Source organism: Anopheles marshallii, chromosome 2 (genome assembly GCF_943734725.1).
Source record: "Anopheles marshallii chromosome 2, idAnoMarsDA_429_01, whole genome shotgun sequence".
In the NCBI taxonomy this organism is placed as follows: Eukaryota; Metazoa; Arthropoda; class Insecta; order Diptera; family Culicidae; genus Anopheles; species Anopheles marshallii.
In genome coordinates this window covers 56,966,248-57,036,627 of record NC_071326.1, presented here as the reverse complement: position 1 = coordinate 57,036,627, position 70,380 = coordinate 56,966,248, and the positions used below count along the sequence as shown (strand labels likewise).

At 40.2% G+C, this 70,380-nt stretch overlaps 10 protein-coding genes across 11 annotated transcripts in view; 7 read left to right on the top strand and 3 right to left on the bottom strand.

The window, feature by feature from the left end:
* Positions 1–594, top strand: part of LOC128709005 (adenylate cyclase type 2) — an 18,697-nt gene extending 18,103 nt beyond the window's left edge. The window contains exon 17 of the mRNA XM_053803988.1: positions 463–594. Coding sequence (XP_053659963.1) covers positions 463–594 — 132 coding nt within the window. The remainder of the gene's footprint in view (positions 1–462) is intronic.
* A 13,156-nt stretch (positions 595–13,750) lies between these two features.
* Positions 13,751–30,295, top strand: LOC128710157 (dynein beta chain, ciliary). 2 transcript variants are annotated; one of them, XM_053805198.1, is made up of 27 exons: positions 13,751–13,863; positions 13,965–14,095; positions 14,169–14,624; positions 14,714–14,866; positions 14,935–15,108; positions 15,185–15,222; positions 15,293–15,808; positions 15,875–16,140; positions 16,214–18,236; positions 18,311–18,583; positions 19,341–19,370; positions 19,516–19,779; positions 19,840–20,433; positions 20,497–21,443; positions 21,514–21,715; positions 21,800–22,512; positions 22,641–23,817; positions 24,009–24,370; positions 24,550–24,706; positions 24,913–26,262; positions 26,330–26,499; positions 26,570–27,067; positions 27,137–27,818; positions 27,889–28,205; positions 28,262–29,678; positions 29,756–30,037; positions 30,134–30,295. In XM_053805198.1, the coding sequence occupies exons 1-27, from the start codon at positions 13,751–13,753 to the stop codon at positions 30,293–30,295; spliced, it is 13,467 nt and encodes a 4,488-aa protein (XP_053661173.1). The 2 variants fall into 2 exon arrangements, with proteins under 2 accessions (XP_053661173.1, XP_053661174.1); XM_053805199.1 differs by lacking the exon at positions 19,341–19,370.
* Positions 30,296–31,836: 1,541 nt separating this feature from the next.
* On the bottom strand, positions 31,837–34,164 carry LOC128718214 (zinc finger protein 235-like). The gene has a single exon (XM_053811882.1). It carries the CDS (start codon positions 34,162–34,164, stop codon positions 31,837–31,839), a length of 2,328 nt encoding a protein of 775 aa, XP_053667857.1.
* Positions 34,165–34,462: 298 nt separating this feature from the next.
* LOC128718213 (uncharacterized) lies at positions 34,463–35,011 on the top strand. Its single transcript, XM_053811881.1, is given in 3 exon segments — positions 34,463–34,582; positions 34,584–34,668; positions 34,752–35,011. Coding segments are annotated over 3 exon segments (384 nt in total). The 3' UTR covers positions 34,931–35,011.
* Positions 35,012–35,171: 160 nt separating this feature from the next.
* On the top strand, positions 35,172–35,369 carry LOC128708484 (uncharacterized). Its single transcript, XM_053803462.1, has one exon. It carries the CDS (start codon positions 35,172–35,174, stop codon positions 35,367–35,369), a length of 198 nt encoding a protein of 65 aa, XP_053659437.1.
* A 118-nt stretch (positions 35,370–35,487) lies between these two features.
* Positions 35,488–36,822, top strand: LOC128709130 (GPI mannosyltransferase 1). Its single transcript, XM_053804115.1, has one exon. It carries the CDS (start codon positions 35,488–35,490, stop codon positions 36,820–36,822), a length of 1,335 nt encoding a protein of 444 aa, XP_053660090.1.
* Positions 36,823–37,151: 329 nt separating this feature from the next.
* On the bottom strand, positions 37,152–37,806 carry LOC128708969 (uncharacterized). The gene is made up of 3 exons (XM_053803950.1): positions 37,588–37,806; positions 37,328–37,512; positions 37,152–37,260 (listed from the first exon to the last, which is right to left on the bottom strand). Exons 1-3 carry the CDS (start codon positions 37,804–37,806, stop codon positions 37,152–37,154), a joined length of 513 nt encoding a protein of 170 aa, XP_053659925.1.
* Positions 37,807–38,354: 548 nt separating this feature from the next.
* Positions 38,355–40,449, bottom strand: LOC128718212 (dnaJ homolog subfamily C member 11). The gene is made up of 6 exons (XM_053811880.1): positions 40,381–40,449; positions 39,576–40,257; positions 39,301–39,508; positions 39,110–39,226; positions 38,575–39,031; positions 38,355–38,504 (listed from the first exon to the last, which is right to left on the bottom strand). The coding sequence occupies exons 1-6, from the start codon at positions 40,447–40,449 to the stop codon at positions 38,355–38,357; spliced, it is 1,683 nt and encodes a 560-aa protein (XP_053667855.1).
* A 4,758-nt stretch (positions 40,450–45,207) lies between these two features.
* Positions 45,208–45,614, top strand: LOC128709242 (uncharacterized). Its single transcript, XM_053804229.1, has 3 exons — positions 45,208–45,238; positions 45,324–45,485; positions 45,562–45,614. The coding sequence occupies exons 1-3, from the start codon at positions 45,208–45,210 to the stop codon at positions 45,612–45,614; spliced, it is 246 nt and encodes an 81-aa protein (XP_053660204.1).
* A 7,062-nt stretch (positions 45,615–52,676) lies between these two features.
* LOC128706846 (uncharacterized) lies at positions 52,677–69,085 on the top strand. Its single transcript, XM_053801787.1, has 8 exons — positions 52,677–52,905; positions 62,188–62,420; positions 64,200–64,343; positions 66,001–66,107; positions 66,528–66,701; positions 66,845–66,999; positions 67,139–67,418; positions 67,510–69,085. Exons 1-8 carry the CDS (start codon positions 52,677–52,679, stop codon positions 69,083–69,085), a joined length of 2,898 nt encoding a protein of 965 aa, XP_053657762.1.
* Positions 69,086–70,380: the final 1,295 nt, after the last annotated feature.

Sequence of the window (70,380 nt, the reverse complement as noted above, 5' to 3'; positions counted from 1 at the left end):
GGCGAACAAAAGATGAATTTTAGCTTCTGTCCTGGTGTCCTTGCACGTTTTTAGTATTGAAGATGATGTTCATACAAAATGGACTGGCAATGGATTTTTAATCATGATCATGATGATGGTGTAGTAAATTTTTTGTAAAGATGATGAACAATTAATTTTTAAAGTTCTTTTTGTAAGTACACATTTTTCTACGACGATTATTCTGTCCATACTATTTTAAACCAATTTCATTTCGGATATGTACCATCTGCGAACATCATGCCAAATAACTGAATTATGTAAACCTTCAATGTATATTGGGAAAGAAATATAATCTTTTATACATATCATATTCATTTCATACATATTCAACTAACAAGGAAAATCGAGCTTTCTGACAGTTTACTATCACTATTTTTATTCATTATTTTCTCTTTCTGATTCAAACGAATTCTCTTTATTTTCTCTTTGCACAACCCTCAGGTGACCGAAAACACGGCTAAAGTGCTTATGGCAGCAGGTTATTCGTGTGATTGTCGTGGACCGATTCATGTAAAAGGCAAAGGAATTCTTACAACATACTTTGTCAAAACACCATTCGATGAACGTATTTAGGTCTAGTTCTGATAACATGTGCCAAAAGACAGTGTTGCAGTAAAAAAAAGCGTAACCACACACCAAAGACACAAAACCACACACACAACCCGTCGTATTCAGTATTACGAAGCAAGTGATTATTTTAGAATAGAAGTGAGAAAACAAACTCTTCGTACTAGCCGTCAACGGAATTGTCGTTCATATCATGTACCTTGCAAACAAATTGAACAACCTTCATGTTTAATCGATATTGGTGAAATAGTTCTTCAGCATTGGTGTAAGCATTGCAATCCATACCTGCAATAAATGTTTCACACAGGGTAACCGATATCTTCTACTTATTCACCACCGACTAAACGTGCTTGTAAGATATTTGAATTTCAAATTTACACACAAACTTTACAACATGCCGGAAGTTGTTTTGATGAAAATGCTATATTTGCTTTAGTTCATCGTGAAACAACAATCCTACGATTATTGTAAGACGAAAAGAACATCTATACGTTTAATGTAAGTCCTAAAAATGCTTTTTGGAACAAATTTTCTACATCCTTCCAAAATGAGTATAGTGTGATCAGCTGTATCACACTTGTATCGCTTCACTTCCATCGTACCAAATGCCAAATAAAATTATCCTTTACAAAAAATTAGATGTTGTATCGTAAAGTTATGATAGTATGTAGCATTGGTGTGTATTATATGTGTACTATTTATTAATTCAATAAATTCCTTTGCCAGAAAGAAACACTCCCAACTCATGGCAAGTACTCATCTCCATCATATTACCATTCTATTACGCCAATTTTATCACTCCACACCCGTCCAGTGGCTTACTTTTTGCTTTTTGCTCATCTTAAAGACAAAGTGGATCCATTATGTCAGTATATTACCTGAAAAACGAGGATGTTGCTAAAGGGCATAGCAATGTCAAGGGAATTCTACTTATGGCAATATCTTGATGGGGGACTTTATCCTCACGGGGGAGTTTTGAAGATAAAGGCAAGGTTAGAACACATAGAGCAGCACTCACTGATAGAGCTCGCAAAATATATGTTGCTATTTACTCTACATCATGCATATGAAAGATTAATACAATATTTCCAACAATTGCCGTAGCATAATCACGAAACAAATTATTATCTTTACACACCGGTTGAGAAGCAACAATTCAAATACGCGCATTTCTGCTTGACTCATACGGTCAAGCAACTTTCTGAGTCTATCTCCATTATTTCCAACTGGTTTGTGTCGCACACCTGTTATGCCGTACCTGTCGGTTGCATGCGAAGAATATTTGAGTGGTTTCGAAAAGAATACAATCGTTCCGAATGGTATCGTACGATAAAACTTCCCACACCACGTGGAGAAGAAATACGATTACGCTCTTAGCCATCGGCGAGAGCCTTTTTCCATGCTTTTCCACCTTTTGTGTGTTATCCACCACTTAAACCTCATCTTAGCAAAGCTGGATGAAAGACAATGTGCATGAAACCATTATCAACTTAGCAAGCCAAGAGCACTACTCGACCCATCCCACCTCATAAATGACAATATATTCCGATTGCGTTGCTAAAGGCAAACATCATCTCTAACATTCAGTGTTACATTTGGCCACTCACCTTCTACGAAACTTTTCCACTTTTGCTCCGTTTTACTTCGTTTGGATACGTTTCATTTCGTGGGTTGCAAAATCTGTTCTGCTGCAATCACAATATGCATCATTGTCATTTGTGGGTTGAAGTTAAATATATAAAACAATTTTTATGTACGACATGAGTTGCTCAACAACTACCATAATTTTATGTTTAATTCAGAACTGGTGGTAGAAGTAAATATATGATAAAAAAAAATTAGTCATAGTTTTTCCTCACAATATCATACATCCATCGCAAAGCAAATGGTATGATTTGAACAAAAGTAGTAAAAATCAAAGAGTCATATCAAATTTGTTTCCAATCTCTTCTCCATCCACCGCTATCGAAGTACATCAAAACTTCCTTACCGAGTTCCAATATCACACCAAAACACGCAAAATCCATCGTGCGTAACCGGAATTTTATATCTTTATTTTAACATTTCAACTACGTCGTCGTCGTAGTCGTCATCTTACAGTGTCGATCCAATTCCAACACCAAACTTTGAATTTCAAAATGATTGTATTAGCAACTTCGATAGACCATTAAAAAACCACAATCTCCGTACATCGCCGTAACCACATTCCCTTTCCTCACATTCCTTTTTCTCATTCTTTAAACATTAAAGTAGAGAGCCACTGCTAGAATTTACTCAATCTGTTGATATTTATGATGATTATGATGCACGGTGTACTTTGGTCATTGTAGTTTTATTATTTTTTCCCAACTAATTACAATTGTGCTTGTATTACTTTCATGTGAATATTAGCAGAGATATATTTCAATAGTAAGCGTATCTCCAATTGCACAATCTACAGCTGCACATTTTCATCAACATTAAAATCCAGAAAATAAATCCGAATATACCCTTATTTAATGGGTGTGAAATGTTCAATGAATTGATCGCGTGCGACATGTACAGACATTAGGTGAGCGGCATTCGCCACCATTCAAGAAAGTTTGGTTGCACATGGCTAAAATGACAAAGATAATAAATGTATTTTCAAATCTCATATCCGAGTCCATCAACCGTTGGCTCATTGACTTACGATTAAAATCGCGTCCGTTGCCTGTGTAGCCCTACATTGGCAATGGTAAGAACCTAATGTGTTGATGCAATCGTCATTCTCGTGGAAATTGTGCTCGCCTGATTTACATTCGTCCATCTCCACGCAGTTAAACTTGTATTGTCTTCGGTAGCCAGGTAAACATTCGAAAATCGCGTGATCCCTAAAAATTTTATTTTTATTTCACAATTATCTTCTTCTGGTGCTGCAAACAACACATCAGAACAAAGTGCAAATCTGGACTTTTACATCGATGTACCAGCATCTTTTTGTGAAATACTGGGCGTCTCCATAACTCTCGGCCACTGCACGAATTGCGATTTGTCTGCCATCCGTTTTCCAAGTGAGAGAGCATTATTTTAAGACAAAAAATCATACTGTATTCATATATAGCATATCATAATGTTCGATGCATAATCTCTTATGTTATAAAACTGCTTCTATTGATTGTCAAAGTAAATTTGTTTAAATATCTCAAATTTATACACAAGTCATGTAGCATAAAATGCAGAAACCTTGCAACTGTAAAGTATTCTATAAATCCATTAAGCTACTTAAAATGGCATAATAGACATTCTTCTTCTTCGTGTATTCTATTTACAATAGTGCGCACTTCCACTACCACAAAATCAACCTTCTGCTAACCGTAGATGTATCGTACTTACTTATGCGAAAACTTTGGCCAAACTATTCCTCCTCCGAGAACGTGAAAACTTTTGCTTTTCAATTTTCATGTCACTTCCATCCAAGAACATCTAAGTTCACGGTAAACTAGGTGAAAGCTAATATGAAAAGAAACTTTCTCCCACGCGGAATATTCTTTGTAGATGATGTAACATTGTCAATGAGCTTTCACTTTGTCTTTCAATTTTCGTTTAACTTTTCGCGGATCGGTTGTAAGAGAAACAAGGTTCGACCAAATACTGAACTTCAATTTACCTATTGTTCCAAAGCAAAATTTATCAGTTAACCTGATCATTCCTGTGCGATAACGAATACATTTAATAATAAACCTCTTTTACACGTGTTTCCTTCGTTTAAATTCATGATTCATCAAGGTAGTACATTTATTCAATCTAAAGTTTTTAAACACATTATGCTACAGTTCTATTCCACAGTGACATTAGCTCTGTTAGTTGAGGTTCATTAACTTGTACAACTTTGTTTACCAAAATGAGTCATCCAATAGGACGAAACGTTGCAACCATCACTCAGGTACCAAAGTTTGCTATGTTTGCTTTTTATACAAGCGAATTAAGATTCTTTACAAATGATAATTTTGGTGTAAACACTTTTAGTAAACTTTTAAATTGTTATGTATCAATTGGAATATTTGATCAGTTTCTTCATTGTAATACAACATTCATCTACAAATACAAAAATCATTAAATAATTTAAAAAATATATTTAATGAATTAACAATATAACTCACTCTTATTTCAATTGTTAACATAAATACATAAGGAGCAAGAAAACCCCATAAAATACTTTTTTCGTTCTCGAAAATAAAATTTTCTATGCAAAACAGAACTGATTGAGCCCTTCATCGAATACGATTACAGCTACGAAAACTATTAGCTGACAATCAATTTGCTCTTCAGCGTAAATTGACTATTAGTTGACATGATCCATGGGACGTGCAAAAATCCATTCCATTCCTTTCATCCATTCCATCCATTTCCGGATAAATCGAATCGATTCTAAATCGTTTCAGTCATACGAGGAAACCGACACTAATGGTCAAGTTCATAGGCGTTCTATGTCGATTACCAGCTTATTGACGGCAAATGTAAGATTTTCAGAGAATGACGAACGTTATACATGAGTATGACAAATACAAATCAGATCCGTAACACAAAGTCGCAGGAGAATAAATTTGTTGAGTTGACTTGATAAATCAATCCAAAAACTATGTTTCATTCTTAACAGTTTAAAATATTTCGAATGTACAAAGAAGCATATAATCTTGAAAAAATATAAAAATAAGTAAGAAATATAAAAATCAATTTGGAAAGCTTGCTATGCTATTGAAACTATTCCTCGTGCTAAGATTTTATGCCATCCAAGTGTTAAAAATTAAACATCATTAATCTTGACATCGAATCTGGTGCAGACCATCCAATCAAACAACCAGCAACAATAAGTTTGATGCTTTTTAATTGAGCCTAAACTAGTACAAGAACGATACATAGCAAAGTAATGAAAACGATTGTTGGGTGCTTACTGATTAATTATGGAAAATCCGTGATTCAACGCCAATAGCGGCAATAGCATGTCAAATGACAATTGCAACAAGAATTGTATAGTATAGTTGTATATTTTTATCATAATGATATTAAATATAATAATGATATCCAGTCCTTAAAATACTATATATCGTATGCTAAAGGTAAAAACTGCGTGAAACTATTACCAAAGCATATGAAATTTCAGGCATTCAGCATTAAAATTAGCTACAAGCGTTTGGAATGAATAAACACTGTTTTCTTTAACCCTTATATTTAAGCGTATGAAATTTCATACGCATAAATACCCTTTTTGAAAATGTGTATTTTTATACTAAAAAGCTCAGCTTGTTTTCAGATGCTTGTTTAAGTCGATATTGCTAGGCCGTTCTAACGAAAACAAAAACAAAGATGGTAATTTAGTGCCAGGAACACTTGATCTTCTTTCTTTATGAGCTCAAGAGGTTTGCGCCTGCCATTTCTGCCTTTCTGTGGCTTTATTTACCCGTAGCCGGATAGTCAGTCGTACGTACGGAGGTTTGGTCCGGATGGTATTTTGGACCGGTACCGTCGTGTGAAAACCGGTGCCGCTATCAATACTCCACCTGGCCGCCCTACGAACAGGAACACTTTGTATGTTGGTTTTGGTCATTTATGCAGTTTTTTGTAGTATCCAAAGTTCGTAAAAATTTCGAAAAAAAATCGAATAAATGTGCACCTAAACCTCCAAAACTTAGTAATTCAACTTATTCCAAATTGATTACATTTGTTATAACATAATATTACATTCTCTCTTTAAGTACCGAGAATTGATCAAAAAATTCAAGTAATTGTATAACTATCGAAATTTATTGTATGCCTCCAAAATAGGCCCCATTGAAGGCAATACACACATGCAAGCTTTTATCCCAGTCATGGACATATTTTTGGTAGCCGTTAGACGAGATTGCCTTAAGTTCCTTGAGCAAATTCTTCTTGATCACCTCAATTGACTCGAAGCGGCCTCCGCAGAGTGGTAATTTCCTTTTTTGGAACAGAAAGATACCATAGGGGGCTAAGTCAGAGACTCCGCGAAACTTATGCTCAATTGGCCTTCTGGAATCCTACTAATCGTTTCTTGAGATAGCGCTTAAGTCATTAGCAATCTTTCTCAAACTCAAATGATGGTTTCAATCACCATCTTCCCGATTTTGTAGACGTTTCCATAAGTCGAAGACATTCAGACGTCAGGCATCAGAGTGGGGCCAGAGTGAGGCGACTACGACAACGTCTCGACCCTCTTCGAATACTTTATACGAGTAGGCCTACGAGTAGTATCGTAGGCTCGAGATTTTGACAACACATTCTCACTAAAAGCTTTTTGTAGCTTGTTAAGAATTACACGAAGACGAACCCTGCAACAAGGTGAAATTGGTAGTCGGAAGTAAAGGATCCGACAATCTCCCGGATAAATAGTGCGTAGGAACGTGAGAGAAAACAGCAATAGAGATAAAGAAAGTAAATGCGTAACCGCACGCGGTTTAGCCGAAAAGGTTTAGTACAGCTAAACACAGGGGCCAGTGTAGCGATGGCGGACCTTTTGTGAAGTTATTTTATTTTACTTTAGTTTCCCTTTGCATTATATTCTCTATTGGTGTGAATTAGTTCGGGAATAAAGAAATTACTTTCTAAACGCATTTCGCGCTCCGTGTGCCTACATAGCTTGTTCAATGATTCTACACACGAATGTCGATTCGAAACACAAAATTTCTGACAAATTCTTTGTTCTATATTTTTCCTTATCATAAAAATCACCAAGAACAACAGGTAATAGCAAATACAATTACATGCCAAAGTCATTGTGATTGACAGATATTTTTTAAAGCTTGCATAACATGTATACATGTGAGATTCGCTTTTTAATTCCCAACTCTCCGGTACTTTTGTGACAGAATGTACACAACATTTACAATATATTATTAAACAACATTCAAAGAAAATAATGAGAAATCAGAATTTTTGTTCTTCAACATAACTCAAGTGCTGCAAAAGTCCAAATGAAAATAAAATCAAATATATCGAGCCACCGTTTTGGGACATTTTTAGAAAGATTACTAAGTGTCATACCATTTTTATTAAGGTTTCATATCCCCGGTATGTAATGGGTTGAAGGAGTTCTTTGAATATTTATTGTTTGCATAAATCTTGTTTCCTATTGCGACGCAAAAGTGCATGCACTCTACATCGATCCCACCTAGAAAAAGGAACTTCATTGAAAGATGTCAAGAATTTAAACTGACAGTGAGCAACTCTCCTCTAGGACGCGATCGACCCAACAATCGTTCGAACACAACGCGTGAAGCTTTTACCATAACCAAAACAAAGCACAGAAAATTGCAGAGGTCAACCCGACCCAGGACTGGATTCGTAACGGTTGACGATTCCGTTCCCCGACTATCTAACACTCCCCAGATAATGGTGGGCTGTATCAACAAAACAATATCAGTATCTTAGCTACGAATTTATTTATAAAAGCCTGAGCCACGAAGCTCGCCATATTTTGCTGGTGACACAAGAAATAGCTATCATGTCCTAGCTCACTCGTTTGCATGCAGTTTAAAGACGAGGCATGGTGGATAACAAGCATAAAAATGTATCACCCTGAATAGCTTCCCATATCTATTCCGAAGCTTTGGCCTCAAATAATCGATCTGAACAGTCGACGGCCAGAATTCCACTCGAATAGACCAAATCTTACGAACGCGCGAGTGTTTGGAATAATGATTTGTTTGAAAGCTTTGTCTTTTAAATAAGTGTTACGTTGTGTAATTTAAATGTGAAGTTTGTGTTTGTGATTAAAACTATTACTACAACGATTATTACTTGTTAGATAATGGAAAGATTTTACATTACATATTTCAAAGGTGTGTGTTAAACAAAAGGTTGAAATTTGGGGTATTCATTGTAGCAACAAAAACCTTCGAAAAGAAAATAAAAGGATTTGTAGTGAGCAAAATTCTGGATGTAAAATTAAAATCAATATTATGCTCGTCGGATAGTGTCAGTGGTATAAAAATTTTATCCAAGTGGAAAAAGTGTAAATATAAAGTTACTAATTTCATTCATTGTAGCAACGAAAACCTTAGAAAAGAGAAAAATGGGATTTGTGGGGAATAAAGTTGTGGATGTAAAAATAAAATTATTATTATGCTCGTCGGATAGTGTCAGTGGTACAAAAAATCTATAAAAAAGTTTAAATATTATAATACGACAATTATCCTACATTTCGATTATTCTCTGTCATTCCTGTAAACCACCTTCAAAACAGTTATAGGTATGACCATCCAAATCTATTGCGCAGTATTTATGTTACCGGAGACATACAAACCAGGAAAACTTATCGATTGAATTATTTATAGCGAAACTCCGGTAAAAAATGTGCGACTCAACTGACAAATAGTGTGGCGTGTCAAAATTGTGAAGACTATCCGTAGTGGCGTTGTTTCTAATCCGTTATGCTAATATTGTTCTTCGTCATAGCACGGCCTATGAATTTAGTTCAGCGTTCGTGCTCGTCAATGATTCTACCACGTGTACAAAAAAGCACTTGCAAATACCCTAATTTACACAAAAAAAACACTGATAAATAGTCCATGGCTTGGATAATGTTATAACTTGATCGCGTGTCACAATTTTTCAAGCCCTAGAAGTAACATTACACAACGGAGAACAGACTATTAACCCTGAAACTAAGACGGAACACGCAACAGAGGAATTCTACTAGCAACAAGTTTGCATGATATTTATTGCACCAGAAGCAATGTTACCAGCTGGTCAATTTTGTTGACTTCCCATCATCAAAACCATGACTTTAATGGATCGTTCAGAATATCAGACCAATCAGAATATATAAGCAAATGTTGAATTTATTAATACTACTAAAGATTAACAGTATACGAACGGTCTTACGTTGGCGCAAAATATTCTCACTACCAAGTAATCAATACGACTTCTTCAATTTTTTATGTTCGTTTGTTTTTGTTATTAAGCTGTTTGCCATACAATATGAACCCGTATGCATGTTTATCAAAATGTTATGTCGTATGTTTATCAAAAGCTCTGGAGAACTTCTGGTATGTAGTTTATCGTATTCTATAAAATTCGCTAAACATTTACGGTTTGGATAATTAATTTTTATTATTAATTTGTTTTCTTCAATGGATATATATCTAATTGAACGCAGGTTCAAATATTGTTGCATACATTTCACATTTTGTACAATACATTTTATCTTGCCTACTTCTGTGTTAATTCAAATGCATCAATTCTGGATTTACTAGAAATGTGTGGTGGTGTTTTTTTTATTCTTTGATTACTTGTTACTTTCAGGGCGAATCAGGCCAGAAAATTTTGAAAGACCATACAAACAACAAAAGATCATTTCACCACAGCACTGATAATGAATATCTGCAATTCATGTTGCTTCAACGCGAAGTCCAGAACACATGCAGTAATAAAGGCAGTTGTGTTTATATGTTTATTGTGACGATTATGTACAAATCGAAATCTATTGATTGTCCATAATGTAATGATTATCGATACCATGTGACAGGGTTCCAGGATGGCAGAGTTTTGTCAAAGATTTCAAAATCCAAATGAAAAGCAACGTTTTTTCACATTCCGCAGGTACTCTAAGAAGTTTGATTGAAGTAACATTGAACGAAAAGCATAAAAGTTATATAAAAAAGTATAAAACTTAGAAAAACACTACCTACAGTTTGCAATCATAATTTTGAAAAAACGTTCTTGTACCAGCAGAACCGATACATCTTAGAAAAACATAAGGCTTTCAATGGCTTTACCTACTCCACACATTTAAAACCCCGTTTGTAATGTCTGGCACGCAGATGCAAAGTAGTTTCTACTATCTGGCCCTATTTATGAAGGTGTGCCGACCTCTGACTTAAGGGATTACCAAAGTAGCTAAAACAAAACCCAACAATCCGAACAATAATGAAAGTAAAGTTAAATGAGAAATTTTAACACATGACTGGAATGATTACATAGCAAATACTCAAAACAATAGTATACTATATATATAAAAGTATCTAATCCAAAAATATTAAGCACTCAAACATTTTGGTAGCACATTATTTGGCAATAACGAATGCTTTAAAAAAATGGAGAAAAATTAAACATTTTTAGACGAGTTCCCTGCTACCTAGAGGAGAACTCAGCAAAACTGTTTTGTGTTTTATAGCTATCATTTTATGCACAACCAAAATTTGATCTTTAATGTAGAATAACCAGTGGCAACTAGTAGTCTTGTTCTGGCCGCTACAGCACAGAATGCTGCGATAGCAGACATCACTGTAAAGTGCAGCAGGGCTTAAAGGTGAAGCTCGAAGGCAAAGTGATCCTTACGTTCTCCCTGAAAGTTGTAGCAATCGGCCAAATTGTTTTGTGTAAGTTTTTTATCAAGACCATCCGCATCTGGTTAGTGATTGGTGGTGGAAAATGGTTAGATATAACATATTAACGAAGACTTAAAACCCCTCCTAGTGGAACTCGTGACCAATGGACAGATTTGTTCATGGCAAATCTCAGTCACAGAATTGAAATCTATTATTTCGATGCCAACACGGAGTGAAATTTAAAAACCAAGGCCACGATAAGACTAACAAAATGATAACATTTTTATTTCAAGTTGCGTTAGCTATGGTTCCGGTCTTTTAGCGTGTAGCCACCCGATGGGACGAAGCATTTTTCCTGAATTCACAACAAGCATAGGATTCAAGCGTACTTTATTGCCATAATTTTTATGCATTAATTATTGCATTCTTTTTTAATGCATGCGTCAGAAGTCTTCAGACAGACTTATCAAGTATAATCGTTTACCAATCATTTAATCGTCCCCCCTGGTGTTCGGGTAGTGTATTCAGTAGCAATGTCGTTCGCAGCAGTGTCGTTAAAAATCTCATCCGCACCAATTCCCCGTTCGCAAGACTAACTATCCAGCTGCGGATAAATAAAAGTCAAAGTAAGCCAGAAGTGGGATTCCATACCTTGACCTCCTCAGGTTGATGTGCCGTTGAAGAAGAAGGAAGAAGAATCATTTAGCCAATTGGAAGCAGTGGCGAATCAATCACATTTGGATACTTCATACAGATACTTATAGAATAACTAAGAGATGCTAACAGATATCTAATAGAAAGACTGAATCTAGATTTTTATCTACAAGTGTTGTCCAGTGGATCTGTCATGTATGTTAGGTATTAAGTTGCTCATTTACTGTTAGTGCCAAAATCGTTTCATGTATGTATTTTGTATTAATCGATGTTGATATTATATATTTAAAATATGGTCTTGTTTATGACCAGCATTATTACTAAATTAAGTGAATAACAATATCACGTTTTTTTTTTTGTAAAAAGAGTGTAGCGGGCTAATTCTCGAGGTCATCTCAAACAGGAATGGATGTGGATGAATATTGTGTAACGGCACTTTATTCCCCGATCTCTCACACGCACATCCTTCTCTCTATATCGCTGTTTCGTGAATGTCCCTGTTCGTAACGAACTACTTCGCGCTTACCGATCTTATCGTTTCGAAGCAGGGTTACTCCTGTTGTCTTCGAAACTACTAATTACAATTGGTATCTTTCTTTTTCACTTTTATTTTATTACTTGTTTTAACTTTCACTGTATACTTGTATAGTCTTAGTGGTACGATTCAGTTCTAATGGACTGTGACTGCGACAGCGACTGCGACTCAATTTTGGCTCCGCGCGAGCCTCCGTTTATATGAAATAATTACATTGTCCTTATGGGCGTATTTGACCCTTTACTTCTGTTATGCAAGAACATAATTAACTATCCCTTTATAATGCGTGTGTTATGCGTACGTGATTCTTCACAGGTGCGTTTTTACATATTTTAATGTTGGTAACAATTCCTATTGTCCAGCTGCGCAATTGGATGAACTCTCTCTAATTTACATTATTTACATAATCGAGTGTGCTATAAAAATATTACCTCGCTGTGTCTAAAATTGCTACGCATCTTTTGGTGGTATTTTATGTTGTGATAACTTCTGATCTATGTTTTTATTAACAGAAAAATAACTTCATATGTATGTATTGGGCACGCCACTTCTCATGCTATCTCATTAGCTATCTTGTTCTAATCCTGACTGCATTAATTCACTTTGCTCCTAAGTGTTTCGTGTCAAGGATGATCTAAAAATCATGTGGCTTTAATGCCTAAGACGTTTCACTAATCTTTGTGTCTTAGCTACTTTAAATTGTTATGTGTTATTTAATAAAGGCGTCAAACCTACATGTTACAAGGGCTCTATTAGAATCTACATTTTTGGTGATGTTAAATTTAATTAAATCATTGAATCCTTCAATATCCCTTAAAACCCAAAACCATTATCAACAGATACGATTCCGTCGGTGACATTTTGATACCATCGGATATCTCAAAGTGAGTGAAGTAACTAGACGGGCTTATTCCCAACGATTTGACATTTGCGCTTTAGAAAAAAGAAATAAATATTTTACAGTGGTGGGTTCGATCGTTTATCAGTATATGCGTGTGCTTCTTATCCTGAGAAAAAGGAAACAAATATTTTACAGTGGTGGATTGGATCGTTTATCAGTGTATGTGTGTGCTTCTTATCCTGAGTATGCTGCGAGAAAAACGTGTATCTTCTTGTAACTTCGGTCAAAGTGAAAACAAATTGGATACAACGATTGAAACAAATCATTGATAACAATTTAATATTACAATTCTAACAAATAAGCTTACTAGCGGAAAAAACAACAATCTTGCCAAACAATGCTGCAAATTCAGGGCACGGTAACAAACACTAGCAATATTGCACTCCAACTTGGTCTTGTTCAACTATAAAAGTAAACACAAATTGGATCTTCATAGCTGGTTTTTATCGTTGTGTTACTGAAAATTTACGTATCACAATCGAATTCATAAACGTCAAAACTTTTTTCAATATGGCGACCTCATCTCAAAGCTATAAGCCCACCTAGTTACTTTACCCATTTTGGGATATCTGATAAAAAAACAACTATTAATATTGCTACCGAAATGTTAGTCGGTCATTGCTTCTTGATATTATTTACTTCGATGAATCCTGTAATAATTGCACTGTAACATACTTGTGCCACATTTAATACATTTATTTTTCTCTTTCGTCTCGCTAACCACAGTTGATTAAATAATATTATTACATACCACATCTGAGCATCATGGAAGGAGCGGGAGGAAGTAGTAACTCTGATCCACGATTCGAGTTTCTTGGTTCATTCGTCCAGAAGACGCTCAAGTTGAAACCAGAAAAATGGCACCGATTAGTAACACTGTACGGCTAGCAATGAACCAGTCGCATTTCAAACCACGATTCCTAAAGTGTACTCTTTTATCCCACCTTCTACCGTATTTCGGATGTATTGCAATCGACAGAGAAGAGCACAAGGCAGTTCTGAAGGAATTCTTTGACAATGCACAAACTGTTGTTATGATTATTATACTTACACCATCTGCACAACTGATTCCACTTGTGAGCTTTCCCATACAGCAACTTAAAAATAAAGGTAAATCCATACTATGCCAAAGTCTGCAACAAAACAACTCCCTGCGAATCATGTTTGCGTTTTTTTTTTACAGGTGTTTACTTCGTCAAGAAAAATCCAATAGATGTGCCACGCGATGGCTGCAAGGATGTGCTGGTCGTGGGTGATCTTGCCACACGAACCATCGACCAGTTGTCCTGTCTGGTCGATGAAGTGTTTGTTCCCCTTCTTTCAAACTCGGACAACCATCTCGGTTGGCCGGAAATGGTAGCACAAGACGTACAAAAGCAAGTTCACAGTCTTAAGAGCACGGTTTATCAAGTTCAGGGTCAAGTTAGTGGACAGACCGTTCTACCAATGCCCGTAGGAGTTGATAAATGTGTGCAGACGGCCAAAGAACTAGTTGTCAACTCAGAATGTTCGATTAATCTCTACCTGAAGAGTGCAATCGAAGGTGTTGTCATCAAATGGGCCACTCAAGTGAATGATGTCATGCTGGAGTCAAGTGCAAACGCATTTAATGGCGGTCAAAATCCTGTTCCATCCGTTGGTAATATTTGTTTCCCAGTCTGAAATATTTGTTGTTTAGGCAAATATTTTGCTAATATTTTTCGAAACTATATTGTTTGCTTGCTGTAGAAATTAATTTTTGGAACAATCGTTTGAAAAATTTAACCTACATCTACGAACAGTTGCGTCACGAGCGTATACGTAGTATGGCACTAATCCTTGAATACACGGACAGTGCTTACTATCCTTGCTTTAAAACACTTTTCAAAAATGTTGTGACAGGTTAGTTCTTCGAATGATTTAATCAACGCTCAATCAAGTTCACTACAATTACGCTTTCTTTTTTGCAGCGCTAGCGGAAGCACGAGATATTACACTCTATTTAAACCCACTTACAAGACATTTTCAGCAATTAGAAGACACCGAGTTTTCGGAATGCAAGGTTTTACTAAAGCCACTTCTGCACGTTGTTTGTTTGATATGGTCAAACTCGCTATACTATTGTCATTCTGCAAAGCTAATAGGTAAGTTATGCAATAAAATAACATATTCAGGATGCATATTTTAATATTTTTCTTTCTCCTCCAAATCCTTCCAAAGTTCTCCTTCGACAGATATGCAATTTAATCATTCAGCAGGTAATATTCCCTCCATCTACACTTATATTTTGCTTCGCTAACGCTGTTTTCAACTTTTTTACTTGTACAGGCTAAACGCTTTCTTGATCCATCTTCTATCTTTCATACAGATATTGATGAAGCGATGCAACGTATATCACTGTCTATACAAATTCTCAAATATTTTCGCACTGTTTATGATGAATATAAGGATAATATTGCACCATTCTTTCAAGAGCGCCCCGTCGTAAATTGGACCTTCCATCCCAATGCCGTATTTGAACGGTATAATGCTTTTCTCGATCGACTATTTACCATTCAATGGTTTTTCAACACTGTCATTGAGTTTCTTAAGTTGGAAAAGGTGGAAATCGGAGGTCTCAAGGGACGGGCACTAAGCGCACGCATTACAGGAGTGTCGGTCGAGTTCAATCAGTGCTTTTCGTTATTTGCTTCGAAAACCTACGATGTTCTCGATCCTGATGATCCTACGTTTAAGGAAGATTTTCTCAAGTTCCAGGATCGCATCCTGGAACTGGACTTAAAACTCGCTGCAATCCTTTGTCAAGCCTTTGACGATTGCCATAATCTGGAAAGTGTCTTTAAGGTAACGTTTGAGGGCGACTAGCTAGCTTGTGTAAGTTATAATCTTATTAATATTGCTACTTTACAGCTAATAAGCATTGTAGGAACTGTGCTGGATAGACCCAAAATTAAGGAAGAGTTTACTAACAAATACAGACAAATTTTAGTGATGATTGACGAAGAACTCAGCACTTGTGAAAACATCTATACACAGCAGATGGAACATTACCGCAAGGAAGGGTATATTTTCGTTGACCGCAGTGCTCCACCGGTAACCGCCGCCCTGCGTTGGGTGTTGCAGCTTACCAATCGTATAACTTCACCCATCAAACAATTCCAAACTTTACAGCACCCGTAAGCAAACCGTCAGCATCGGCCTAAGGCGACAAAGTGTATTCATTTCTCGTTTACTTTCATTCCTCTTTAGAGTTGTTCAGTCCGACGAAGGTGCTGCTTTAATAACTCGCTTTGATATTCTGATTGCAAAGCTGAAAGAATTCGAACGTTCCATTTTTGACGGCTGGGCAGAAGAAGTGCCAGAAACGATTGAAGCACATTTAGACAAACCACTGATTATTAGGAAGAAAAATTCCCCCGAGCTCCTGCTCAACTTTAGTCCACAGCTGTTTGCTATCCTCCGAGAGGTCCATTATCTAAGGCTAATGGAAAAAGAAGACATTCCACAGCGAGGGCTCGAATTTTCCGACAGAAGTGAAATTTTTCGCTCTCACACCCTTAACCTAGAAAAGACGGTTGACTGGTACAACAAGATACGCAAAAACTGCACCAAAGTTGAGTTGGAGCTGATCAAAGGTGAAATAGAACATATCGATGCTCTGCTGGAACGAGCGATCAACGAACTTACATGGAATTCGGAAGATATTCAAGATTATATGATACAGATTCGTGATCCGGTGGAACAGCTGCAAAAACGAATGCAATGCATTCAAAACAACTTGCAGGACATTCGCACCACCATGTCTGCCTGGGCAAAGCTACCACTGTTCGAACGCAAAGACTCGAAGAAAGACACCGTACTGTGTCTGGAGGAGCGTAACGATCGCAAAACAAAACGTTACGCAGAGCTTGAGGCTGCCGCTGTCAAAGTCCACCAGCTGCTCGACACTAACATGAAATTGTTCGGAATGGAAAACGACCAGGAAGACAACAACTGGGTTGAGTATGTTAAATTCGTTGATAACATAGTCTACGAGAACTTACTCTTCATGATCGGAATCAGCATCGGCTATCTGGCCGAAAACATGGACGTTGGTAATAATCTCGCACCGTTGTTTGAATCGCGCTTAGAACTACTAGAACCACAACTAGTGTTTGTACCCTCACTGAATCCAAATGATGTTAATGGTTTTACTGCACTGTTAGCAGGGTTAGTTAATGATATAACTTACATGTCATCGTTGATTCCACGTTTGCTGAAAACGGCCAACAAAACATACGAACAGATCATCACAAAAAACAACGATATTCAAGAGATGAAAGTCGAAATTCTTCAAGGCGTCGATAAGGTCATTCAGGAAGCAGCCGAATTTTGTGGAGATTTTGAGCGATACTCCTATCTCTGGCTTGAGGATCGCGAGTACAGCATGGAAACGTTCCTCGAATATGGTCGCCAGTTGGAAGCAGATGAGATTGAATTGATCATCAATAAGGATCCGGAAGCGCCCAAACCCTGTCCACCAACCATTGAGGCGTTTCGAGAGCAGATCGATCACTATGAATCCTTGTACCAGGAGATAGAGAAGATAGAGTCTTTTCAAATTTTCAACTCTTGGTTTCAAGTCGACGTTCGTCCTTTCCGGCAATCTCTAATGAACATTGTCCGCAAGTGGGGAAACATGTTCAAGGAGCATCTCGTTAACAACGTTACCCACAGTCTGACTGATCTTGGAAACTTTATCCGAAGAGCCGATGAGGGACTACTGCAGGTGGTGAAAGAAGGCGATTATGAAGGGTTGGTTAACATCATGGCCTATTTGCTACACGTCAAGGAACGAACCGCCACAACGGACGAGATGTTCGAACCGATGAAGGACACGATTGAGTTATTGAAGTACTACGATATGGACATTCCAGAAGAGGTAAATGTGTATCTCCAGGAGCTGCCTGAGCAGTGGGCTAACACGAAGAAGATTGCCTTGACCGTGAAACAGCAAGTAGCACCACTGCAGGCCAATGAGGTGGTCGGTATACGAAATCGGATTGCCATGTTCGACGTCCATATTACCGTTTTTCGAGATGTGTTCCGTACATATGAATTTTTCAAGTACGATTGTCTAGAACCTTACATTCTTCTCGATCGTATCGATGGCGATGTCAATCGATTGGAAAAAGATATGTCGGATATACAAGAATCGGGTAGTTTATTTGAAGTGTCTGTTCCAGAATTCAAACTGCTGCGCCAGTGTCGCAAGGAAATGAAAATGCTGAAGGTTGGTAGATACGAAGGGAATAATGGGTGCACTCGGTCACTTGCAATCGTTCTGTTCCTATCAATTGCATGCAGCAACTGTGGGACTACGTTTTCATCGTTCGTACCAGTATTGAAGACTGGAAAACAACTCCTTGGCGGAAGGTGGACGTGGAAAACATGGACATCGAGTGCAAAAAGTTCGCCAAGGATATCCGTCTGCTCGACAAGGAAATGCGCCCCTGGGATACGTACGTTACGCTTGAGTCGACGGTTAAGAATATGCTCACATCGCTGCGAGCCGTTGGGGAGCTACAAAATCCCGCCATCCGAGAGAGACATTGGAATCAACTGATGTCCTCCACAAAGGTTACTAATACATTTTACTATCCATCAAACAGGTGTTGGTTGTATGATACCAGGCAAAAAAAAATCATTTTTGGAATTTTATTCTCAATTATTTTAATGTCCTTTTTCTGTACTAAAATTGCGAGCCATATGAGATGTTTCAATCAAAAGTAAACTACTTGTCCGGCAATGTCGACACTCTTCAACACTGATATTTAATGTTGCTTGCTGGCATGCATGCTGGCATGCTCAATTATCTTGAGTAATTAAAAACATCGTTCGAAAACGAACATTGAAACGTCTGCAGGCTCTTTTATCATACGAAAATATTGTTTACACTGCCAAAGTTCTAAAACAAAATGATGATTAAACATTAATTGAGATGCTTTTTGAGTTCATGTCGTCGCAGCGAAACTGTCGATAAGATGAACAGTTCCGTTCGCACCACGCCCACACGTAGTTTGCTTCTGATTGAAACACATGTTTCGCTCGCACTTGTGCACCGCCAAAAATTGATAACTAAGGAAAAAACTGGCTTTAATCAATCTATCCTTCAAGATACTTGTGTTTATACAAAATGATTAATGTTTTTGTTTTACGCTGAATGTGAGCATAACCCAAATATTCGTAAGTGCTTTGTAAATAACAGTGTTAATCTTTTGACTTTTATTTTGTCACAATACAACTCTATCCTGCCACATTACACCAACCTCGAATATTTGACCCTGTAAATACACTAATATTAATTGTTCTGTACATATCGTTGCTTGTATTCCAGAGTTTAGCAAATCTTCCACCCGAAATTACAGTAAGTTTCCTAGCGATGTAAATAAGCTTCCTAAAGCTGTCCTTATATTCAATACAATCCGATTTCTGACAAATATCTATCCCTTTTCTTGTGGGATGACACTATTACTAATGGTACTCATTTACTCCACCTGTACCAACACCAGGTAACATTCATCATGGACAAAAATACGACACTTTCCGATCTGTTGGCGCTAAACCTACACGAATGTGAAGAAGAAGTAAAAAACATAGTCGACAAGGCCGTCAAGGAAATGTCGATGGAAAAAATCTTACGCGATCTACATTCGGTGTGGAACGGTAGTCCCAACACAAAAATGATGGAATTCGAATATGAAACTCATCTTCGGACTGGATCAACATTGTTGAAGGCGTCAGAAGAATTGATCGAAACGCTTGAGGAGAACCAGGTAACCTTAGCGAATATGCGTGCTTGGAATGTTAAATACCATCCATGTCTTACGTTACAGGTTGTGCTGCAGAATTTAATTACATCCAAGTTCATTGCGCACTTCCTGGAGGAAGTGTCTGAATGGCAAAAGAAATTAACCACGGCGGACCAGGTTATTACGGTATGGTTTGAGGTGCAGCGTACCTGGGCTCATCTCGAATCGATCTTCATGAGCTCGGATGATATTCGAATGCAACTACCCGTCGATTCGGAACGGTTTGACAATATCGACGCCGAGTTTAAGATAATGATGGAGGAGATGGCTAAAAACTCTAATGTCATATATGCTACGAACCGCGAAGGATTGGTCGACAAGTTGGACAACCTTCAGAGCCAACTGGCACTGTGCGAGAAAGCGTTAGCTGAGTATCTAGAGACCAAGCGACTCTACTTTCCACGATTTTATTTCGTTTCGGCTGCCGATCTGCTTGACATTCTCAGTAACGGAAATCGACCGGAGGTCGTATGCAAACATTTAACCAAATTATTTGACTCTATCGCGAAGCTCAAACTGGAATCTCATGACGATGGTCACAGCAAAAAGGCATTGGGGATGATAGCAAAGGATACCGAATACGTAAAATTTTTCGAGAGCTGTAACTGCACAGGCGCTGTAAGTATATTAAGTATTTAGGACTTCGTGGCAATTGTACTTAACATTGGCAATGTTTTTAAGGTTGAGGTATGGCTTAACCGCATCCAGATTGCGATGCGAACATCATTGCGTAGCTACATTGCTGAAGCCGTGGTCGCCTACGAAGAGAAACAACGCGAACACTGGCTGTTCGATTATCCTGCACAGGTTTCGCTGTGTGGAACTCAAATCTGGTGGTCGACGGAAGTGAACATCGCTTTTAGCCGGCTGGAGGAAGGCTATGACAATGCCATCAAAGATTATTACAAAAAACAAATTTCTCAACTCAGCACGCTCATCACACTTTTGCTGGGGGAGCTAACGAGAGGCGATCGACAAAAAATTATGACCATCTGCACGATCGATGTCCATTCACGAGACGTTGTCAGCAAGCTCATTCAATCGAAAGTTGAGTTTGCGTCCGCTTTCCAGTGGCAGTCGCAGCTACGTCACCGTTGGGACGACTCGGAAAAGGATTGTTTTGCCAACATTTGTGACGCACAGTTCTGCTATAGCCACGAGTATCTTGGCAACACACCCCGTCTAGTTATTACCCCATTGACCGATCGTTGCTATATTACTCTAACACAGTCGCTCCATCTCGTGATGGGAGGAGGACCAGCGGGCCCGGCCGGTACAGGAAAAACCGAAACTACCAAGGATCTTGGACGTGCACTCGGAATCATGGTGTACGTTTTTAACTGCTCCGAGCAGATGGACTACAAATCTTGCGGTAACATCTACAAAGGATTAGCTCAAACTGGAGCATGGGGTTGTTTCGATGAGTTCAATCGAATCTCTGTGGAGGTATTGTCGGTCGTGGCGGTACAGGTGAAATCCGTACAGGATGCCATACGAGATAAAAAGTCAAAGTTTGACTTCATGGGAGAGTTTATTGCCTGTGTTCCTACGGTTGGTATATTCATTACAATGAATCCTGGTTATGCCGGTCGAACTGAGCTGCCGGAAAATTTGAAGGCACTCTTTCGGTAAGTCTGAATAATTTGCAGTTGCTCTGAATGCTTTCAGTAATTGACTTTTTTATATAAACATTGTTAGTCCGTGCGCCATGGTAGTGCCCGACTTCGAGCTGATCTGTGAAATCATGTTGGTTGCTGAAGGTTTCCAAGATGCCAGAGTACTAGCGCGGAAATTCATCACGCTTTACACACTATGCAAGGAGTTGCTTTCGAAGCAGGATCATTACGATTGGGGTCTACGTGCAATCAAGTCTGTACTAGTCGTCGCTGGTTCCTTGAAAGTGAGTACGGGTATCTAGCTATGCAGTGTATGAGAGCATACATTAGTAAGCGATCTTTCTATGTCTTTCGGTATTTGTTTCCAGCGCGGTGATCCTGGCCGACCAGAGGAGGAAGTGCTGATGCGAGCTCTTCGTGACTTCAACATTCCCAAAATCGTAACTGATGACATGCCTGTATTTATGGGTTTGATCGGTGATCTGTTCCCAGCGCTGGATGTACCCAGAAAGCGTGATTTGGAATTTGAAAAAACCGTCAAACAGGCAACACTTGATTTGGCCCTTCAGCCAGAAGATAACTTCATACTGAAGGTGGTCCAACTGGAAGAGCTGCTCGAAGTGCGCCATTCCGTCTTCATTGTCGGTAATGCGGGCACGGGAAAGACACAAGTTTGGAAGACACTCTACAAAACTTATCAAAACGTCAAAAAGAAACCCCTCTTCAACGATCTCAATCCAAAGGCAGTTACGAACGATGAACTGTTCGGTATCATTAATCCTGCAACGCGCGAATGGAAGGATGGTTTGTTTTCGGTTATCATGCGAGATCAAGCGTCGCTCAGTGGGGACAATCCAAAGTGGATCATCTTGGACGGTGATATAGATCCCATGTGGATCGAAAGTCTCAATACGGTTATGGACGACAACAAGGTTCTGACGCTAGCCTCGAACGAGCGTATAGCACTCACGCCCTACATGCGGCTAATCTTTGAAATTTCCAACCTGCGCACCGCCACACCCGCGACAGTATCGAGAGCTGGCATACTTTACATTAACCCACAGGATCTTGGATGGAATCCGTGAGAAATTTATGCTTTTAGTAGGCCGGCTGTGGTTCGGGGGTTGGGCTATGCTTTCCCCTTAGCTACATCCCCCCGATCGATAGTTCCGGCGTACTAAAACGAGTACCATATATGTGTACTTTCAGGTATGTAACAAGTTGGATTGAAACGAGGACAATTCCTGCTGAAAAATCCAACCTGGTCATTCTCTTCGACAAGTACATCCCAGCGTGCCTGGACAATATTCGAACGCGCTTCAAAAAAATCACCCCCGTCGCCGAGATGGCCCACATTCAAATGCTGTGTCACTTATTGGAGTGTCTACTGATTCCAACCAATACTCCAGCAGATTGTCCCAAGGAGTGGCATGATCTATATTTTGTGTTCTCGTGCGTTTGGGCATTCGGTTCGGCTATGTTTCAGGATGCGGCCATTGACTACCGCATCGAGTTTAGCAAATGGTGGGTGAACGAGTTCAAAACCGTCAAGTTCCCGCCGAATGGAACTGTTTTCGATTACTTCATCGATACGGAAACAAAGCAGTGGACTCCGTGGACGGAGATTCTACCAAAGTTCGAGATGGACTGTGATCAGCCTTTACAGGCGGTTCTGGTGCATACCTCCGAGTCAATTCGATTGCGTTTCTTCCTCGACCTGCTCATGGACAGGACGCATCCGGTGATGCTCGTTGGTATTGCCGGTTGCGGGAAGACTGTCGTGGTGAACGAGAAGCTTGGTAGCCTCTCGGAGAACTACGCCATTGCGAACATTCCGTTCAATTTTTACACCTCCTCGGAGATGCTGCAGAAAGTGATGGAGAAACCATTGGAGAAGAAAGCCGGACGGAACTATGGTCCGCCTGGTAGCAAGACTCTAATTTACTTCATCGACGATATGAACATGCCGGAAGTAGACGCTTACGGCACTGTCCAGCCGCACACGCTGATTCGACAACATCTCGACTACAACCATTGGTACGATCGGAACAAGCTAACACTCAAAGATATACACAATTGCCAGTACGTGTCCTGCATGAACCCTACTTCCGGCAGTTTCACCATCAACCCCCGGCTTCAGCGACACTTTTGTGTGTTCGCCGTCAGTTTCCCGGGCTCCGACGCCGTGACAACGATCTATCATTCGATTTTGGTTCAGCATTTTGCGAATGCAGAACAGAAGTTCAACATAGCCGTTACGAAAATCTCACAAAATATTGTCGCAGCTAGTTTGGCATTACACACTAAAGTGGCACAAGTGTTTTTACCAACGGCCATCAAGTTTCACTATGTCTTCAATCTGCGCGACCTGACGAATGTCTTTCAGGTTAGATATGATTGCTAATAGCATTGAACCGCTTTTATAACTGCCTCTCTTGCGAGCGCGAGTTTTTTTTTCTCTTTTTTTGAACTGGTTTTTGAATCTGTTTCTTTTTCTTTCTACCTTCCTCCCATTCGACGCTTCCACTAACCCATCGCAATCGGCCCTTGTTCCGATATTTCGTGCTGCACATATAGGGCCTGTTGTTCAGCACCAATGACTGTTTGGTTTCGTCGAGCGATTTCATCCGACTGTGGCTTCATGAAACTCAGCGCGTCTATGGCGACAAATTGCTAGACGACAAAGATATCGACAGCTTCACCAAAATGCAGAACGATCTAGTTAAAAAATCGTTCGAAGAGATCGACGAATCAATCGTTTTTGATAAACCGAACATTTACTGCCATTTTGCTGGTGGTATCGGTGAACCGAAGTACATGCCCATTACTGACTGGGGTGTGCTGACAAAGCTTCTACAAGAAGCGATGATGTCATACAACGATCTGATTTCGGCCATGAACTTGGTGCTCTTTGAAGACGCCATGATGCACGTGTGCAGGTAGGATATACTTTGCGAAACATACACACACACGTGTGTGAGGAGGTCACAGGAGACATTTTATCGGCATAGCAGATTAAATCGCCTGCAGCTCCTTCACCTTGTCACACGAACGCTCATGCTTTTAGGATCCATTTACCGTAGTCCACAGGCTATAACGATTTTATTCTCGTACGCAGAATCAACCGAATATTGGAGTCGCCTAGAGGTAGCGCCCTGCTGGTGGGTGTTGGTGGCAGTGGAAAACAATCCCTGAGTCGATTGGCCGCCTTCATCTCCAGCTTGGAAGTGGCCCAAATTCAACTCAAAAAAGGCTACAGTGTCGTCGATCTAAAGGTTTGACAAACAACACTAAACCAACTGTCTAGATAACTTCCTTTTGATAAGGCGTAGCAAAGCAGCTGACCGAAGCATACGCAATTTCAGATTATTATGGGTCATTTTGAATTTTGAGCAGTGTTATCAAAGGAAGTTTTACGGAAATGTTCGACCTTAAATAATGAACTTTATACACTGTTGTCTCTTCTTCCCACGCACAATAGAACGAGCTATCCGGACTGTACATGAAGGCAGGCATGAAAAACGTCGGTATTATGTTCCTCATGACAGACGCACAGATATCGAACGAAATCTTCCTAGTCATAATCAATGATTTGCTTTCCTCGGGTGAGATACCGGACCTGTTCCCTGACGACGAGGTAGAAAACATCATATCTGGTGTACGGAACGAGGTGAAAGGTGCGGGATTGGTGGATTCGCGAGAAAACTGTTGGAAATTTTTCATCGATCGCGTCCGGCGTCAACTGAAAGTGGTGCTCTGCTTCTCGCCAGTCGGAGCGACACTCCGTGTACGGTCGCGTAAATTTCCCGCCATCATCACGTGCACCCAAATCAACTGGTTCCACGAATGGCCACAGGAAGCCCTGATGTCGGTGTCGTTGAGATTCTTACAGGAGTTGACAGTGCTACCAGTGGAATGCCGGGACTCTATTGCGCGCTTCATGGCATACGTGCACACGTCCGTGAACTCAATGTCCAAGGTGTATCTTCAGAATGAGCGACGCTATAACTACACTACGCCAAAGTCTTACCTGGAGCAGATCAGTCTGTACGATAAACTCTTAAAGGAGAAGCACGGGGAGTTACGTAAAAAGGTAGAACGTCTGGAGAATGGATTGGAAAAACTGCGCAACACCGCCGACCAAGTTGCAGCCTTGAAGCAAAAGCTGGCAGTACAGGAAATAGAGCTTAAAGAGAAAAATGACGCCGCCGATGCGTTGATCGAAATCGTCGGCATCGAGACGGAAAAGGTGCAGACGGAAAAAGCGATCGCAGACGAAGAGGAACAGAAGGTGGCCATCATCGCTGAAGAGGTTGCTAAGAAGCAGCGTGATTGTGAGGAAGATTTAGTGAAAGCTGAACCAGCTTTGCTGGCAGCTCAGGAAGCCTTAAACACGCTCAACAAGGCCAATCTGACTGAGCTGAAGTCGTTCGGTTCCCCGCCGGGTGTGGTGACGAATGTCACCGCCGCTGTCATGGTGTTGTTGGCCCCGAATGGTAAAATACCAAAGGATCGCAGCTGGAAGGCGGCCAAAATTACGATGGCTAAGGTTGATACATTCTTAGACTCGTTGATCAACTACGACAAGGAACATATACATCCAGAAATCATCAAAGCCATTCAGCCATACCTAAAGGATTCCGAGTTTGAGCCGGATTTTGTACGATCCAAATCTGCTGCTGCGGCCGGCCTCTGTGCTTGGGTTATTAACATTATCAAATTTTACGATGTTTACTGCGACGTTGAACCTAAACGACGTGCTCTGGCTGCTGCGAATGCCGAACTGACAGCTTCGCAGGAAAAATTAGCTAACATTAAGAAAAAAGTTGCCGTAAGTAAAGACAAACTAAACAATCTACCAGTGCTTGTCTCACCATTTTTGTATTGGTTATCTTTAGTCACTTGAAGAACAGTTAGCTAAACTGACGGCTGATTTCGAAAAGGCCACCGCCGATAAGTTGCGCTGTCAACAGGAAGCTGACGCCACCCAAGCCACTATCCAACTGGCCAATCGTCTCGTCGGAGGGCTCGCTAGTGAAAACGTTCGTTGGGCAGAAGCTGTCGCAGAGTAAGCAGATAATGAATAATTATGGCAGATAAAAGCTGCTACCAATCTGTGTTTTCTTCATTCTTTCCAGATTTATGCAGCAAGCAACTACATTGCCGGGGGACATTTTACTCGTCACGGCTTTCATCTCGTATGTTGGTTGTTTTACAAAACAATTTCGGCTTGATATGATGAACAAGATGTGGTTACCGTTCCTGCGTGCTCTTGAACCGCCCGTTCCGATTACTGACAGTCTTGATCCATTGCGCTTGCTAACTGATGATACACAAATCGCCACATGGCAAAATGAAGGATTGCCTAGCGATCGAATGTCCATCGAAAACGCAACCATACTAAGCAACTCTGACCGCTGGCCTTTAATGATTGATCCTCAACTTCAGGGTATCAAATGGATCAAGCAGAAGTACGGCGATATACTCAAAGTCATACGTCTAGGATCGAAAGGATATCTGGAAGTGCTGGAAAAGGCACTCGCCAAGGGGAGCACCGTATTGATCGAGAACATTAGTGAAAATGTGGATCCCGTGCTAGATTCCTTACTTGGACGAAATCTTATCAAAAAAGGACGGTAAGGCATTGGAACTACGCTCAAATCGTACGTAATTATTACGCAAGCCAATTTATTCTCACCTTACAGTGCCATTAAAATCGGAGACAAGGAGGTCGAGTACAATCACAAATTTCGACTAATTCTGCACACAAAGTTAGCTAACCCGCACTACAAACCAGAGATGCAAGCGCAAACCACCTTGATCAACTTCACTGTCACCAGAGACGGTTTGGAAGATCAGCTGCTAGCGGAGGTTGTCAAGGCAGAACGACCAGACCTGGAAGAATTGAAAGCAGACCTGACAAAACAACAGAACGATTTTAAAATTATGCTCAAGCGGCTTGAGGATGATTTGTTATCGCGTTTGTCCTCAGCCGGAGGTAACATTCTCGGTGATACCGCACTGGTGGAAAATCTCGAGACAACCAAAAAGACGGCTGCAGAAATTGAAGAAAAAGTTGCTGAAGCAAAAATCACCTCCAAGGAGATAGACGAAGCACGAGAACACTACCGCCCGGCTGCGGCTAGGGCTAGTTTATTGTATTTCATTCTCAACGATCTTAACACCATCAATCCTATTTACCAGTTTTCTCTCAAAGCGTTCAGTGTAGTCTTCCAGAAGGCTATCTCGAAGGCCGATTCTGCTGCCGAAGTTCCAGCGCGAGTACGCAATTTGATCGATTGCATTTCCTTCTCCGTGTTTCAGTACACTACGCGAGGACTGTTTGAGTGTGATAAGTTGATTTTTATGTCACAGATGACCTTCCAGGTGAGTGTATTTTGTGCGATTTTGTGATACAAACTTCTGCTAAATGCAAATATGATCTCTCATTTCCCAGATTTTGCTTATTAATGAAGAAATAACACCGGCGGAACTCGACTTCTTGTTGCGTTTCCCCATCAAGCCGCACGTTACATCACCAGTAGACTTTCTCACCAATGCTGCCTGGGGTGGCATTTGCAGTTTGGCTTCAAAGGATGAATTTAGGAATCTTGATCGTGATATTGAGACATCCTCCAAACGTTGGAAGAAGCTCATTGAATCGGAATGTCCCGAGAAGGAGAAGTTCCCACAAGAGTGGAAGAATAAAACTGCTCTCCAGCGCTTGTGTATGATGCGTGCTTTACGACCCGATCGTATGACCTATGCCATGACGTAAGTACGATCACAGTGGATGAACTTTCCATCTAAAGTTAGTTTTATACTTCCAGAGATTTTATTGAGGAAAAGCTTGGAGCCAGATACGTCGAAAATCGAACCATGGAATTTGCCAAATCGTTCGAAGAAACCAGCCCGTCAACCCCGATATTCTTCATCCTATCGCCAGGCGTTAATCCGTTGAAGGACGTGGAAACGCTGGGTAAACAGTTGGGTTATTCTGCAGATAATGGTAACTTCTACAATGTGTCACTTGGTCAGGGCCAGGAAGTGGTAGCTGAAGCGGCTATGGACAAAGCGGCCTCTTCTGGTCACTGGGTTATTTTGCAAAACATTCACTTGGTTAAGAAGTGGTTGCCGGCATTGGAGAAAAAACTCGAGTTTTACTCGGAAGGATCGCACGATAACTATCGAGTGTTCATGAGTGCTGAACCCGCTGCTACACCATCCGCACATATTATACCACAAGGCATTCTGGAGTCATCGATTAAGATCACGAATGAACCACCGACCGGAATGCAGGCGAACATTCACAAAGCCCTGGACAACTTTACACAGGAAACGTTGGAAATGTGTGGCAAGGAAGCGGAATTCAAAGTGATTTTGTTCTCACTCTGCTACTTCCACGCAGTCGTTGCGGAAAGGCGCAAGTTTGGACCGCAAGGCTGGAATAAGATTTACCCGTTCAATGTAGGCGATCTCAACATATCGGTGTCCGTACTTTACAACTATCTGGAGGCTAACACCAAGGTACCTTGGGAGGATCTGCGCTATCTGTTCGGAGAAATCATGTACGGTGGTCACATCACGGACGATTGGGATAGACGCACTTGTATTACCTATCTGGAGGAATTGATGCAGCCAGATTTGGTGGACGGGGAACTGTTCCTGGCGCCAGGATTTGCAGCACCCCCTAACACCGACTATGCCGGCTATCATGCATACATCGATGAAGCAATGCCTCCAGAATCGCCTTATCTATATGGTTTGCATCCCAACGCAGAAATAGGTTTCCTTACTACCACCTCCGAAAATCTCTTCCGAACCGTGTTTGAAATGCAACCGCGTGACGCCGGGTCGGGCTCTGGAACTACCGTGACGCGCGAAGACAAAGTAAAACAGGTACTAGATGAAATCATGGAGAAGCTACCGGAAGAGTTTAATATGCCCGAAATCATGGGCAAAGTGGAGGAGCGTACCCCCTACGTGATCGTAGCATTTCAGGAGTGCGAACGTATGAACTATCTTACCGGTGAGATAAAGAGAAGCCTGAAAGAACTTGACCTTGGTATGAAGGGCGAACTCACCATCACGTCCGATATGGAAGATTTGGAGAATTCTCTCTTCCTTGATCAGGTACCCGCAGTATGGGCTTCTCGTGCTTATCCTTCGCTGTTAGGCCTCACCGGGTGGTTCGTGGATTTGCTACTTCGATTACGTGAACTTGAAACCTGGTCGGCCGATTTTGTGGTATGAACACCTTAATCATCTCGTGGTTGTTACCGCTCCAACAAGTATTAACCATCTTGTTTCTCACATACCCGCAGCTCCCTATTTCCGTTTGGTTGGCCGGCTTTTTTAATCCCCAATCGTTACTGACAGCTATCATGCAGTCGACGGCTAGAAAGAACGAACTTCCACTCGACAAAATGTGCCTGCACTGTGACGTGACCAAGAAGCAAAAGGACGATTTCTCTGCCGGGCCCAGAGAAGGTGCATACGTTCATGGCATATTCATGGAAGGTGCAAGATGGGACGTACAGCAGAGTATCATCATGGAGTCGAAACTAAAAGAACTGTACCCACAGATGCCTGTCATAAACATAAGGGTAATGTTGCTAAGGCAGCTTATAGCGAGTTGATACAGCTTCCTTGTATTTTTAGTGACATTCTGCTCAACTTTCTCTATTGTAATTTTTTACCAGGCTTTAACCCAGGATAAACAGGACCTACGAAACATGTATGAATGTCCGGTCTACAAAACAAGAACCCGTGGACCAACGTACATATGGACATTTAATTTGAAAACCAAAGACAAACCAGCTAAATGGACGCTGGCTGGAGTTGCTTTGCTGTTACAAGTTTAAATATGTGTTTGTTATACTGTATTGTGTGTTGTGAATTTGTAGCGCGTGTACTTTGCACTAATTTTAGTCGTTTGTTTCATTCATAACTACTACCAGCAACAATTTTCAGAGTGTTATTTGAAGGCAATTTTTATTAGTACCTAATAAACTAGAGCACAACCCGCACGGAACAAATCTCTTTGTTTAATTTTTCAATGTTCCGACACCGAATCTATAAAACCGCAGCAATATTGTAACAATAGTCCTGGACTATTTCCCTAACATTAAATTTGGAGTTCATCCTTTCATTACGTAATCTTTATAGCGATGAAGTGTTATTGCAGTGTTTGAGTCGAACCTTGCAGTGTTATTGTTATATAGAACTTATATAGTTCCATTACTCACATACGTCGCTGATACGTGGGGCTTTTCTAAAACCGATGAAATTTTCGAAACCGCAGACAGATGCGAAAGAAAGAAGCTCAGAAGAAATGTCCTCGTATGTCTGGAAGGACAATGGAGGAGCCGTTACAATGACGAGATCTACGAGCTATGCGAGGAACATGCTGTTGTACAGTGAATTTCTCGATGACCTCCGGCGGACAGTCATGTCAGGATAATAACACCAAACGACCCCGGCCATAAAGTCCTTTTAGGACGTCCACATAGACAGAGGATGCGTAGAAGGCCCAAATTGAGATGGAGTGATGGCATTGATGCGTCCGCCAGAAAGGCCGGTACAATGGATAACGATGGCGCTCAACCGTGAACGATTTTACACATGCTCCCAAATTTCTTTGGTTGACAGGCTTTTTTAACCGCCCATCGTTTCTGACAAACCATGTGGCCTAGTCTTGCAGCTGGCCAAGACTGCGAAGCGGTTGTAGCGCCTTTAAGTAAAGCCTTTAAGTAAATAAGTAAAGAAAGCTATTGTCAAAGCTACGAAGACTGAAAAAAGTTCTAAATCCGGTGAGACTGGAAATATTTCAAATGGCGAAGAAATTTAAATCATCAATATCAGAACCGAAATACCTACAAACTTAAATAGCTCGTCTCCATAACAGTATGTTGGTGACCATGTCAAGCATACACACATTTTTAACAACGATTAATTTTTGGTGTGGCCTTGCAGTGTATTTGGTAGAGGTACCGATTTCACACAACTGGACCAGTAGAAAAACCCAACCGGACCAATCTCCCGTACGGAGGATTGACAGTCCAGCTGTACATAAAGTCATATAAAACCAAGAATGGCAGGCCTAGACCTCTTGAGGTTGTTGTGCCGCTAAAGAAGAAGAATGTATGATACTTACTAGCGACCTTAACTGCTCGATGTATTGGAAGGTCTAAAGTTACTCGTAGTATGTACTCGGCAGTAAGCGTTATGTTTTGTGATAAAAACATGCAGGGGACAAAAAATTCTCAATATCTGCGTTACGTAATAATTGAATGATCCTTAATGCACAAATGTTTCCTTTGAACAAGTCTTATATTTTGAAGCATCTTGAGGTACGATGAAAATGATGATGAGCTTTCAGAGACTTCCATTCCAAAGGCATTTTTCATTTTTGAGATGATGTTAACTGTGGTAATTCTGCCACGTATGTCCCTTGTGAAACAGTGTTAAATAGCACTGGACTTTGACTGTTTAAAATGGCAGATGTGATACTGCTTGAATTAATCTCTAAATTATAGACAGGAGAAGATGCAAAATTGTTTGTTGAATATACCAATCCCGACTGAAAAACATGTTCTCTGCTCGGTGATTCAAATGCTTCTTCTAGCTTTATGCTTTCTTCCTGGGTTAGGTGTTTCTGCACCATGTTCTTGGCTGGAGCAGTGTTCTCTTTGGCTTTCAGCATATCTCCAACGGTAGGACGATGTGTGAGCTTATGCTTATTGTAGGTTTGTTTGTCGGCATAGTTTCGGCCACAAAATTCACACTGAAATGGCTTTTCTCCCGTATGCGTTCGCATGTGCACCTGCACATGGCGCAAACGTAGAAACCCCTTGTTACATATTGTGCAAAAGTGTTTCTTCTCTCCACTATGAATTAATCGATGTCCGTAATAGGTTGAAGCAGTTTTAAACTTTTTCCCGCAGCTGCGACACTCGTACGGTCTGGAACCGGTATGCGTGTTTTCGTGATCCTCAAAGTCACGCAACTGTGAAATCCGAATTCCACAGTAGCTACATTGATATCGTTTTACGTGCTGCCGTCTATGCGAATGGTACTGGATAGATGTTCCGAATCTCTTGTCGCACTCTTTGCAGTGAAACTCTTTCGATAATCGAGTTACTATGGGCAATTTTCTCTGTCCAGAGCAATGTAAAATCGCGTGCTTTTTAAGTCCTACATGACTACTAAACCGCTTACCACATATTTCACAAATGAATGGTCGTTCCTCGTTGTGGCACCTACGGACATGTTCAGTAAGATTCGATTTTCTGTTGAAGGAAACGTCACAAAAAACGCATTTGTTAGGCTTCTCTCCCGTATGTGTTCTCATGTGCAATTTTAATTCGTACGTAGAGGACAAAGTTCGTAGGCATACATTACACCTAAAAGAATCGGGATATTCGTGATGCTTGCGATGATACTGTAAGCTGCGTCTTGAAGGTAATTCTTTTTGGCACACATCGCACCTGAATGTTGCACTGTGCTTACTGTGTTTTGAATCTTCGTGTAATCTACGCGAACCATACGTTATAAAGCGTTTATCGCAGATGCGACATTTTAGTGGTTTTTGGTGCATTAAGTGATGCCTATTTAGCGAAGATAGTGTTCTAACAACTACTTCTTCGTGGATACAGTTGATACAATGGTATGGCAACAGGGTTAGATGGGTAAGCAAGTGGTATTCCAGTTCCTCCGCTGTATTATGTTCCGTATTACAAATAAAGCATTTGTTTCTCACAGCCTGTAAGTTGTACACCGCTTTTAATGCAGATTTACGACATGCAAGGTTTTGACTACCAGGCGCTATGGGTTCTGTATCTAGCTGGTCGATCTCGTTGTAGTGTGTGTTTACTTCAGGAGATGGTTTCTCTATTTTTAATTCTATAGTAGTTTCAACACGTGTTTCCTCTTCATGCTCCGTTTCTTCCAAATGTTCTTCGAGGAACACGGTTTCGTAATTTTCAGCTTTTAAACACTCTTCAGTAATTGTCGTATTCAAATCATTGAAGCAAGGAGTAGTAATGCAGCCAATTATGCTATTGAGTTGTGACCAAGTTATGAGCTTATTTTCGGTTCCCAACGGCGCAACGGTTTGTTCCTCTTCATTGAAGAAAATCCTCATTGTCAAATTATTGTAAACTTTTATACTGGCATTGATACTGATTGCGTAACGATCGTCGATCTCGTTTATGCTAAATAAATGCACAACGTTGGGCCTGCAAACTATTACCCATTCCTTGTCTTGCACTTTCTCACTTACTTCTGCTTTAAAACTTTCTAAATTTTCAATACAATCATCCGTTGGTACTTCAACGTTTAGTTTTGAATTTGGGCACAAGGCGTTGCGTATTTCACTAACATCGTCTCGTTGATTTTCGTTCACCAAAATTTCTTCACTTTTATAACATTGACTGTGTATTTTAGTCTCGGATTCAACCACCAATTGTGCTTTGGGAAACAAGCTAGGTACCGCACCTGGTTTTAACCTGGCCGGTTTATTGGACCGCTCAATGTCTTCAGGTTCAAAATGATTGATGCAAATACTAGAACGTTTAGAAGGAATCCAGCCGGGTCGATTGATTGCTTTCTTCCAACAGTCCAAGAGATATGGATCTGCGGGAAACTTGAAGGTACTAATCGATGGAAGGCCACGTTTGATGACTGTATCGTAATTTGAACAACAGTTTGGCACACAACACTTTCTACCCATATTTACAGACTGCGAAAAGAAAACTTAAAACGCGACTGATAATTGAAGAAACGGGAAAAATAGTTCTGAGTTTGTTTACGTTGTTTGTTTGCAACCACAAATGATTTGACATTTCCCTTAACGGGGTACATCTCGCCCAGTCGAACTCGATGTTCGAATTGTTTTCCTCAATGTAAAAAGGGTGTGGGGTTCAAGAAGGCAGGTAATATTTCAAATAGATTTGAACAAGAAACAAATAATAACCAACAAAGTAATTTAAAGAAAAAATAAAAAATATCCACAAATGCTGTTTTCAAAAATGCAGACAGCTATCGAAGTACTCGATCGTACGCTGTATTCATGCGGCAAATGCAAAATGCCGACTGCATATTATTTGACATTTCTTCTGGGTTCGGCAAACACCAACTTTTGCGGTTTATGAAAATTATTCCTTTTTCATGTCCAAAAGTAAACCGAAAGATCCGTGCAAAGCAGCAGCTTGTAAAATTCAGACCTGTTTGAGAGGTGAGTTTGGAAGGCTTTGGGATTTCGCACGGACCACAATAATTATATTTACGCTTACGTAATTCACATCTTTTCTAAATTAGAACACAGCTACGACGAGGTGAAGTGCTACGATGTCATCGAAGACATGCGGCAATGCTGTCTGAAGTGGCATAAAGTATCACTGTGCTGTTCCGGCATCCAACTTGATCGTGATTACAAAGCCGAAAAGGAAACCATTCTTCGAGAAAGAGAAACAGCCCGCAAGAGCAATGCACACTGATCCGAGACGACCACTGCGAGTTCCGAAACGTAATTGGTTTCAACGTAATCCGCGACTGTACAGCAATCTCATAACCGCCACCGCCCTACTCATATTCTTTTCGAAACCTCTGTACGACGCGTTTATTGCCGAACCGGAACCCAGTGCATTGCCGCCTCGCGAGATCCGTTCGTTGCGTATCGGGCCGAAGTAAAGTGGTTGCATATCGTCGGGACGTTTGGTATTTGTGCGGTGTTTTGCGATGGAATCTGTGAAAAGAGCCAACCAGCGGCTTCGCAGTTATCCGCTGATGATGGCAAAGTGCTCAGTTGCTGCAGCGGCTTACGCTACGTGCGTAACAATCGATCTTAACGTAGCGCATCGGTCTTGCGATAAAGAGTTTGACAACTTCAAAGAGTGCATGCGGAAAGCCGCTATCGAAATGAAAACAAAACTGTAGAGAGGTGACTCCAAAGCTAACAAACGTAGAACGAGTTTAGATAACGAACACGGCATGCACTAAACCAAAAAGATAGTTTCATATAAAAACGAACCAGAAACGATAAACAGTGTACAAAATGTCATTCAAGAAGCATCTCATCATCAGTACGTTGATTCGTGTTTTCCTCATATATTATGGCGAAGTGCAGGATAGTTTGTCGGACGTGCAATACACAGACGTGGATTATCGCGTGGTCACCGATGGCGCTAATCACGTGCTAGCCTTAGGATCTCCGTTCAAAAGACATACCTATAGGTACACTCCCTTGTTGGCCTATCTGGTACTACCGAACTTACTGATACATCCGAGCTTTGGCAAGTTCATATTTTCGCTGTTCGACATCCTTATAGGCGTGCTCATCAAATGGATATTGCTGAATTGCTATCGTAGCAATAAAATATCAATCGAAACCAAGCTACTCAAACTGGAAACGCTAAACAATCGAAACAAATATTTGATCAAGCGCAAAAATGAAATTCTAAACAGTAACAATGAAGCGCTGCCTCCAAAGTACATCCGGATGGCAGAACTCAGTGCCTACTGCTGGCTATACAACCCGCTCACCATGATCATAGCAACACGCGGCAATGGTGACTGTGTTTCATGTTCGCTCGTCCTTCTATCCATCTACTTTCTGCTAAAGAACGAGCAAACTAGCATGCAGCATTTTATCGCCGGGTTGTTTCTTGGCCTATCGATTCATTTTCGGCTATATCCCATCGGGTTCTGTCTGGCGTTCTATCTCGCCACGCAAAATCGAACGCTAGAGAAATGGCCCGATGTCGTACGCAACATTTTACAACCAAATGCGAAGCAAATTGCCCTCGTGTTGGGCACCGTTGTAGCGTTCGGTTCCTCCACGGCGTTATTTTACTGGTTGTACGGTTATCAATTCCTATACGAATCTATGCTCTACCATCTAGTACGAAAAGACACGAGACACAACTTCTCGCTCTACTTCTATCTGCAATATCTGAGTTCCACGTTCGATGTAACAATCCTCGAAAAGGTTCTTACCTTTTTGCCGCAGCTCATACTCATTCTGATGCTCACCGTGCGGTATGGACAACACAGACAAACGCTAGCGTTTGGACTTTTTGCGATCGCGTTCGTAATGGTCACGTACAATCCGGTCGTCACATCGCAGTACTTCGTCTGGTTCCTGTCGCTATTGCCGTTGTGCGTGAAAAATTTTCGAAACATCGGTATTCGGAAAGCTGTTTTCATCCCAGTAATGTGGTTCATCTCGCAGGGCGGCTGGCTGTTGCCAGCCTATTTGCTGGAGTTCAAAGGCTGGAACACGTTCGAATACATCTGGATACAAAGTATTGTTTTCTTCTTTTCCAACGTGCTGATTTTGCAGATGCTTATTAGCAACTATGACATTGCTTATAATTATAAAATTGATTAATCTTGTACGTTCATCAGTCATGTAAATAAAATCTGGTATTAATATTCAGTTATTTAATATTCAATGTTTTACTATTATTGGACTTTGTATGACTATAGGGTCAAGGTTTTCCCTTTTTTGATTAAAAAAAACGGTCCAAATAGCGGTTCTGTATGATACAAGCATACGTATCTCGATATGATTGTGATTGTTCGCGGATTTCCCTAATGGTCCCTGCAACATAATTCTAATACCTACATCGAATGGACACTCATTTAGATCTACTGTTAAAAATTGACTAGCACACAAAACGCACTCGTATAAAATCGAAACTCATCGCATAACGCTTGTTAGCGATATAAACTAAGCTGCTCTTTTAGATCTTCCTCGTTAAGATTAGAACAGTCAGCCTGCTTTTTCAAAAGCTCAAATATTGCAGCTAACTGGGCCCGTTCAATTCTGAAACAAATGAAAATGAATGAGGTAATATACTTTGGAATTACGCTAAATCTTCGCATCAGCCTACTCCTTTTCCGCCTGGCGTTGTTCATCGGTTAGTGACTTTTCAATCGATTTCAGTTTCGCTGATTTCAACTGGCCTAACGACTCGATGTGCAGCTGAAGGTTGATTTCATTTTCCCGCTGCTGCTCTTGCTCGCTATCATTGCTGTGGTCTTCAGTCGAATCATCCGACCGGTCGGACAGATCATTCTATTAATGGGTATACACAATAATTAGTTACATTAAAAGTTCATATGCACAAGTGAAAAAACAAAACCCGCTTACCGTGTTTTGAGTAGATGTTTTGATATGAGCGGTTTTATCATGCGAACCGCTGCTATTCTGCTGCTGTTCGTTTCGTTCATCGTGATCCAATGTAGCGGTACATCCCGTGAATCCAAGATATCCCGTCAACAGCACAACACATAGCGATATTACCATGCTGAAGATATAAAATGGTGAAAGATTTCTTGCGTAAATAAGCAAATTTTCTACGTAATTCATATTTCTGTTTTTCGCCCGCTTCGGTTTCGGTGCACTACAAAACCACAAAAACAATTGTGTCCCAACGTCTGACGTTTCGTGCGCACAATGAAATTCTTACGAATATTTCGGTCCAAAATGGTTTCAACAAAGAAATAAAATATGTGCATGCCAACGTCGTGCAGGAACAACTGCTAACATATTTTTAAAAAATTCGTACGCTTAAAACAGGAACGTATAATGCTGTTGTTGCGTTTAAGACAAACATATTTTGAAAATGAGTAACTGACATTGAAGAGCATTTGATTCAAAAGTGTTTTGGCTTAGTTCTTGAGGTATATTTCACCCCACTGTTCATAGTTCGGATTTCATAATACATTCAATAAAAGCATTGAACAATTAATGAGCTATTGATTTAGCTTTACTTAACCCTTCCTATGGTAATAATAAAATTACGACTACAGCTTACTAAAACTCGCATTAAGCGCCTCTACCATGATGGCTATTTATGAACTCCGTTGGATCGCTTGTGATCGTAAGCGTAACCTTACTTCAATCGATCCATTCACTTATGGGGATGTTTCGTTCGTAACCGCCGGAAGGCGAACGGGGTCGCAGTCTGCAAATACCGAGCTGCAGGATTTGTTTTTAAACTCGTAATCAATTTTAAGCTGTTTCTCTTCGCCGAAACACGGATCGTAAAAACCGGGTAATTCGCTCTAAAAATACATAATCAAACACATTATTTGCCTACTTAATCCCAGCTTGCTGAAAAATTGTCACACTCACCTTGCTAGACGAATACAAAGTCAATTGGGAATCCTTCACCATACATTGTAGAGGAATCCGAACGTCAATAACGAACGGGTTCTGCTGAACGAAACCCATATCGTCCGCCTCTTCCAGAGAGACATTTTCCACATCCGAAAATTTACCATACAAGGCCGACACGATAATGAGACCTTCGCATTTAAGCTCATCTTTACGAATGCGCTCGAACAATGCGCCCATCAATGCAATTGCCGATTCTGCCTCTCTACGCTTTTCCGCCATTCGTGCACCATTGGTTTCTTTCACCTTTTCGATGTTTTTCCGCTTTGTAGCCTCATTCATAGGGTCAAACAGCATTTTCTTCAGCACAAAGTATGTTAGCAGTGGCGTTACGGTTGCGTAAAATATAGCAGCCGGAATGATTTCATCGCTTAGGTGAATCGGAAACAAGTACGTTTGTGTAGAACGAATAATTCTGTAAGTAAAATTTACGAATAATGATCTTTAAGTATACCACAAACGCCTTAGGTAACAGTATAGGAATGTTTCATACTTAATTTTTAACATTACGCCAGACGGTACACCGACACAAACCGTCGCTGATACAGAGCTGTATTTCGAAACCTTCTTTTCTGCTCCACATTCAGACAAGAAGCCAAACGTACCACCTCTGAAAACATTAAACAAGCATTGCTGTATTATTCTCATCAATCCTTACCAACTCCCGATTCGCACTGGACGCACTTCAATGCTACTCGAAGTTTTAGGCCTTGTTCCAAAAGCTTTCGCGTGTAAGCTGCAGCTACGTAGCAATGAGGAATACCAAGTGTAATAGTAAGATTGCAATGGTACTTTTCCGTGTTCCTTTCCACAACGGTTGACATGGAATTCTGCAGTCCAGCATTGTACGTTAGATAGCCTACGGTGTGCTTGTCAAGCTGTATTGCTGAAGCTAGAACGAATGTTTTGAAGTCCGTTTAATGCATTAATCGCCCACATTACAACTCTATTAAGCGTACTTCCTGTCAATCCTGGTATGATTGCATTCGGCCGAAAATGGAAAGTTGTTCCTCCAGTCAAGAAAATCCTATTCGTAAGATTACGTGAACCTTTGGCTCCCAGCACGGGGCCATTTCCAGCTCCACAGTCAACTTCGAACCATCCCTTGTTGATCAATCTCTTTCCGGAGAGGAGGAAATTGCCACTGCCTACACCATTCTGCAAGTGGAGACTTCCGGATAGCGTTGCTATTTCCGTTCGCGACAACGGAGCCTCAATCGACTGTGACATACTCATGCCTGACACCTCAATTGATGGTAGCAAACCGCTATCATAATATTCGTCATCGTAGCGACTGAAGAAGTCTGTCGCATTGATGTGCACCGAAATGTTTCCACGCGGATTGGTTTTCTGCTGCAAGCGGCGCTCTTCCCGCTCTTGAGCCAGACGCTCATACTCTTCCCGGATTTCATTTGGCGTTTTAGTACGATGCACTATTTCCCAACCTTCTGTCTCCAGCCCTTTTACACCCAGCGAATCGTAAATAGCGCGCTGATGGGGATCAGACAATACTTCGTAAGCTTTTTTCGTGCGATTAAACATAAGTTCTGCTTTCTGCTTATTTTCGCCATTTCCATGCTTGTCGGGATGGAAAATTCGACTCAAGTTCCGGTACGCTTTGCTGATTTCCTCTTGGGTAGCCTAAAAGCAAACCAACGTGAAATTGCCGGGTAGGTGAGTTTGTTGATGTAATCAGATGCTCGCATGACGAAACCATGCACGTTTTCAATCTTTCTAACGATTACAAATAAAAGATGAACTTACACTTCGGGGTAAATTTAAGGTAGCATAATAATCTACCTCGACGTAATCTAGTTCTTCGTTATCATCCATTACGAACGGAAAGAATTAAAAGCACTGGAAAATTCACTGGTAAACAATCGGAGCGCCTATTTTTTATGAAAGAAAACAGCTGCTTACACCGATTCTTAACGCACCTTCGTCGATGCTACGGTCATGTAAAGTGATATAACAAAGTATTTCATTCCTGTATTTTTATGTAAATGATCTTGATGATTAATTTTAATATTTGAAACATAAACAATATTATGCTCACTAACCAAAATACCAACTAATTTACAAAAGCATTCATTCTCAATTTCGATTTCAATCCAACTTTTAAGCAACGGAGGTGTAAACACCACGGATCATCCGAACGGATTGGAAGATTTTGCACATATTTTGAATTTTAATTTGGTTGTTGTTCAAAGTTCGAAGTTAACGTACATTCAGAAGCTGTCCCGCCAAAATCGTTGATTTATGGATGCACACAAAATTTCGCTTGAACTTCAATCCCGCCTTTAACTTCAGCCACAATTTGCACACTTGAAGGGGTCAGACTGAGGACTAAACAATGAACATGAAGACAAGATCTGTTCGATCGATTTTATTCTCAAAACAAATTAAACCAATTAAACCCCCGAAACTATTGCTAACATTTAGAACATATTAAACTGGCAATAAGAGTTGTAATAGCATTTTATAAACGTTCATCTGTTAATTTCATTTAAATTTATTTCATAAGTTTTATTTTTGTTGTGTTGTGCACATCTGAAGCCGAGCGGAGGGAACTCACCGATAACCCGCCGTCATCGGTAAATGAGTGGCCCCGATTTTTCGATCATTCGGATGGCCTCGAGGAGGCACTCGATCGTACCGCTCGCATATGACGAACGCATTTTAATCTGTGTTGTGATATATTCGTACCTGTGTATTCTATTAGTGATAAAATCAGCAAACGATCAAGAATAATCGCGATTACTTATTCATAACAAGATAAAACTGCTTAGCAATTAAAATTAGGAGCGAAAGTCATTTCGTTGCACTCATGGTTCAGAGCCATCGACTATCAATCTTTTCTTTTGTAAATCCATCAACAAGGAAACATCAACCCCATCATTCAAACCACCCATGAAATGGACATCAATCGTTATACAATAATGGATTAATGAATAGAATGGATAAATATGTAAAAAATTGAAGACGACTCTAGACGACATTGCTCATAGAATATTGCTTCACACAGCAGGCACGTAGACTCGAGCTGAAATAGATGAGAGCCGTTAGATATGCACGAAAAAGCAGGTGGCAGAATACGTTTCTTTGTTTTAGATTGTCGGAGGAGAGTATCTTCATAGAGAACCCATATCCTTAAGCCAAGGACGCCTGCTCGTATGTAGGAGGCACCTAACCCAGGGCACTGCCCAATTCGCCGAAGCGCCTAAGGACTAACAACTCCTTAAGCCTCAGAACCTATGCCGGATGGTCCGTTAAGACATATACGTCAGCAATAGGCCTTCTGGGTATATTTGTCCTTACGAAAAGCTAACAAAAACCCTCACGGCGCCGCGCGATGAGCATTAGTTAGATGTCAGGCGTTCGAGATGATCACGACATCAGCAAGAACAGCTACGCATGACAACTGTCAGTGCATCAGTCCACTCCCCTCGCGTTTGGTAAGGTTAGATCCACGTTTAAACTAGAGGTTGAAGATTGTTAAGCCTCCCCAACTCAAATATCACCTTTCAGCATACCTACCACACGAGTCTATTACTGCAGTGGCGGGATTGCGCACATGGTGTTTCCCTGCAGCAGGTGCATACCACGGTGTCTATGAACCGAGAACTGCCCACATGGGGCTGAAAACGGCCTTTAGCGTTCAGCTAACATAGTCACCGATTTGTACACTTGCCACAGAATACACCAGCCAACAACCACTGTTGACTTCTAGACGTTGCCCATCCGAGATGTGACAAACGTCAGCATTCGACCTTTGCTTTGCGCTCCAACTACTGTGTGATGCTAACTATGATAACTTTAATCAACAACTGTATACGGATGTGGAGGATCGGGCGAGTTCCGCCGTGTCGCAGGACCTGTCTCCATACAGTGTTAGGCCATTCGTCTCACCGTAGTTAGCTTAAGTCATTGATACCGATGACAGCGTTCAAAAGTATCACAACAGCAATTTTTACACGTTCGCCTCATGGAAATCAAGGTCATTGCTGTATGTGCGAGACCCCGGATAACTAGTCCATAAAGAGTACTCACTGGCTCGTATGCTGGAGATACGGCGCATTGGCACACAGACGGGACGCGCTTATCCCCAATGATGCATCGGCATCTAGTGGTAAAGGAGGTGCTGCTTAGTCACAAGCGTTCGAAACAACAAGACACAAGAAATCCATGTTTCGGCTCCCGGCAGGAGCCATGATATGGCCAACATAAAGGAACTGAGCTAGGAACCTTTATGTTTTGGCCCCCTTCCTATGGGGCACCACGGATTTTAGGCTTGGCCAGTAGGTGACATTGGTGAGATCACTTTCCAGCTCCTATACATCTCACGACCCCTTTGCAGACACAACGGATTTTGGGCTTGACCTTCCGGTGTCGAAAGCTCAAGACACTGGGTTAGTGAGGTCCAGTGTGTCCGTATCCAGCAGCGCCACGAGGAGGCTTGAGATAGGACTTTGCCGGTGACAACTCGAGTTAGGTATCAGATCGTACGAGCAAATCACCGAGGGAGATTTGGCAAACCTCCCTGCCGGCAGAATACGTTTAACCGTAGCCATGTGGTTGACTGTTCCATGCAAAGATCGTGACGTGATTTGAGCACCTGATAAATAAATAAGTAAAAAAGTTAACCTACCTCCGTACGATTTCCTGAGAGGGGGACATTTCCTTCCCTCACCATTAGGATGCACCTTATCCCGGGTGAACTCGGTAGAAATGGCTGCGTCTTTTTTGGGTATCTCTATCCTATCCTCCTTTTGATTTCAGCGGGCTTTGATTTCGACTAGTTCCGACATTCGGACGGGCCATCTGCAGCATCCTTTGGTTGGAGCTTAAGTTGTCTCCCGTTCTTTCTCCTCGTGTATTTGGTGAAGATGATACCTAACCTGACGAGCTATCAAGTCAACCACTTTAGGAGGCCTTGGCCTCGTGGTCGTCTTTGAGAGTTGGTGTCCCAGATAAATTGCCTAATGGTTCGACAGAAGTCTAGACATCATACGAATGAACGCACGACCTACCGGAAGCCTGTGAAACCAGGGACGCAGGGATACCTGTGGTGAGATTGAGAACAAGAACCTCCCGATTTCAACATCAACCCACATGCTCTGCCAGCGTACCATGCAAAGCTGATGTGGGGTGCGAAGACCTCTCAATAAAGCTGCCCTCATCGACCTCTCAAGAAAGTTACCCTCAGAGGCACCTCGTTTGGCCAAGAGATCTGCCTTTTCATTCCCGGGAATACCGCAATATTATTACCGCAGCGATATTCGAAACGCTTTGTTAAACAGAGAGCTTACAATATACAACATTTTGCTGATTAAGTAATCGGAGCTCTTTATATCGGAGGCTCTTTATAGCCTCTATGAATTACAGTGCTTCGATAGCGATAAGGCTGTCTGTGAATATAAAATACTGCTTCGGAGGACTAGCACTTATAAGTACCAGCGCATAAAAGATAGCAGCAAGCTCAGCTACATAGATTGAGCATGGCTGTCTAAGCTTGTGGCAAGCTTCGGTGCATGTGTTAAATACACCAAAGCCCATGCCCACCTTTGAAGAGGATCCGTCGGTATAGAACTGATTATTACTGGGTTGGCCATACATGTCCATAAAAATGCTGGAAATTGTCCTCCAGCGAAAGCGAAGAAGTGAGTTGAGGATGCCTGACTCATGGCAGTATCCAGAACACGCAAGTCAACTTCCCATTTGGCACGGCGCGTAGAGGAAAATAGTGCGGTTATTGCGTGAACTTAACAGAGTTAAGCCTGTTAAAGTTTATGTGCTATTGGGGATGAAGTAATGCAGTCGTTAACTGAAAATGGGTTGGTGACTTTATGGGTGGATAACATATAACAAACACTACAGTGTAAGAGCAATTAAAAGGTAAAAGATCGCAAAGTATTAAGTATAGACAATGTAACGATTTCAAAGACAAGAGAATGTTATTCTACTCAAATAAAATCCTTTTTCCTCATAATTTGTACCTTTTCCTTATACCCTAACGCTTAAGTAACACTCTTACATCCAAATACTCCAACCCAAAAAAAAAACATCTTGTTCTTTATCTTGCTATTAATGCATTAGATTTATTCGAAGCATAATTTTGGGCAAAATAAATAATCAATAAGAGTTCTAAAGCAAACTGACATTGACCCAGAACATAATGTAAAAAATGTACAGCAATAAACCATATTAACTCTGAAACAGGTTCCATCAAATTGTCTGTTTTATTTTCGCTTGTCAGTTTTTGTTTCGTTGTAATAAGGTTAATGTATATAATTCGCTGTGAATTAGAAACTTCTTTCAAATGCTTGTTTTTCGAATGCAACGTCGTTTAAAAAGTAAAAAAAACCTGATGTTTGTTTAAAAGATAACATGCCTTCAGGCAGTGCACTACCAGGTTACCCGACGGTCGAAAACGCTCACAACCTGTTTATTATCTGTTTGTTCAGTTGACAAATTTGTACGGCAGCGCTACGAAAGTTACGCGATTCGATGTTCGGTTGCAGCTATAAAACCAAACAAGTTGAAGCATTTTGCACCAGTGTCTCTGTGAACCATAGTGAAAACTATTCAAACATGGAAAGTAAATGGTTTCGTTTTACAATCGGTAGGCTTGCAGTTGTTTTGTTGCCTAGATTATTGTAACGCAAAGGAATGTATACATGCAGCGATGATTTGGTTTTCAATTTTAGTTACACTTTTGCTGTTCCAACTGAGTGCTGGTGAAGACAATGAATGCACCGTCGCTTGTCCACACATACTCGACCCGGTTTGTGCAACCGATGGACGGAAATTTCGGTACTTTTCCAACAGATGCCTGCTAGAGGGTCACAATAAGTGTGAGCCAAATAACAGTAAGCAACCGTAGCTATATACTATACGGATAAGAGTTCATGATCATTAATTAATTTCTTTTCTCGTCCTCAAAAGGATTCAGGGAAGTCGACGAGAGCAACTGTGATGATAATGATTGGCAAAAATAATCGGCTAATAATCCTACGCAAACCTTCATCTATTTTTGCTACGCACAAACGCAAGCGAATGCTGACTTTCTTTAGTATTTTTCATCTACTCTGAAATGATTTTTCTTGAAAGAATAAAAAAAAGTTACTCCCATACGTTGCGTATTGGATGGTTTTGCTTTCAGGTCACTTTTTCATCGAGAAACAAATGACTACACTTTTGGTTGGTGTTTTGAGGCATTTAGGTTTTACCATTCTTTTCTGCAGATGATGGTATTACTCGTATGTTTTAGGGTCAAACCAAGCCTACGCATAAATCAACAACTTCAACACCATCTCGAACCTTTCCGGAACGCTTTTGATTTGAGAAGGATATACCACCGTGATTGATGCGCTGCTCCTCTCGGTAATATCTTCTCATTAATTTATTTTTTTGTTTTTCATTCCAATTCATACGAAAAGCGACGAGAGAAATTTAACGTCGAGTTATGCCAGATTGAGATAATTACAGTAAAAGCTTTTGAAAATTACCTGAAAAGAAAAAAATACAGTAGAAAGGAGGCACTCATAGGCACATGCGTTAATTTGGAGTAGTATCAAGGTAGAACCGTTCGTATATTGCGAATGCTCACTTGAACACTTCAGTAACTATGCATTATGTAAATCTAATTATTCATATCTCACCTGACTTAATGATGCGAGTGTATTTGTATCAAATGTTTACTGTGAGACGAAAAGATCTACGACATTCTGGTGTACGCTTTCGCCAAAGGGCAAAAAATAACACGGCACGTGGTACAAAATAAATTCACTTCAATCAAGTAAAACATACGCCGATAAATTATCTCAAATGCTGCCACAAATCTCTATAACGGTGGCGGACTTAAAGATCATGGGGCTTAACCCACCTGGGACTGTAGTTGGCGTCCTCGCGCTCGTAAAATAACACGTTATACCCCGCAGTCAACACCTGTATCGTGATCTAACGCAGGGTACATTTTACGATTATCTTTTAGCTTGGTAGCAACGGGAAGTACCCTTACAAGCTGCACGTATTTCCACTTAAACCTTTCCCATCGGGCATGTGAAGCGGGATGGGATTGGGAATCTTTACCGGTTGACTCGATTTAGCAGCCATTTTTTAAAGCAAGCTTTTTTATTAATTTGATAAATCAAAATACTAGCATTTAGTTTATTTGTCTTTTGTGGCTCTTCTTGTTTGTATGGCATGTTGTATAACAGTACCAGTATTTAGCGAATAAGTAATCGGTTGTATAACAGTACCAGCATTTAGCGAATAAGTAATAAAAAAGCTGTAGATGCACTAAAATAACAAAGCAAAAACTAAATTGCTGGTGGCACCCCTAACGGCCCTGCTAACAAATCCAAACTTTCGCGGGGGTAACGTTCATAAAGGTAACACCTTTAAGATTCGGATAATAACAATATTCCGGATAATAATATTCTTGGTGATTTACACAACTCTTACGATAATTCCCGAAGTGTCATCCTCACGTCTACTTGGAGTAATACTGTATCATCGATCCATCATCCACGAAATCCCAAACAACTCGTAACGTTGATTAGCTTTAGTGGGCGATGTCATCTTGCCAGGCGTTCTATTTTAACATTTTTTTTACATTTTGTTTCAGTAACTCCTTAAATTCATATAACCCCATTTTTGCTATAAAAAATGGTACGATTATAAACTCAATAAACTCTAGCTCAATCGGCTTGCTATAAGATGTACGGTTAACAATCGTAGATCTAGAAAATTTTAATCTTACTGCGAGAATCTTGGACTAAACATTGTTTAATTGTTTATTAATAATATCGATGGACCGTTAGGCCCCTTCGTTTCCACCATCATCCTCTGTTAATACCGAGCAACTGACGAAGATTTTATTTACTGAGTCTTATATATTTATTGCTATTTTAGTACATCTTACTTATTTACTGATTTATCAGGCGCTACAACCGCTTCACGATCTTGGTCTGCTGCAGGAGTCCTCTAAACTGTTCACGGACTAGCGACGTGGTCTGTGAATCCATAATTCCGATCTAACTCGCAGACGCATCTACGTCATCACTCCTACTCAATTAGAGTCTACTACGCCTCCTGTGTCCATGTAGACGATCTAAAAGGACGACCTATGGGCTGGGTCGTCCGGTTTCATTCTCATTTTTATGTTTCATTCTCGCTAATGGAAGAACGCCGTAGATACACCAATGTTGCGGGTGTGGACAAAGACCCCCATAAGTTATACTGCCAACAAGAAGTGGATACCTTCGCAAAAGTAACATTATGCTTTAGACGTGTACATAATGTCCGGTATTGCTTTACTAGCATTAATATTTCCTGGATATCCACAACAGCTTTTTGATAATAATTGATTGTAACACTTTGCATCAATCAGAAACAAATTTTCTGAGAGGTAATTATTAACAAACAATTCTAAATAAATTTTGATTTAATTAAACACAAAAAAGCTATTTGTTTTGTCCCGCGATAACACGACATAGGATCTACCACAAAACAGTGTTTACCACCTTGGATGAAGTCAAACCTATGCTTCATAAAGACTCACTGCAAAAAAAAGGTACACCTGATGTGTAGGGTGCGTGACGATGAGTCCTTTTTAGGCAGAACGTTGCACGTATGGAGAAATATGTTCTATGGACAGGAAATTGAAAAGTCGAACCTTACCGCACACACTTGAGCTAACTGAAACATGCAAATGGAAGCAGAAATCAAATGCATCCACATTTGCATAGCCTGTGGTGTGGAGTGCTTTCGATTGGTTCTTTGGCTGGGTGGTAAGTAGACCAACGTACCCAAAGTGCACTGAACACTGCATGGTAAGCAGCGGTAGAGGAAGTACGATTTATTATTAAGCTTAACAAGAAAACGACACCAACCACATCGTTTGGGTAACGTTTGCCTACCCACATTATTGCACAAGGTCAGAAATACGGTCATGCTTAAGTTTCGAGAGCAAATCCTTCAGGACTCTTTCGCTGAATTGGTCATGCTTGTAGCTATAAGGACCGGAAGGAAGCAACAGTGGCACTAGTGTCCTGGCCAGCATTTGCCCCATGACAGCCGGACGGAACGAACGGAAACTAGAAGGTAATCCTGTTTCCACAACCGATTTCTCAGTGGAGCAAATATAATGGTCAACATACAATCGACGTCGACTTACTGCTCTCAGCTTACCAATGGCGAATGTCCGTTGCCACATTTTCACACAGTCAAAAGTTAACCTGTGGATAGAATTCCCCACCGTGTGCAGCAGCATTAAATCTAATCCGTAACAATGTGAGAAATGCCTCATTCCAACGTCTGTAGCCATTGTTGTATGATGCTTATATCCTTTGAGCTTAGATCCGCGTAAAGTTGTAAGATTGTTGTCGTAACATCTGAGCACGTAAGATGACAAGATAGATCACGTATTAATTCGAACTATTATTTTGAAATAGTACACTTTTTCCGTACATATAAGTGTTAATTGCACGTGTTAAATACAAATATACACATTTTTTTTTAGCAGTACAACCATAAACCCATAAGTACAAATAAAGCACAATCTTCGCTCAATACTTCGCTGTGATGGAACGCACCTACTAGCCCACACATCTGAAGCGATAAACCGGTGGTGGTGGATGAAATACCTCGCCTATTAAATCAACGCATCTGAGAATGGCAAAATGATAAAATTCATCAGCACCGGGCACAGAATAGCCGGTGGGCAGATGAAACTTTATGTGTAGTTTTGTGGTGTTTTAATTCAATTTAAATAACGAGCTTTTCCAATTCTCCCTGCGGCAAAAATCCGTCTAGTTTAGCTAACGATAGCCTTCCGGTGGTTCATCTGCGCCACGCATGTGCATATGTGTGTAGACAGCCAGAAAAAAGGAAGGTTGACGGAAGCATTGCGGCGAGTAAAAACGGCGGTGAAATTTAAATAAAAGTTTAATTTATTTACTTCCATACCGCTTGGTTTTTAGGCCACGGCAAGCGTTACTGGGTGGTTTGTGGCTCGATATGGTCAGCTAAGCTTTCCATTCTGGTGGGTTTCTGGTTGATTCGCTGTGCGCGGCCATCGCTCCAGATGTGCTCATGTGAATGTGTACGGGCTCATGCACCATGCTGTGAACATGGTAGCATACATATTCCAACCACCCACAACCCAATTTCACTGAAATAGAAGGACTCCCAGCATGGTTTACGTGCCTGTTGTGTAGGTTGAGGCGTCGGTTGGGCACATAACAATGTATTGTGGAAAGTTTATAATGGCTCTAAAAGATACTATCGCACGTTTCTATGCAATACAATTAGTTCATCATTCAGCTTTGTTATTATAGTGATATTAAATCTATGGTCCTTTTTTCAAACGAACGCTTTTGAACGCATTCTTTAAAATAAATGTAAATATAATCACGCATGAAAAGTTTCCAGAGAAACCATTACGATTGAAAAAACCTCACGTCTCTACTCACCATGTAAACTGTAATCCAGTGTAAACTGCAGCCAATTGCCACAAAAATGGTTAATGCGTAGATACATATTGCAACAACATTCAATCCTAACACCGAAGCGTACTAACGCTAGACTCCATACTTATCATCACACCCATAATTGCAACTTGCAATTCCAGTAAACGACGTTGGTTCTGCTTACCAGCAACGGAATCATGGGTAATTTATGACCTACTATCACGGATAAAACACAGAGCCTGATGGTTGATCTTGGTTAGTACCATGGCGTGAACTCTGTTGCTGATGTTCCATTTCGTGCTCAAAAGTTCAGTTCATCCAAGTTCGTTCGCCATTTCAGATGGGGCCAGAGACGGCCAAGTGAAGTTTGCTTCTAACGATAGCGATGAATTTAATTACCAGCCAAATTAACTTCTCTCGAGGCCACATTAATCTAAATAAAGCGTATAAATCTCAGACTCGCATCACAAGAAGACTGTCGCTTTGAGACGCACGCTGTCCTTTTCACTTTCGCTGACCTTGTAGTTGGGGTCGTAGTTGATTGTGAACAGGACGAACCAGCCGTACAATAATTGTAAAGTGAAAAGCAAAGATGAATCAGCGTGTTTCATTTACGTGAAATTAAAAAGGATGTAAAGATGTTTTGTGGTGTAACGATACAATTACTGTTATTTGAAATTTACCATCACTCGTACGCCATGTCATAAGAAGTGAGTTTTGTTTTATTCATCGTCAAACATAAGCAAAGACCGTCCAGTACAACTGAGAGATAAGTGGAAAGGGATCAACATAAAATCATTTAAATGTGCTTTTTTTTACTTGCGTCTGATTTTCCTAACCGAATGTCTCCCAAGTCAGCACAAAGCCTGGGAAGCAAAATGTTTTCTCGTACCTTATCGCAACAAACCGAAGCAAGCAAATCTTCTTGATTCCACGAGATTAAAATGTGAAGGCAATGTCATGTTGTAGCCACCGTTGTACTTCTGGTGTCTACCTTAGTCTACTTATTACAACCCTTGTCAAAGTTATCCGACAGGCGAGGATTGGAAGCGGCGCACGAGTCGTCTGCCGAACAGTTTACCATTGCCCTTCCGGTACAGCTAAGTTTGCCCACTGGACTGGAAAAATATGTTAATTTAATTCTACACATTTTCACTCCTCACTGGCTCGGTACTATTACGGATTGTGATGGCCCTCTTCATTTAAAGCGATATGTTTTGGGAAGCAGTAAAACCGTAAGCGTACAACGGGTTTCGAATATATCTGTACAACAGTGTTATTGATTTTTTTTTAATGTACTTTTGAATCGTATTACGATACGAGTGTACTTAACATGAACTGTTAAGCAATAACTATATTCACAAACCGTGAATAAAAATCTGCACGGCTCGATGTGTTTTAAGATGGTTTTATCCCCAACTTCCTTGTTATTCTGCGCTATGTCAACAATTCAACTAAGCGTTTCTATCAGCTGTAAGAAGTTCATTCTTCATTCTTCCCCTTAACGAGCCCGCAATCATGCGCACAACTTCAATCAGTTCCATTGCTCGGAATCAAGAAATGTTATTGTAGCCGAATTATCCCCTCTACTGGTGTCAAATCAAACAGAGAATACACTTCCAATTGAACCCGATTAGACTTCGCGCCTCAGTTTCGCGTTGTGCTCGGATTGGAACGGTCCAAAAATTGGTTCAAGGATATACACGTCTGTTTGCTGCCCAGTCACACGACAGATCAAGCTTCTCTGCCGAAGGAAGCAAAGTTTTCAATGTGTAAGGATAACAATGTCAGTCCATCGATTTTGCACCTACCACTTGTGAAATTATAGTGCTCGTTTGCTGTTAGTGGCCAGTTTTATAAGCAAACATAGTTTTACAGCATGTTATACTCTCTCAAAAAGTGTGTTTTAATACTCGCTTATTACACCAGCAATCGAAGTATTGTGTGCAGTAAGGAGTAATTGTTGTAAAAATCAATAAATATTATGTGTAATCTTGCTTAGAACCTGTGCAGAAGAAAGTCTCAAAATTTTCATTGACGTCAAAGGCAAGAATTACCTCTACGAGTGCTCTAGCACCTAAAAGCAAGTGTTTGGAAAAGTTTATACAAATGCTACAATACCATCCACAGAAGTCCAGTGTGTGAGTGTACGATGCATAGCACCCCATTCCAGCCAGCGAAGGTCGCAAGCGTATCCCGAATGAATGTTCAAAGTGGTCTGCCTCAGTCCAATCATTGTCAATAAGGGTTTACCCGATTGTTTGTTCCGTGCGCACTAGTACTGGTGTGAAAAATCGACTGCTGGCCAGGTGAAGCATTAGCATTGTTCCAGTTTCCATCCGGAAAAGCGCTCACACGCTGTTTTGATGTCATCGCCGTAAACGTCATCGTTGTTCAGTTTCGGGTTCTTCAGCCTTTGTAGGCCCCTGTGTACGTTTGCTCTGAGCGTGAGTGTGTTCGGGTTGGAGCGCTTCCGGAGCGCTAGTGCTATTTTCCCATCCCATAGTGCTACAGTGGCCAGTGCCCGTACGATTAGTATTCGGGTGTCCGCGTACGGGTGGCTAGTGCAAGCTGGGTAGAAAAAATATGTTGTGCCAAGCATCGAAAGGTGTAGTGAATAATTTACACAAATCGCGAAAAGTATGGATAAAAGCTCTGTTCATTATACTCGTGCTGAATGCGCATGTGCTTGTTGTGACATCGCAGCAGCAGCAGCAGCAGCAGCACCAACACCAGCATCAGCAGCAACAACACCAACAGCAACAACAGCAACAGCAGCTTTTGCCGACAAACCTGCCATCACCGCAAAAAAGAGGTAAGCACTCATTTTTCCTCACTAGACTCACAGTCCCGCAACCAAACACCACATCATCACCCGCTGCCACTTTGCTTACCCGAGGCGGTAAGCCAAGTGTGTTTGCTCGCTGGTTAAAAGGAAAACGCTCGTGTGAAAATTCCGGGCTTTCCCGACCCGCACGGAACGCTCATGTATGGGTTGGCTTTGACACACATTTTAAGCGTTCACAAGAAATCACTGTTTGAAGTATGCATACACACTGATTGTCCGCTGTATCGTTGTTCGTGGCTTCGGGTCTGTATATGTGGCGGGGTGTTTGCTTATTGCATACCGCGTATGAGCCAGTTGGAAGGATCGTTTTTCTACTGCTACTGTGATTTTTAAATAAAAATTAACCTCGCCCAAAAAAAAAAAAAAAACAAAATTCTCGTAGCTCTAACAACAGCTTGGGGACAACATCATCTAGTATCATCGATACCAAATCCCCTTTGTTAGGATGTTTCCAATGTTCACTATAGAATGCTACCCGCTAGCGTTTTCATAACGATACGCGCGTCCAAAAATATGGAGCATCAATAAACGGGTGACGTAGAGTCGAGCAGACGCGAACGTTGCCCGAGCTGCATCAAAGTTATGAATGTGAATGAACCTTTCACCTCTTTCACCGTTCAGGGAACTTTTTTGCCACCTGATGAAAATGATAGTACTTGTTGTGTGTGGTTGTGTGCTGTAGTGCTCGCTTCTTTAATATTTCGTCCGAGAAGGATACGTTCATATGCAAATCAAAGTGTTGCCGTCAAGGGGGAAAATGGTGATGACCCCGGAACATTCACTTCCTCCCACACAGTAGCGGTTTCTGTGGGAAAGGCACTCAAACAACCCTTCAAAGAAATTGTACATACCTTCGAATGGATATGACTTGCTGTTGGGTTGTAGCGTGTTCAACCTTTCTTCAATGGTTCGCTTTGATTTTTACCATTTAATACTTAGTAGTGATGTGCTCTTGATGACAGGCAACAAGTTACACACACACACACAAACCGTGCTTGGTGAATAAAAAACGATGTTACAGCATTTATAGCCATGCAGATAGGATAAAAAAGTAAACAGGAGAATTACACTTATACATCGCGAATTAAAATGCTAATGTTGTTTAAACGCTATTAACGTTGCTTTTTTATGCCCTCTGTACTGTTTGCAGTTGAGTTAATTAATCTTGATGTGATAATAAATGCTAGGTAAAATCGGTGCACTCTAAGCATGCTGGCTCTGCTTAATTGCTTGGAACAAGAAGATTCTATGCGTTATTTAAAAGTTTTTATTATGTGTTCACAATACAGAGAACTCAGAAGGAATGAAATTTCAAATCAAATTTCACAAAGATGTGATTAAATCACATATCACAAAGTTTAAAAAATAATTCATTTTGAAAGAAACATTGCCTATGGTTCGGAGAAAATTGATGAAAAATATCGTTCATTTATCTATCGTAATATAGCTTATTATCTGAAACCGTAGGCTGAAACATAATTATAATTAAGCGTTGAATGGCTAACGGTCAGTCCGGATGTTAACGACGCATCCTAATCATGAATAATGACGAAGAGTGTGTGAAAAAGAATCTGAAAATAAAATCATATGACGAATTGCATAAAAAAGCCGAATTGTTCAACGTAAACGAATCTGTCTAAGTCTTTAAATACTCGACTATTTGACAAAGTGACAAAGTGTAAGTGACAAATAAATTTGTATATTTATAACCACAATGACGTTATGTAATAACCCATATATTTAACACAGTTGAAACACAATTTAGAAAAGGAGCTAGTATTAAATTGTCATACTGATTTCAAATATTAAGTTGAATAATAAATTAAACCGCTAAACTTTTGATGATAAATATAATATGGTGAAGATAATATGGATAAATATGACAGTGAAGGTTCAACAAAAAATATTATTTTTAAAAATTACATAAAAATGTTTAAAGCTGTTTGCTCTATGTTTTCAAAGAATTGTTTTTGTATATGTATTGATCAACTCATATTTTTATATGATTTATCTATTCTTTTTTTAGGATGCATATTTTTCTTTAGCACGGCCAGCCCATATTATAGACTTTATTTACCACACAGTCAGTCCTTGCTACGGAAGAACGGTTCGGATGAGATATGGTCTCGGTCCTGTCGTATGGTTCGCGCCCATAGAAGTATTTTAATGGCGAATGAAAGTTATTAGCAACTTTTCATTTGGAAGCCCGTGTTCTTAATATTAAAAAATGGCTTTTAATGCAGATTTTGGAATGATGATAACGTTAGTTTTTAGATGGATTTCTCTCGCCAGATAATAATTATTGACAGTGTTCTCGCATGAACTATACAGCTTAGATTAAATTTCATGAGATAGCTTATTCTGCAACCCCTTTACAAAACGACAGCAAACATCAAACCCTCGTCAACGGTAAATTCAATTAATACGCTTCGATCTCGTACCATGCTGTCCGGCATGTTGATGTTTCCAGTTTTGCTCTACCGGATCTTTCGTTAGAACCACGACCGTTTGTGATTGGCTGCCGTTGCATTTGGTTTCTGATATTTTATATACGTGGGAATGAGTTTTTTTTTTCTCATGTTGGGCCAATTTCCCCAACACAACTACGGGACAGGAATCGTAACCAGTTTTCGGTAGTTCCATGTCGTTGATGCTTTGAAGTTAGCGTAGAGTAAAAGGATAAAAAATCGATCCTGCCGGGCAATTTGGAGCTGGCAGCCAAAATTGACAACGCACGATTTTCTCTACCTCTAGGAGGAAGGTTGTTGGGTGAAATTGTTGTGTGTAAAGATGGAACGGTTCAACCGTAGGAGAAAACAGACAAATCTATTGGCTGGTTGATGCGCTGTAAATGGTTGAAAGGAAACATTTTATTTATTCATATGGTATCGTTTTTAAAAACGATGTGAGTATGATTCGAAAAAATGAATCAATTTTGTATTCAGGATGATGATTAAAGTATGTGTTATGTTGTTTGAACATATTTAAAGTTTAATAGTTTTTCATCCGTTACGCAGTGGAAAAACTGATAAGCATTATCAAAACGTCACTAAAGGTTCACATCATGATTCCTCCAAAACAACTGCATAATTAGACAACCGTCTGTTGAATATGGATCCTAATCATTTGCAACGAACGTTGTGTTACAAGATTTTGCTTCAATCATTCTTTGAGCAGATTGTACGTTTTTAAAAGACCAAGACACTTATAACAGATTCCATATGCTAGGTGTCGTGTTGATAATTTATGAAAAATGGTTAAGATAAAAAATGCTTATTTTCCCCCGAGCCTTGCGCGCAAGTGGTGTTGGAGTTGGATAATCTTTTTCCACGAGTGAATGACAGAGATAGAAAAGCAAATATTGCAAAGGTATGAAACAAAGCTACTGTGCACCACCATCGAAAGTACCATAACGTATGATAAGCGTATGCTAATTTTATTCATCTTAAGCACAGTCGAAACATCTCATTCTTCCGCGTTCATCGTTAGCTACAAAAAAACTTTGTTGGCTCGTTGTTCTGAGAATTCGTACGATTTCCCTGTACCTCATCGCCATCAACGTTATGATCGCAACACACGGTACTGCATACAAAATTCTCGAAACGTACGTGATTTGAACCCGTCCAAAATTATGCTAATATTAAATCCGTGTTTTGACACAAGTTGCAGTACGTTGCAATAGTATCTAAAATTTCTAATAGACCCTTAAAATTAATGTTCCGAATATTTTTTGACTGTTTCAAAATTGTTAAAATTGGTTGCTTCCAAATGTTATGCTCTACTGTTATGTAAAGCTTGTTTATTAGCAACCACTTGATGGTGAGCATACGCAATAGGCAATAGACACAATTTTTTTCATAAGCTGTTCTCTTTTTTTTCGTTACAACGGCCTGGCCGTATCGACTCGTAAGCTCTTCTCTAGTAGAACAATAATTGGTAGACCATAGGCAAATGAAACATTAGAACAAATATGACTATTTAAGAGATTATGTTTAAGGTTCTAAGGAACGGTTTTATTATTGTTCAAACGAACTACAGTACTGTATAGTGCACTGTAATGCTTTCCCAGAATCGTAATACTCTTTGGAGAAAATAAATTGATCTTAAGTAGATAATGTTTATCAAGCTGTGAGTAACATAAGTAACACATTCATCACGAGCATCTTGACATATGAAAGGTCTGTGATGGAGCACTGTCTGGGTCATTTGTAAATATATCTTGATTGAAATTGATACCAATTGTCCATTGAACCAATAGCGAACCAAGGCTTCAGCGGTATACTTATGTGCTATACATTAGGACACTACGCACCATTGTATGTTTGTTTACTCCAAAAACAACTGTTTACTGTTTAATTTAAAAATAAAAATAATTGAGTAGGTTCCTACAAGAATTTGAGCATTCAGCTCTGTTAGTATGCTAATAGTTCCGCCTGACATATTAAAATCGTTGTAAGCGTAGTTGTATTTTGTAAGTGTATTTGTTGCTATCCTATAAGACACTTGTTTAAGGGGCGGCCCGGTGGCATGATGGTAGCGGCGCAGGTCTTCACACGAACGGACAGGACCAAAATCCCATCCGGGCCAATCCCCCGTAGCAAGGACTGACTATCCCGCTACGCGGTAAAATAAGTTGATACGGCCAGGCCGTTCTAACGAAAAAAAAAGACACTTGTTTAAATTAATCGTTTCTTTGTGATCGTCTTTCATTGAGAGTAAACTAACTCCTAAATAAAAAATTGTCAACTTGCGATTTAAGCGATTCAGGTTCTGGTTCCGGTACCGGTTCCTTTCTGTTCGCGTATCTCTAATTGTATTTCATAGAGTGGCACAAGGCAGTAACACCAGCAGTGTGTACCGTTTATTTTTATTGCACTAAATACGCCCGCAGGGAAAAGATGGCCAAGCTACGCAGGCACGTGACAATTTCTGTGTGTCAAAGAATGGACTCGAAGGGATATTTTGTGCCCAAACGCTATTCGCACGATCAACATGATTACCCGTACTGCTGGTAGCACCATGTTAGGGTTTAGGGGTATTGGTATGATACATTTTAGAGTGTGAACGCTCACAATCGTCAGTAAGAACTTTGATTTCAAACGTGATGCCATAAAGTATGTTCAGTTTTAATCATTTCAAAGCAATACAATACTAAACTCAAGTAATTGCAAATATGTTTATGTTAAAAAATATGTAAACGTGATGCCATAAAGTATTTTCAGTTTTAATTATTTCAAAGAAATACAATATTAAACTCAAGTAATCCATAATATGGATTGTGCTTATGTTAACTTTATTGTTCAATTCCCCAAAATAGCAAAGATCAATTAAACATAATGCTACTGATATCAGATCTAATTTTATCACGTTAACTAATTTCGTTTTTTTGCTAATTTTTTTTTATTCATGAAGAACCACTATAAAGTCTGTGTTGCTAGTATTTTACTAAGTAATGTCAGGTAGAAGTTAGGGAAAGACGAAACAGCAGAAACGTTTTAGTATTGAGATAATTATCCCAACATTGAAATATTAGCTTATTTTCCTACCTCTTTACTCTAACGTATTTCAAAACAGTATTATGGATACAAGATTGAGCTTGGAATCAAAAACAACCGTAGGAGAATGTAGTTAGTAGTACAAAAAACATTTATTTCAATCTCACACTATCCGCAGATAAAAAAAGATGATCTACGACACATAGCATAAAACAAACAAAAAAAAACAGGAAACTGAAGCTATCGTGCTAGAATCACGCAACTTACCTGCGACCAGTTAGAATAGCTCGATGATGGCGCAGTACGATGGTTCACATCAAATGTACACTTGCCTGACATAGAGATACCTGTGCCATCCTCTTTGAGAGTGTGTCCTTGTGTTTTTTCAACAACTTGTGGTTGAATGATGAAAAAATAATTAACGAGAGCACTACATTCACTGGGAAAAGTAATCTAGTGCGCCGTGGCTGGATACACCACAAGCATGATTCGTTGCTTTATCTCGTTTTATATACCCGTCCATCCCTGCTGTAGATAACGGACCTGCACAGATGAAAATTGTTGTGGTGCCTTGTAACTTGACTTTTTCTTTCATTATGATCTACTGCTCTACGCTCTTTGTTCGTCTAGTCTAAACATAAAGAAAACACGAAAGCCTAGATTACGATAGTAACGACGGGATCTGTTTCTTCTGTGTTTCATGCACTTGACTGCATTGCAATTATTTCGATAAAGCAAAAAATGATTATTCTGCATCGTTACACATGGACAGATCGCATATTGCACCGTTGATGAAAACGGGCAGATTGTTGTCAATAGTTGAAGTAGTATTTACATAAGACTATGCTATTATGGATTTAGTTACTGTAAAAATGTACATCATATTAGGTATGTCAAGCAACACTTACGATTACCTTTTGAACCCTTTTGTTATAAAATGTCATTCATGTTAGAATTTTCATAACACTTATGAAATTCCATTTCCATTAAAACTTCCAATGGAACATTTATTTAAGATTGTTTCGGAACATTTAATTGTCATATAACGTTCCACGAAAACATATTTAGATAAACATAGCAAAGTATAACTACTTCTAAACATACCTTTTATTTAATTTGTAAATCTCTTTTTTTTCACCAAAACACGAAGCACTGCTTCACACGTTGGCAATCACCTTATCTCTATCTTTTTACTGTCATTTATCTACAAGATCCACACACTCAAGGTGGCAAAAGGAATCTAGGTACGCATGGTTTGCCAAGGTTTACAATTTTTTTTTATATTTACAGATTATACTTTACAATCAATACAATTATTCAATAATGCCATCTGTGTTGCAATTTGTTTTCCCAGATTAATATAGTATAAAAATCGAATAATATTGTTTAAAGATTAGTTTTAATCGGAATAACAAAAGCCATCCTTTTTGTAAAATGCCATACAAGTGCGTAAGTACAATGAAGTTTTATACTCGAATAGCTGGGCCATAGATCTTATGCTCATCCATAATGTATCATGCGTACATTCATGCTAGCCACAAATTATTTAACAAAACCTGAAATTTTCTACGTATAAAATTTATTGTTCCCTTAAGAAATCCACACAACCCACCCATGAATGCACGGGAGGATCAAAGTTAATTTCTTCGTTGCCAAAAATTCGCACAAGCTTACGTTACGCCCCACAAATTCAAGTTGGGCCACAAATCATTGCACCTTGCGGGCGTTTCTTGTCGAGGGGAACGCGTTGGCGAATAAACCGACCAAGCTAATCGTGAAAAACCATGCGCCTCCATTATATCGAGGCCACTATAGCTCAGTGAAAAATTCGTACTCTCCACATTCCAATTTTTCCGTTAGGCATCGAAACTTTTTGCAAGAATCTTTCCCACCTGCTTTCGATCCATGTCCTCCACGTGGCACACCCTGTTTGTTCTAAAGAACACGTATATTTCGACCGTTTGTGTATGATTTATACTTCCTGTTATTATTAATACGTTCATAAAAAGGCGAAACATAATTTTCGCTGGTAATTAAATTTATACGAAACACAGAGCATAATAACGACCACAGGGGCGCTACATATGGTATGCGAGCATCGTGGCTCCATTCGCTATGTGGCGAATGTGGACTCCCAAATCCCTAGTGAAATATGGTTTTCCGGTTGTGGAACCTGTTTCTCATCGGATATTCATTGCCTGCTGGGAATTCCTCTTAAAGAAACGTGTCCTACAGCGGTGTCTAAGCCATTTGGGACGTCGGTAGAGTTCGTCGGTTCACACTTACTTCTCGATTGTTCCAATACAGCAGACATAAGCCAGAGCGAGGTACAAATTTTTGACCAAACGGTAAACGTGACGTGATTCAAGCTCGAAAGAAGCCATTCGTCGTCTATATAAGTTCTTAGCAAGCATTGCAAGCGCTTGGAAAGGGTGGATTAATTTAAAAACGTGCCATTCTCACGAATGTTGAGTAAATAATGAGATTTAAGCTGAAGCTGAAACTTTAAAAACAGATGGAAACGAGTATGTATTTGTATTTGAGACGAATACAGTTTTTAAGTTAAAATAATTTGTTTTTGTTTTAAAGCTCGTGATATCGTTAGGGTTTACATATTTCTCAAACTTAAACCAGTTCAAATTGAAAATATTTTTCCAATACAAACTGTATTATTCTCATTTTAATTTTCAAAACTGCTTATTTTTGAATTCTGGCTAATGGAAAATGGCTTATTTATGAGGTGGCCCAGTGGTGTATTTGGCAACGGTGTCGGCCCTACACGACTAGTGTACAACTAATACAAAATCCCATCGGGACCGTTCTCCCATAGCAAGCACTGACTATCAGGTTACGTAGTAGTCATTTACGACCTGGCCATTTTAAGCAAAAAATGGCTTTGTAGGTGAAATTGTATATAGTATTAACTATTGTATGTTTTTGATTACCTGTATATATTTGAAAATTCTCAACTCTAATGAACTTTATTAAACCCCACTGACTTTACTTTACTTTAGTCTAGCAGAATACTGAACTCGACTGAACTGAGATTTAAAAAGAAAAACGACTTTGCATACTTGATAAGTAGTGTTACCGTAGGAAAGTACTCACTCTCAAGAGTAGGTAAAATTTTTAAATTTTTAAATCGACATTTTTACAAGGTGTTCATCGCTAAACAGTAAAAAAATATTAGGTTCTGTACACAGTGGCATTTCATGAAAAATTATTTGGAATTTTAAAAAATAGAACACCTTGAGAAAGAAGTCGGTGAATCGTGTGATGGGTAATTATGAAAACTACAATTTATGTAAAAATGGCAAATGAATGGTGAAATTGGAAATGCCAGCCTTGGACACCTTTCAAGAATATGTAGAAAAAGAAAATCTTCTCCATGTATATCCCCCCTGTATTCCCTGTACACTGTAAAGAATATGCTGAATCTATGCTCGTTAATAGTGAAAAAAAATGTTTATTTCGTCGTTATTATTCATTTATTTTTACAGAACTTATTTTAATTTTATTTTTTACAGAATTGTTTATTTAATTGTTTGTTTATTGTTTTAGCATGTAATAGAACAGAAAAATGAAAACGATAAAGATGTAAAATATAAAATAGAGGAAAACATATACCATGCCTACACCTAACCATTTGACACGCAAACTAAGTACTTAAGAATATTTTTTCTAATTCTTTAATTCTAGTATATTGCTATTGTTTATTAAACGGATATTGTTTTCGCATTACTTTTTTCCTTAGCCGGTAACACTGCCGATGGTGCCAAGGATCATTGCAACAAAACTGTTGACATCTATGAGGATATCTCCTCACCCGAAGTAACTAACCTGAACCGAAACCGGCCACTCACATGTTGGTACCGGTTTCGTAGCTTTCGTGGAGCACCACGCGATTGGGTACTCCGGTTAAACTTCAAAAAGTTTAAAGTAGGAACGCTGCTGAATGCTACGCACTGCGATGGAGGCTACTTGCAGGTGAGATTGTTTACTAAATTTTGCTCAATTACCTTATTTGTCATTTTTTGTCCCAAAATTTCACTGTAGCAAATCCAGTTTTTTACCGTTACTCAAACAAGATATTGTTTCTATTTTTCATCCTACATTTCGCGCGAACCCTTCTTAGATAACCTTTAACGAAAACAGCAATAAAAACTATATAAAAAATCGTTCTGCCTGAAAAGTACATCTTTCATCATTACACGGTACAACGAAAAAATGTGAATCCGATGAATTGGCAGCTCGAAGCGACGATTTGGCATTCGTTCCAGGAAATGAATTTTCATCCAATGGATTGTACATTATTTATTCGTTCGAGCAACTTGTCACGTACGCCAACGGCAACATCCGATTTACTCCGTCCAATTCAACTTGCATCGTACACTTTCATGCAACACGGGACCGACCGAATAGTGGAATTCGGTGCCAAAAGTTCCATCGTTCCGGTAGCAGCATTCCGTTCGGTGCTTTCTGGATACCCCACTCTGTTCGATACGACACTGAACGGATCAGTATAACGTTCTGTTTCCCGGATGATGGAGGTTGTCGTTTTACGTGCGCTGTAATCTCAGTTCCGGTGCAGTATACCACCATTGACTGTGTGCTTTTGGCTGAAAATGACAGTTGAAAAATGTCTTTTTCCTACGCTACTACTCATGTTGAAGGCAGTGGGAGAAATGGTAGAAGTAGTTTATCGAAATGGATTTTGAATGAACGCTGATAGAGCAGCAATTCGATTTGTCCCTTACATTGAACTGTTGCGTACAGGATGTAAAGGATATAATTAACTCATGACAACTTACCTTGAAATGCTTCCAAGGGTTTCATTCTCAACAACCAACAAGGTTCTAAAATTTTAGTTTCCTTAAAAAGTTAACATAGTCTTAAGGTTTTTATTTTTGTACAACTATTACTTGTAATACCTACGTGTGAAAATTCAAGTCTTGGCAAATCCAGTTAAGATTAGAACCCAGACCCACCGTTTTGTTAGGTCGTGTAGTATCGGTTATACTATTGAGCCGTCCCATAATATCGCAATATTTAGTTTATAAAACACTGACCAGCTTCATTAGTGACATTTAAACCAACAATAACACATCGCACATTTTTGCTTTGTTCAATATAGCTGAGCACAGCATGAGTTATTAATATAGCTCTACGAAGGTGAAGTCGTCGTACCCGCAACGTGATATGCGCAAATGGCACAGGCAAATGGACTCGGATTGACCTCGTCATCGTTTGCCGCAGCTTCGAAACGATGCTCGTTTGCATTTTGTTCGCGCCATCGTGCTTCTGACACTGACGGTATGGCCATATTTCACGACGACGAAATGCGGATAATCCTCTTAATGAGATGAAATTATTTCATAAATTATGAACAATTCCCCAGCGCCGCGAAATGGTGCCCTGATTTCCAATTTTGGTTCGTTAGCGAAATCATATTCCTTCACAGTTTCTCGGAAAATAATAGTCGATATTGGAAATGTTCAAGATACTCGGGTGCCTGCTTGCGCAACTTCTCATCACAGGCATTGTTAAAGATGGTTAAATAGTGCAAACATTCTAACTCTTAATTTTGGAACACACATAAGCATGCAACGTAATAATTCGTTCTTTGTAGCAGATTCTATTGTTTCTATTTTAGTTTCATAACCAATAATTATAATTAAAAGATGATAACAAATTACCCATCCATTCAAGCTTTTCTATGATATCTTCGTGTCAGTTCATCGAATTTACACTCATCTCCATTTGCAGATAGTGGACGGTAATGCCAAAACCGATGTGTCAAACCGTAGAGAACCGGGTCAATTTTGCGGCGAGTCGGAGCAACCGCAAACGTTCATCAGTGAAACAAGTGCCGTCAAAATAGTCTTTCACACCGATAATTTCACCGACCAGGTAAATAGCACTGGATGTGACGCAAAACCATACATACATTTTCATTTAACTTATTGTTGATGATCAGTTACTCTTTAATTTTAATAACCAACATGGAATGGAAGTTAAATGGCACAGAAAATTAACGTGGTATACGTGACCATGGCAAGAATGACGGGTCTGGTATAATCAACAATGTTGGACCATTTTTAGAAGATATATATCATCCAAAACTGGGCAGTAAATTTCATTCATTCATTTCGTATTCATTATTGGAGAATTGAAGAAAATTCCCTAAAGAAGGACTGTTTTATTGCTACAAACCGCAACGGAATCCAAGGTTGTAAAGAATCAGGTGACAACTGTACGCTTGATTAAGAAGATACAGCAATATATTAACCGAATGTACCGCTTGTTCCCTGCCACGGTGGAAATGCAATGACCATAAGTGTTTTTTTTTAGTCCTATGAATTGGGTGAACATAGAAAACAACTTCAGTATCAGTTTAATAACTGCCGTTTTCGGCAGTAGGCTTTTTGTTTCTAACTTATTTTCAATGATTTCTTCAGAAAAAAAAACAAAAAAGAAAAGAAGAAAATACCAACTAAATAGAAGTAATGTAAGATATGGGGCGATAAATATAACTCAAACGGCTAGCAGACACCAGAACATTGTTGTGAATGTTTTTTTATCGCTCATTCTGCTAGAGCGCGGCCTGGTAAGGAACATCTGAGTCTTTAGTATACGTCCATCGTGTAAGCTTGCAGTAATTCAAGATAGAAAGAAGCAGTAGTAATGTTCAAAACAATCTACATTGTCGTTCCCGAACGAGTACTGAACTTGTATACAAATGGCAAGACAAAAACTTACAGCTGTTTCTAACAGCTTTGGCAATGTCGCCAAAGAGTCGACTTTCATGTTCTCTAGTAATTCCAAAGGATTTTCACCTCCTACAAACAAAGCACTGTTGCAAAAAAGACTAAATAGTAAGTGAGTAACTCTACGGCATTTGTTCTCTGGCTGTGGTCCCATGAGTAGGACCCGTAAAGTTTTAAGTGATGAAAGATTTTGTCTGCTTCAATACATTCACAAAGCTCACACGAGTACGAACGCTTGTTTTGGAAGAACTTGACTGTCTGGCTTACAAGGCATGCCTTGAACGATTCTCGGGAGTATTACTATCTTATGGCTGGTATGAATCTTTCGAGAAACATAAAAACATGAAAAATTACTTAACATATTATAAATCATCTATTACAAAACAGATTTTTGATGTTATGCGGGTCTGTTATGAGTCAAAAGAAGAATCATTTTCAGTGTATGGTAATTTGATATTTTTAGTCCCAGGTTCCACTTATTTACATATTAACGGTATTCAAGATGTGACTGTTTCTCCAAACCATACATTCAGGCCGATCTAATTATGCCAATGAGTCTGGTCGATTGCGCTTTGATTTCACCAATTGAGCTCTTTTGAATCAATGAAAAGAATGGTGCAGTGTCAGTTTCGCATCCAATTCATCCCTTCAAACCACCAGCATTTGCTCATTTCAGTTGCGAAATGAAGCTGCATTTGAGTGGAAACCTGATTGCCACTTTTGGCACAGTGCATTCGATCAATACCTGTCACTAATGGGGGGGAGTATGCTACTCTGGGGTTTCCCATTTCTCTTTGCAGACATATTTCGCGTTCGACTCTGGCGCAGAACAACAAATGGAGGTATTCAACCGATACGGTCCCCATCCGGAGCTTTATCCGAATCGCCGAGGTGAAGTGGTTCAAGGGTAAGTACTAGATGCTGACGGAAGCATCTATGTTTGATATACAGCCTCAATGCTTGCATTGCTGCCATCAGAATCAAAAGCCGCCGAGGACAACCTTCAATAAGTACCGTCGGGGATTTGGCGAGAGTGCATTCATTTATTCAAAACTATCGCCAAAATTGATTTATTCAATGAATATAAATGACTACTTACGGGATGATTGAAAGTATGCGGGGCGCTAAATTCAGCCCCCAAAGTTTGTCTGCTGGCCCTTTAGTTTGTTTCCCCTTGTTCGAAACGTTCATACTAGTCCTCATTTCCAACAAACCCAATGCGCTAATGTATGGTTCTTTCTCTTCCATTGCGGCTTTCCCCTACATTTATTATTATGGTCTACACTAACATTTTCCGTGACTGTGTGCAATTCACTCGCATCACCAGCTCGTACTGCGAACGAGAGTTTCGCGACTGTCGGCTGCAGACCTGCTACGTGCAATCACCTGCTTATCCAGGTATATATCCGCGAGCGTTGAAGTGTCGCTACCGGCTCCACACGAGACTGCCTTTCATCAAGCTCTACATCCAAAATGAACAGTTCGCAGTGGACGGACAGAGGTAAGTGGCCGAACGATACGGGTTTCCACGAACTGTTCTATATTCTTCATTGGTATGAAGTTCGGGGGCTTTGATCTTCGATATCGATAATGTATCGGGCTTTTCTCCTGTTACCACTGTTTCGACTCAATGCTGCGGTCCAGGTGTGAAAACATCATGACATGTCCGATGAAGGAGATAGGGTCTGGTTCGGAGCACTGTCCCTACGATTGGTTGGCTGTGTACGACGGACGGGACGAGCACGCACCACCAATTGGAAAGTTCTGTGGGATGGGCAAATTTCCGTTCAGTATTATCGGTAAGTGTGTAAATAGCCAGTTTTATGGAACCAGCTCCCCAAATCCACAACTCAATCGCGCACTGTTTTGAGAACTTTGAGCGTTAGAGTTGAGTGGAATTACGTGTCAACCATATGGTATGCATTTTTATCTTCGCAGGAACGTCCCAGCATATGTATGTGGAGTTTGTGTCCTCGCCAGCTGGACCGCTGCTTAACACGGGTTTCCATTTCAACGTGGGAAACTGGCCAGGGCATGTGGAAACAGTTGGTACCAAACATGGCGCGTGCGATTGGTTGCTTAGTTCTGATGCGTTACGTGCCACCAGTGCCTCCGAAGGCATCTTCCTCAGTGTAGCTCACTGGTATCCACCAAATACCTCCTGCAGCTACCACATACAAGGGAACGAAGACGAAGTGGTTCGTCTTTACTTCCCTAGGTACGTTCAAAGATAAGCGCGATAGCATTGGCTAAATTGGCACAATTACCTTAACCGTTCTGCTTAACTTTCTCTTTGACAAATCGTTTAGTTTTCGAATAAATCGTATCGAAGCGCCGATCATAAAGCACGAGGAGGACTGTGCAGAATCACTCACGATCTACGACGCAAACAATCCCGATCCTGCCCGTATCATCAAGACGTTCTGCGATACCTTCTCTCGACCAATGGAAAAGATCGACTTTGTTAGCACTGGTCGGTCGTTGTACGTGAAGTTTCTTAGCAAAACCGGCTCGTACAGTGGCAGCTCGCTGTACTACTGGGCACATTATGACTTTTTCAACAATACGAAGTTTGGCGATCCTGTGCCAAACACGCTCTGTGACGAAGTGTTTTATGCCTGGAAGTATAGCCGTGGAGAGTTAAAGTCCCCAAGAAACACACTCATCTACAAGCGAGCTTCTGGCAGTGACGTTCGTTGCCAGTACAAGTTCATCACGGACCGTCGTTTGTTTTCACGTGTTGTGGTCGAAGTGACATCGGTGACGTTCAAGGAAGTTCCCTACTCGATAAGCGCTTGCACTCGCTGCCACGAGGAACGTGTCGATAAGCTAATTCTGTGGGAAGAACGAGACAAGAGCCAGAACCGGTTGGCTTGCTTTTGCGATAATATTCCCCGACCGGTGCGAATAATTTCTTCGGGTGATCAAATGAATCTAGAGCTTATCATACAAGGCCAGCACGCGACAACAAGCTACTTCAAAAACCCAAACACCCTGTTCGAGGCGAACTATGAGTTTGCTCACGGACCAATTTGTGGACCGATTACGTTAGGTCCCTCGCCGGATGGAGAGCTGGTGTTTCCCTACAAAAACGCACTAGGATTCCAACTGACCGAAAACCGCAAAGAAAAGTGCATCTGGGAGCTTAAGGTAGCGGCTCAACGTGATTTATGGTTGCACCTGGACAAGGCACGGTTTGCTGAGCGAAGTTGTGAGCACGGCCGCATTGAGGTTTATCTTGCTGGCCGACTTGAGCCAAGATTTATCATCTGTCCAGAAAATGTTAGCCTTGCCCGAGATCTACCAATACTGTCTGCGGCAGAGCTGGGTGCCGTCGAGAATGAGAATGAACCGTTGCCAGTACTGATACAGTATACGGGTGACAGTGCTATTGGTAAAAATGCTTTCAAATTCGTGTGGACAGAACTGTTCCATCTACCTCGCAATGCCGACGGCACGCTTGCGACCTCGGCCATGTTCAAGGACAGCTGCGATTTCTACTGTCCTGGTGATCAGCATGTTTGCATACCGGAATATTTACTATGCAATGGTGTCCTTAACTGTCCCAACGTGACCGGCCTGCGAGTTGTGGAGAGTAACATAGACAAAAACTATGAGTACATCGAGGAAAACTATCTGCGTACCGGGCTCTTCGACAAGGAGTTCCTGCTCAACATCGAGTATCTGACCGATGAGTCGCCGGAGCTCTGCCGGACGAAATACATACCCGGTAGCAACCCCGGTCAGGTCGAGCTACCGGACGTGGTCGAATGCTTCCAGTTTCCGGTGGTACAGATGGTTGTAGCTGGCATCATCGTCAGCACGCTAATCATTCTAGCTTTCGTCATCTATTGTCGTTTGTATGGGCAAAAGTATTACGAATGAGAGGAACCGCACTAGCGCTGGCTGTAGCGACCCTGCTTCCAGTCTCTAGACTATCTCTAATGGGGTAAGTTGTTAGGTTTTTGTGACTCTTTTCACTCCCGACACTATTTCCTTCGATCCTTCATTAGTTGATCTGCAAGGGTAGACGCAACGAGTGAGCTTATTGTGTGTTGCGCAAACTGAACTAGTTACATAGCAAGGGCACAGCATTTACGAGGAAATAGCTACGTTCAGCAACATTTAGTATGCTATACAGAATCCCTTTTTATATGACCTTTCTTTGAGCACTATTTTGGAACTAGTAGGATCTTTTGGTAAAGTTTGTAAGCGATTGCATTGAGGCAATTGCAGTACGGTTGAAAACGTTCAATCCTCTCCACTAGTGGTTCATTTTAACGATCTACACGGAAATTAAAAAAAAGTTTTTTCTCAAAAGCCCGCACGACCTAACTCAGTAGAAAATAGTTGTGGGAAAGTTTGCTGCACCAATTGAACTAGTTTAGGGAATATTTTCTTTACTTTCTCTTCGTAGCAAACAATAGTACCAGTTATTTCCATTTAAACAGCAAGTTACAAGCAGGGTTACAAGCAAAAGTTGTACTTGAGACAATGACAACTTCAGCAACACACACACACACTATTAAACAATGCATCAGCAAGTAATGCGGGGTAGCTTGAACATGATGCATGAAACTAGTTTTAACAATCGTTTCATCGAAACAAAGAATATTGTTGGAAGCAGTGTTTGTGGTGAAGGAAGTTAAACTATAGGCAAATAAAAGGCAATTCTTTACGATAATGAAAATAAGCTAAAAAAAACAACAACAAATCCTTGCACAACTTGTACATAAGTAAAATTTAAACTAAGAATCCTAACTAAGAAACAAAACAAAACTCACAAACAAATAAGAACCAGCGTGGACTTAGGCCAAATAGGAACGTAAAGCAGAACACGATTCAAATGCAAATGGAAGTAGTAAATCACAAATCTAGGGAATATTATGAATCAATTTCAATTACTATATACAACGGTGATGGAGAGAAAGTAAAATTGAAGAAAAAACTCTAAACGGAAAGCCATATATTCAGCGTAGTACATTGTTGGAGCCGAGGAACCTTGAACTGTTTAACGAGTGAAGTGAAGCAAATAGAACGAAAATGTTATTAAATTGAGTATGTAGTGATTGTGTGCGTCGGTGATCCCTGTTGGGTAAGGTGAACAATAAAGAGAAATGGCATGAGAATGCTAATAAGGAACGGTTCTGTGTGAATTTTCATTTCATCGTTTATATTAC

What these genes read in the sequence shown, in the direction of transcription:
- LOC128706846 (XM_053801787.1), top strand. Translation starts at nt 52,677, where the DNA reads ATGTTGTGCCAAGCATCGAAAGGTGTAGTGAATAATTTACACAAATCG. An exon ending in GCCATCACCGCAAAAAAGAG is followed by an intron (nt 52,906 to 62,187) that starts GTAAGCACTCAT and finishes TTTTTTCCTTAG; the next exon opens with CCGGTAACACTGCCGATGGT. An exon ending in CGAGGTGAAGTGGTTCAAGG is followed by an intron (nt 66,108 to 66,527) that starts GTAAGTACTAGA and finishes TCGCATCACCAG; the next exon opens with CTCGTACTGCGAACGAGAGT.
- LOC128708484 (XM_053803462.1), top strand. Translation starts at nt 35,172, where the DNA reads ATGGAATCTGTGAAAAGAGCCAACCAGCGGCTTCGCAGTTATCCGCTG.
- LOC128718212 (XM_053811880.1), bottom strand. Translation starts at nt 40,449, where the DNA reads ATGGATGATAACGAAGAACTAGATTACGTCGAGGTAGATTATTATGCT. An exon ending in CCTTAAATTTACCCCGAAGT is followed by an intron (nt 40,258 to 40,380) that starts GTAAGTTCATCT and finishes GTTTGCTTTTAG; the next exon opens with GCTACCCAAGAGGAAATCAG. An exon ending in CTTTGTATTCGTCTAGCAAG is followed by an intron (nt 38,505 to 38,574) that starts GTGAGTGTGACA and finishes ATGTATTTTTAG; the next exon opens with AGCGAATTACCCGGTTTTTA.
- LOC128709130 (XM_053804115.1), top strand. Translation starts at nt 35,488, where the DNA reads ATGTCATTCAAGAAGCATCTCATCATCAGTACGTTGATTCGTGTTTTC.
- LOC128710157 (XM_053805198.1), top strand. Translation starts at nt 13,751, where the DNA reads ATGGAAGGAGCGGGAGGAAGTAGTAACTCTGATCCACGATTCGAGTTT. An exon ending in TTTCAAAAATGTTGTGACAG is followed by an intron (nt 14,867 to 14,934) that starts GTTAGTTCTTCG and finishes TCTTTTTTGCAG; the next exon opens with CGCTAGCGGAAGCACGAGAT. An exon ending in ACATTAAGAAAAAAGTTGCC is followed by an intron (nt 26,263 to 26,329) that starts GTAAGTAAAGAC and finishes GGTTATCTTTAG; the next exon opens with TCACTTGAAGAACAGTTAGC.
- LOC128709242 (XM_053804229.1), top strand. Translation starts at nt 45,208, where the DNA reads ATGGAAAGTAAATGGTTTCGTTTTACAATCG. An exon ending in ATGGTTTCGTTTTACAATCG is followed by an intron (nt 45,239 to 45,323) that starts GTAGGCTTGCAG and finishes TTTCAATTTTAG; the next exon opens with TTACACTTTTGCTGTTCCAA. An exon ending in TAAGTGTGAGCCAAATAACA is followed by an intron (nt 45,486 to 45,561) that starts GTAAGCAACCGT and finishes CGTCCTCAAAAG; the next exon opens with GATTCAGGGAAGTCGACGAG.
- LOC128718214 (XM_053811882.1), bottom strand. Translation starts at nt 34,164, where the DNA reads ATGGGTAGAAAGTGTTGTGTGCCAAACTGTTGTTCAAATTACGATACA.
- LOC128708969 (XM_053803950.1), bottom strand. Translation starts at nt 37,806, where the DNA reads ATGAATTACGTAGAAAATTTGCTTATTTACGCAAGAAATCTTTCACCA. An exon ending in AAACATCTACTCAAAACACG is followed by an intron (nt 37,513 to 37,587) that starts GTAAGCGGGTTT and finishes ACCCATTAATAG; the next exon opens with AATGATCTGTCCGACCGGTC. An exon ending in CAACGCCAGGCGGAAAAGGA is followed by an intron (nt 37,261 to 37,327) that starts GTAGGCTGATGC and finishes CATTTGTTTCAG; the next exon opens with AATTGAACGGGCCCAGTTAG.